Source organism: Momordica charantia (assembly GCF_013281855.1).
Source record: "Momordica charantia cultivar OHB3-1 chromosome 5 unlocalized genomic scaffold, Mcharantia_2.0 BLBB01000005.1, whole genome shotgun sequence".
NCBI lineage: Eukaryota > Viridiplantae > Streptophyta > Magnoliopsida > Cucurbitales > Cucurbitaceae > Momordica > Momordica charantia.
Window position 1 is genome coordinate 6,595,338 of NW_028275163.1, and position 71,527 is coordinate 6,666,864.

The 71,527-nt window shown below is 34.7% G+C and overlaps 3 protein-coding genes, 1 long non-coding RNA gene and 3 pseudogenes across 12 annotated transcripts; 5 read left to right on the forward strand and 2 right to left on the reverse strand.

Moving 5' to 3' along the window:
* The first annotated feature begins 6,634 nt into the window (after positions 1 to 6,634).
* LOC148211202 (uncharacterized) lies at positions 6,635 to 8,888 on the forward strand (annotated as a pseudogene).
* Positions 8,889 to 17,807: 8,919 nt separating this feature from the next.
* On the forward strand, positions 17,808 to 20,897 carry LOC111014644 (wall-associated receptor kinase-like 1; annotated as a pseudogene).
* A 1,416-nt stretch (positions 20,898 to 22,313) lies between these two features.
* LOC111014649 (protein CHROMATIN REMODELING 8) lies at positions 22,314 to 29,420 on the reverse strand. 6 transcript variants are annotated; one of them, XM_088124217.1, is made up of 10 exons: positions 29,204 to 29,420; positions 28,976 to 29,048; positions 28,349 to 28,495; positions 27,620 to 28,153; positions 27,078 to 27,477; positions 25,398 to 26,262; positions 24,505 to 25,114; positions 23,794 to 24,258; positions 23,336 to 23,560; positions 22,984 to 23,265 (listed from the first exon to the last, which is right to left on the reverse strand). In XM_088124217.1, the coding sequence occupies exons 3-10, from the start codon at positions 28,436 to 28,438 to the stop codon at positions 23,131 to 23,133; spliced, it is 3,324 nt and encodes a 1,107-aa protein (XP_087980343.1). In that variant the 5' UTR covers positions 28,439 to 28,495; positions 28,976 to 29,048; positions 29,204 to 29,420; the 3' UTR covers positions 22,984 to 23,130. The 6 variants fall into 6 exon arrangements, with proteins under 6 accessions (XP_087980340.1, XP_087980341.1, XP_087980342.1 ...); XM_088124214.1 differs by having other exon boundaries at positions 22,314 to 23,560; positions 29,234 to 29,420; XM_088124215.1 differs by having other exon boundaries at positions 22,314 to 23,560; positions 28,349 to 28,498; positions 29,234 to 29,420.
* Positions 29,421 to 29,869: 449 nt separating this feature from the next.
* On the forward strand, positions 29,870 to 32,117 carry LOC111014636 (uncharacterized). The gene is made up of 4 exons (XR_002601920.2): positions 29,870 to 30,268; positions 30,617 to 31,047; positions 31,470 to 31,679; positions 31,772 to 32,117. It is a non-coding gene; the product is annotated as an uncharacterized LOC111014636 (long non-coding RNA).
* A 2,722-nt stretch (positions 32,118 to 34,839) lies between these two features.
* Positions 34,840 to 40,121, reverse strand: LOC111014675 (protein CYTOSOLIC ABA RECEPTOR KINASE 5). 3 transcript variants are annotated; one of them, XR_002601925.2, is made up of 9 exons: positions 39,559 to 39,895; positions 38,771 to 38,948; positions 36,623 to 36,876; positions 36,389 to 36,515; positions 36,031 to 36,304; positions 35,706 to 35,838; positions 35,518 to 35,604; positions 35,222 to 35,429; positions 34,840 to 35,122 (listed from the first exon to the last, which is right to left on the reverse strand). XR_002601925.2 is itself a non-coding variant. In XM_022289470.2 (8 exons), exons 2-8 carry the CDS (start codon positions 38,862 to 38,864, stop codon positions 35,301 to 35,303), a joined length of 1,098 nt encoding a protein of 365 aa, XP_022145162.1. In that variant the 5' UTR covers positions 38,865 to 38,948; positions 39,945 to 40,121; the 3' UTR covers positions 34,840 to 35,300. The 3 variants fall into 3 exon arrangements, 2 of the variants coding, with proteins under 2 accessions (XP_022145162.1, XP_022145161.1); XM_022289470.2 differs by lacking the exon at positions 39,559 to 39,895 and adding an exon at positions 39,945 to 40,121 and having other exon boundaries at positions 34,840 to 35,429; XM_022289469.2 differs by having other exon boundaries at positions 34,840 to 35,429; positions 39,559 to 39,894.
* A 4,887-nt stretch (positions 40,122 to 45,008) lies between these two features.
* Positions 45,009 to 53,866, forward strand: LOC111014690 (spliceosome protein-like protein). The gene is made up of 4 exons (XM_022289492.2): positions 45,009 to 46,403; positions 48,909 to 49,170; positions 52,291 to 52,468; positions 53,172 to 53,866. The coding sequence occupies exons 1-4, from the start codon at positions 45,092 to 45,094 to the stop codon at positions 53,646 to 53,648; spliced, it is 2,229 nt and encodes a 742-aa protein (XP_022145184.1). The 5' UTR covers positions 45,009 to 45,091; the 3' UTR covers positions 53,649 to 53,866.
* Positions 53,867 to 56,142: 2,276 nt separating this feature from the next.
* Positions 56,143 to 60,532, forward strand: LOC111014728 (putative disease resistance protein RGA3; annotated as a pseudogene). Its single transcript, XR_015790886.1, has 2 exons — positions 56,143 to 59,499; positions 60,213 to 60,532. The product of XR_015790886.1 is annotated as a putative disease resistance protein RGA3 (transcript).
* The last annotated feature ends 10,995 nt before the right edge of the window (positions 60,533 to 71,527 follow it).

Consider the following 71,527-nt stretch of genomic DNA (forward strand, 5'->3'; position numbering starts at 1 on the left):
CGATCGAGTGGGAGAAAGAAAGAAAACTTCAATAAAGAAGCTTCACTCCCTAAAGTAAGTAGAGGGCCCTCTCTGATAAGGAAGGAAATGAAATAATTTCAATTTGACGATAAATCCAGTCCTATGGCTGTTTTCCACTAGTAAAGCGCTAACGCGCCCCTGCCATCTTTCTACAGCAACAAGCGATAAAGTTGCCCCTGTCATCTGATTCGACCTCTAACTCTTTCTTCCCGACCTATTTACCATCTGGCCGCTGTTATTTAGATGGTATCCCTAGATCGAATTCCTCCCGGTGACTCACGAAAGAAAGAGGTCTCGTCACCAAAAGCTCCCCGGCAACGACAGAGGAACCAACCCCCCTGCTGTGGCGGGGTGGCTTTTTTGTTCATGCTCGTCTATGTTCAAGCTCCTAAGCTCATCTACGAAAGATATCTTAAGCGAATATAGGGAGAACTCTTAAGCTCATTTAGAAAAAGCTCTTAAGCTCATTATAGCCAAAGCTCTTAAGCTCATCCACGGTCGAGTTCTTAAGCTCTTCTACTGTCAAGCTCCTAAGATCATCTATCGTCGAGCTCCTCAGGGATAAACTTGGACGTCACGTGCTTCCGTCAATAGTTCACCCACTTGGGAAACAGTTCTACAGTTGATAGGATGAGTAACTACTCCTCAAACCCTTATAAATACAACTTCACTCTCCACCCACTAAGGTATGCAAATCTGTCTGAAGCTGATCTATCCTAGTTCAAACTTATACTTACTTGAGCGTCGGAGTGCTCTGCCTGTTTTTGCAAGTCTCCATTCTCCAGCTCACTCAGTGTCAGCTCGGTCGAGAGGTCTTCCCTCTGGAGCTCACTACACTTCAGTTCGTTAGATAGACCTTTCCTAGCTCGCTCCACAATAGCTCACTAAGGTCCAAAACAGGTTGCTCCACGACACTTGGGCAGATTTTTGCATCAACAAAAACAACACTGTTCATATGTATTTTCCACCATGCCATCGAACTCAGTCTCCACTTAGTTACTCCAAAAAAATTGAAAAAAAGAAAAACTTAAGATAATATCCCGCAGCAGAACAACTTATATAATAATTAAAAATGATTTATAATATAGATTAGTTCAAGTTTCAACTAAAAGATGAATTCAAGTTCGATCCAATTTAGATCAGTCCAAATCCAATCCAAAATACTTGAGTCGTATGACTAAATCTTCATCGAATTTGAACCTTTACTCGACTAGTAAAATGATGTGAGTTTTTGACGTATATCATTCACATCAATGACACCATCAATAGTTCATTTTTAATCATCAAAGCCGTGGGTTCATGTATCTTCATTTGATTAGACATTATTGTAATATTGTTGACTTATCCTTTGTTTAAACTGTCAAAAAGTGTTGTGGAAAAATGCACAAGCCAATATTTGGTCAGTCCGCCATCTTAGACATTTCCATTAAACATTGCCATTAGTGATCAACTCACCCTTTCACACTATAGTGTGTTTCGACGAATGATTTTGTGTGGTTTTGAAATTCTAAAAGTGTTTTTTCATTTTAAATTTAGACAGTTTGATAACAAATAAGAATTACTTTAAAAAGAAATACTTTGAAAATTGATTATTTAAAATACGGTTATAAAGTGATTCTACAGCTGTAAAAAAATTAATAATAAATTTGTTTAGGCATCTAAAAGTGATTCTACAACTGTAAAAAAATTATTCTCCCAATCGCTTTAGAATCACTTTTTCAATAGTCAACTTTAAAGTAATTTATTAAAAAAAAAAACAACTTTAAATGTCAAAATAATTCAATTTGACTGTTTCAAAATATTTTTAGTCCTCAAAAAATCACTTTTAATCCAAAACATACTCTAAAGTGTGATTAATGCGCACATGTATCCAATCATGAATTCGAACCCTTACCTTTGAGCTGGTTGAACTAATAAAAAAAAAATTGTAAAATGAGAGAAACGATCTTGGCCGAATTTTTTTTTTATTGGCACGAGCTTTCTAATTCCATAACATCTCAAAACTAAAAGAGTAGTCCTATTATTATTATAAAACTTTTGTAAGGTAGCTTTTTTATCGAGGTGGTGGGATCTTTAACATTATTACACTCTCTCTTTAATCCTCTTTCTCTCTTAATTCCATCAAAATTCACTGCGCCAACAGTCATATCATCGGAGGTGAAGACTGCTCCACCACCAATTCTTCTTCCATATCAAGAGGTTATGTCTGTAAGGCCCATTACAATTCTTGCCAATCCTTTCTCACCTTCAGATCCCGGCAGCCGAACTACGGCACCGCCTTCCAGACTCCCCTCGTCGGACCACCAAATATCCAAGGACGACAGTCAGATTTAGCCAATTACATGCTCACATGAGGATTGACTTGTTAGAGATGATGGGAGTGGGAATAGTTTTGAGTCCATTGCGAAGGAATTTGGAGTTGATGAAAGAAGCGTTTTGGAAGCCAATTGTTAGGGATAAAACAAGCTAACAAATATTATCTCAATCACAATTCCATATAATATATGCTAATTAATCCCAGATTAGGTTCTGGTTCCAATTATAACAGAAATAAATCAAATCGGAACTATGCTCAAAGAGTAGATAAACCAACCTAAATCTCAAGCAACAAGAACAATAAAATATAGGGAAGAGAAATCCACACGGAATTATACTGGTTCACCCAATGTGGGCTACGTCCAGTTCTTTGCTACCGTTGCAGGTTCCACAAAATACCAGAAGAATTTTCAAGAGTTTACAAATGCTCCACAATGATTTCTCTCACCTTTCTCTCAAAGAAAAATGGTCACGAATCACTCTTACAAGCTTCTAAAACTCTTCAATGGTGATTGGACAAAAATTTCTCACGAAATTTTCTCACAAAGCTCTTTGTAAAGCTCAGAGAATGGCTCCCTCGAAAATGGCCTCCTTCTCTGTAAAAAAATTCTCACTCTCACGATAAAAAAGAAAGACACGCAAAAGTGAAGAGGTGGCACACAAATTAATAAAAATGGGAAAGTGTTGGGCACTTGGGCTTTTTGTACTTAGGCCCATTAAGCTCCTTCATTACTTCTTTTAATTTTGGCTCCATATTAATTCCCAACAATCTCCCACTTGGAGACAAAACAAGCATCACGTCTCTTCTGCAATGGTAGCGGCTCCTCTCTACTCATGGAGAAGTCCAACTAAAGTTGCGCACAACTTCAGTTTATCAATAGGGACGGCCTTAGTAAACATATCAGCTGGATTTTCACTTCCTGGAATCTTTTCAAGCACCAGCACCCCATCTTCCAAAGCTGATATGATAAAATGGTACCTTATCTGTATATGTTTCGTTCTCGAATGAAATACAGATTCACACCCGGATCATTTTCATTGCATCTCTATACTCAATCCAAACCATTATCTGTCTCCCACTGGTCAAATCAATCCCCACTCTCTGAAGCCGAATTAGGAGCGAGCTCTTTGCTAAATGAATAACGCTCTGAATGTCACAATACAAAGTCCCTTTTCCCAATTTCAAGCCAAGTTCTTCTAAAAAGAACTGAAGCCATATCATCTCTTTACTTGCCTCAGTAACTGCAACATACTCAGCTTCTGTAGTAGAAAGTGATACTATATTTTGCAATCTAGAGACCCAACTAATAACAGTATTACCCGAAGTAAATACATACCCCGTAGTACTTTTTATGCCATCTATATCACCTGTCATATCTGCATCAACATAGCCTTGCAATTTAAAATCTGACCTTTTAAAATGTAGAGCATAATCAGTTATTCCTCTCAAGTATCTGAAGATCCACTTCACAGTTTCCCAATGCTGCTTCCCTGGATTATTCATATACCTGCTAACAACTCCCACTGCATGTATAATATCTGGTCTTGTGCAAACCATGACATACATTAGGCTACCTATAGCTGAAGTGTATGGAATTATAGCCATATAATCTCTTTCTTGCTTAGTAGTGGGTGAGTGTTGCTTAGATAAAATGACAAGCTAAAGGAGTACTTACAAGTTTTGCATCTCCCATGTAAAAGCTGTTTAGCACCTTTTTTACATATTCTTCCTGTGACAATGTTAACGTACCATCTTTTCTCTCGATCCTCATCCATAGGATTTGTTTGGCAACTCCCAAATCTTTCATATCAAATTCTCCAGATAATTCAACCTTTATCTTTAGAATTTCCTCTTTGTTTGGTCCTGCTATTAACACATCATCAACATATAGAAATAAAATAATAGAAGAGTTACCCTGAGTTCTTATGTAGCAACGATGATCTGCCTGACACCTCTGAAATCTATTATTGCACATAAAATTGTCAAACTTCTTATACCACTGTCTGGGAGCCTGTTTGAGACCATACAAGCTTCTTTGAAGTTTACAAACCATTTTCTCCTGTCCCTATACTGTAAATCCTTGTGGCTGCTTCATGTAAATTTCCTCCTCCAAATCACCGTGAAGAAAAATTGTTTTTACATCCATTTGTTCCATAAACAAAAAATCTTCTTCTGCCACTATCGATAATACAGTTCTAATGGTAGTTAGTTTAACTACTGGAGAAAAAATTTCATTAAAGTCAATACCTTTCTTTTGTTGAAAGCCTTTGACTACAAATCTTGCTTTATATCTTTTGCTGTCATCGAGCTCCTGTTTGATTCTATACACCCATTTGTTCTGCAAAGTTTTCTTACCTCTTGGTAACTCAGTAAGTTGTCATGTCTGGTTTGTCATAAGAGAATTCATTTCAACCTTCATGGCTAACTCCCACTTGACAGAATCTTCCAACTGAATTGCTTCTTCATAACATTCAGGTTCACCTCTGTTAGTCAATAATATATAATTCAAAGTAGGGAAATACCTCTGTGGTGATCTAATAGTCCTGCGAGATCTCCTAACTGCTGTAGGTGGTGTTCTCTGAACTTCTTCAGTTTCAACAACTGGTCCATCAAGTTCAACAACCTGTTCCTCAGATTCCATAACCGGCTTCTCAGGAGTAGTTGTACTATGATCTTCAATTCTTGTTGTCTTGGTCTCAACTCTGGGAAGACTGATGTACCTAGTCTTCTCTTCTCTGCTTTCATTTGACTCTGACTTTCCAGATTCATCATTTGCTCTGTCTTTGTACATAACATCCTCATTGAAGATCACGTTCTTGCTTCTAATAATTTTCCTATTTTGGTTGTCCCAAAACCTATACCCATTTCAGCTCTGCCATAACCAAGAAAATTACACTTCTTGGATTTAGCATCCAGTTTACTCCTGTCTGCAGCATCAATGTGAAGGTAAGATACACAGCCAAAAACCTTTAAATGAGAAAGGTTTACCTGTTTACCGCTCCAGACTTCTTCAGGCAATTTGAAGTCTAGTAATGTGGTCGGGCTCCTATTAATCAGATAGGTTGCAGTGTTGATTGCCTCTGCCCAGAACATCTTAGACAATCCTGCATGTAATCTCATGCTCCTGGCACGCTCATTCAGCATCCTGTTCATTCTCTCTGCCACACCGTTCTGCTGTGGTGTCCCTGGAATAGTCTTTACCATCGCAATTCTACTGTCTGCACAATACTTTTTAAATTCTTCATCAACATATTCACCACCATTATCTGACCTCAAGCTTTTAATTTTCAGACATGTCTCATTCTCAACCATAGCTTTCCAAGTTTTGAAAACAGAAAATACATCAGACTTATGTTTGAGAAAATAAGTCCATACCTTCTTGCTTGAGTCATCTATAAAGGTGACATAGTATCTGGAACCTCCAAGAGAAGAAACTTTAGAAGACCACACATCAGTGTCAACCAGCTCTAATTTCGTAGGCTTTGGCGCTGCACCTGTTTTTGAGAAACTGACATGCTTCTGCTTCCCAAATACACAACCTTCACACTGCTTGTGGTCAACTGCCTTAAGTCCTTGTAACTTCCCTGTAGAGTGAAGAATTTTCATACCTTTTTCACTCATATATCCCAGTCTGCTATGCCATAATTGAGTATGGCTCGAATGATCTACAACAGCCACCATGTCTTTATCATCGCTGTTGACATACAAAGTTCCTGACTTGCTTCCTCGAGCAATCACCATGACACCCTTTGTAACTTCCCAACTAGGAAACATGGACACTTATTTTTGGGCGAAGTATTTGTGTCGGACACGTGTCAGACACGCAAAAATGCGTGTCTGAATTTTTTTTTTTTAAATATTGGACACGGCAGAGACACGGCCTGGACACGGCTTGTGCAACTTGGTGGGTTTTCTGGGCCCAAATAGAAAGGCCCAATGGCCATTAGTAATTAAAAAAAACAACAAATAAATAAAAAACCTAATACCCAATAACCCACGATAACACACCACCCATTTCCCATTGCACGCATTCTTTGCCGTCGATGCCGCTCGCCCTTGCCGCCGCCAACGCCACCATTCGCCCCTGCCTCTGTTTTTCTTTTTTTTTTCTTAGGTAAACTCCCCTGCCTCTGTTTTTCTTTTTCTTTTCTTAGTTAAACTCGAATAAAAACAATCATGTTTTACATCCCTTCTTCCTTTTTTACAACCCCAATTTGAGTAAAATGATTTTTTTTGTACGTTTTGTTTCTGTCCACTTAGTAAAATGATTTTCTTTCATTGTGCTTACACATTAGGATGGAATCTTCATCAAATTCAAATCCATCCCAAGAAACAGCATCTTCTAGCATTGAAGATGATTCAAAACCTCTTTGGGAATACGTAACTAGAATTCAAAAATTGAGTGAGGGGGTGGAAATTTTTCATGGCAATGCAACTTTTGTCAAGCCATCATGAAAAGCTCTTACACAAGAGTTAGAGCTCACTTGTTAAAGATACATGGTCAAGGAATAAGGATATGTTTAAAAGTTACTCCTAAAGATATTGCAGATATGGAGAAATTGGAAGAAGAAGCGAAAAATCGAAAGGAGAGAAAAGCCCCTAAAGATATTCCTTTACCACATTCATTCATATCAATCGGTGATGTTAATGTGAGTAATTTTCCCGGCACGAGTAATATTGAGCCAAAAAAGAGGAAAGGCATTCCAAGTGCAATTGAGAATTCATTCAACAAGGCATCTCGAGATCAACTGAATGCACTCATTGCGCGAATGTTTTATTCTGCTGGCTTGTCATTTCATTTAGCAAGAAACCCATACTTTAGAGGTGCCTTTAGTTATGCGGCGAACCATATGTTGACCGGATATGTACCTTCGGGATTTAATTCGTTGAGGACGAGTCTTTTACAACAAGAGAAGGCGAATATTGAGAGGTTATTAATACCAATCAAAGGTGAATGACGTTTGAAAGGAGTGAGCATTGTGAGCGATGGATGGAGTGACTCACAAAGGAGGCCTTTAATTAACTTTATGGTCATCTCTAAAGGTAGACCGATGTTTTTGAAAGCAGTAGATTGTTCTGGCGAGGTAAAAGACAAGTTTTTTATTGCTAATCTGATGAAAGAAGTGATCAATGAAGTTGGTCCTGACAATGTAGTGCAAGTGATAACCGATAATGCTCCTAATTGCAAAGGTGCAAGACAACTCATTGAAGGACAATTTCCAATGATTGTATGGACACCATGTGTAGTACATACATTGAATCTTGCCCTGAAGAACATTTGTGCTGCTAAGAATGTTGAAGACAATCAAATTGCATATGGAGAATGCAGCTGGATATCTGATGTTGCTGGAGATATCATGGTTGTGAAAAATTTTATCATGAATCATTGTATGAAGTTGTCCATGTTTAATGAATTTGTACCTCTTAAATTGTTGTCTGTGGCTGAAACACATTTTGCATCGATTATTGTTATGTTGAAGAGGTTTAAATTGATTAAAGGTGACTTACAAGCAATGGTCATCCGTGAAAAGTGGGCAAATTATAGAGAAGATGATGTGGGAAAGGCCCAACATGTAAAGGAGTTGTTGCTCAATGATTTATGGTGGGACAAAATTGAATTCTTTCCTTCACTTTACCTATATTGACATAATCAGAGCTTGTGATACAGACAAGCCTTGTTTGCACTTGGTATATGATATGTGGGATACGATGATCGAAAAGGTGAAGAAAATCATATATAGACATAAAGGATTGCAGTAGAACGAAAATTCATCTTTTTATGATGTGGTGCACACCATTCTACTTGATCGTTGGAACAAAAACAATACTCCACTGCATTGTTTAGCACATTCTCTAAATCGAAGGTATTTACTACTTAATTACTATCTATCATTTAATTCTTATTGAGATTAGCATGAGTTTAACATTTTTGTAAAAACTTAAATTTAGGTATTATAGTGAAGAGTGGCTTGCAGAAGACTCTAATCGTCTGCCTCCGAGTCAAGATGTGTAATTAACTAGGGAGAGAATGAAGTTGTTGAAGAGGTATTTTGGTAGCCCTGTGGATCATACAAAGGTGATTACAAAATTTGCAAATTTCTCTACAAAATCTGAAGATTTTGCGGATTATGATTCTATAGCGGATAGATATGTATTAGATCCTAGAAGTTGGTGGGTAACTTATGGTGTCTATGCACTCATGCTTCAAGCAATTGCCTTTAAATTACTTGGACAACCTTCTTCCTCCTCATGTTGCGAAAGAAATTGGAGCACATACTCTTTTGTTAACTCTGTCAAGAGGAACAAAATGACGCCTAAACATGCAGAAGATTTGGTATTCATTCATAGCAATCTTCGTCTCTTATCAAGAAGAACCCCAGAATATTCCCTAGGAGAGACTAAGTCATGAGATATTGCTGGAGATAGTTTTGATTCTCTTGAAGACGTTGGCATGCTTGAAGTAGCAAATTTGTCTTTGGATGAACCAGATATGGAGGCTGAAATTCTTGACGAGGATGGTCACGTTGACAACGATGATATGGAGACTTGAAATGATAGCTTTAGAACTTTGGAACTTCGTTTCGTCACTGTATTGGTCATTTGGAACTTTGTTTTTGTAACTTTTGTTGAACATTGGATGTAATTGACTTCATATTTATGCATTTATTGTATTTAGCATTTTTTGTGTTAAATTTACATATATCCTAAAAAATATTAAAAAAATAAACGTATCCCCAACGTTTCCGTGTCCTAAGTTTTTAGGAATTGACGTATCGTCGTGTCCTGTTGTGTCCATGTCCCATATCTGTGTCCGTGCTTCATAGCTTTCCAGTTTCCTTGACCAAAGAATATTTCACATCCTTCATTATCCAACTGCCCCATAGAAATCAAGTTTTTCATCCTATTCTGAAAGTGACATACCTTGCGAATTTTCCAAACTGAACCATTCGCCATTTTTAAATTCAAGTCACCGATACCAATGATTTCCAAAGGCTCTCCATCGACAAGATAGACCTTTCCATGATTTCCTGCAATATAAAAGAATGTCACGTTGTCCTGTAGTATGAAAAGACGCACCTGAATCCATCAGTCATGTGTCATGAGCGCTCTCAACTGCAAGAATCAAAGCATCGTGTATCTGCTCAGCAACATTAGCACCGGCTTCGTTCCCATCATTTTTCTTCGGGGCCTTGCAATTCCTGTTCAAATGTCCAATCTTACCACAATTCCAACACTCAAACCTGCTGTTTCTCGACCTGCTTCTGTTGTTTTTCGACTTGCCTCGATTCCCATAACCTCTGTTATTATTTCTTCTTCTGTCCACATTCAATACTGAACCAGAAGTAGAAGCAATACCAGAGTCCTTCCTGCGAATTTTTTCTGCAAGAGCTGCATCTCTAACATCTTCAAATTTCAATTTCTCTTTCCCACAAGAATTAGAAATAGCAGCTCGCATGGGTTCCCAACTAACAGGCAAAGATCTTAATAACAAAATAGCATAAACTTCACCAATGAATTCTAAATCAACAGTTACCAGTTTATTAATCAATGCGTCAAACTTATTTAAATGGGCAGTAATAGATGTACCTTCAGCCATTTTCAAATTAAAAAATTTAGTTGCGAGATACACCTTGTTATTTACCTAGGGTTTTTCATACATGTTGGCCAGGGCATTTATGAACCCCATTGTGGTCGTCTCCTTCGTCACGCTGCTCTGAACATTTTTAGTTAATGTCAGGCGAGTTGTACCCAACACTTTCATGTCCAACTTCTTCCATTCTTTTTCTCTCATATCATCCGGCTTTCCTTCTAATGGCAATTCCAACTCTTTCGAGTGCAAATAATCTAATACCTGATTTTTCCAAAATGAAAAATCTGACCCATTAAAAGTGACCAATTTGTCGTCCACTTCCATTGTTCTTCAACCTCGCTCTAATACCACTTGTTAGGGATAAAACAAGCTAACAAATATTATCTCAATCACAATTCCATACAATATATGCTAACTAATCCCAGATCAGGTTCTTCTTCTAATTATAATAGAAATAAATCAAATTGAAACTATGCTCAAAGAGTAGATAAACCAACCTAAATCTCAAGCAACAAGAACAATAAAATATAGAGAAGAGAAATCGACACCGGAATTATACTGGTTCACCCAATGTGGGCTACATCTAGTTCTCTGCTACCGTTGCAGGTTCCACTAAATGCCAGAAGAATTTTCAAGAGTTTACAAACGCTCCACAATTATTTCTCTCACTTTTCTCTCAAAGAAAAATGCTCACAAATCACTCTTACAAGCTTTTAAAACTCTTTGATTGGACAAAAATTTCTCACGAAATTTTCTCATAGAGCTCTCTGTAAAGCTCAGAGAATGGCTCCCTCGAAAACGGCCTCCTTCTCTGTAAAAAAATTCTCACTCTCACGATAAAAAAGAAAGGCACGCAAAAGTGAAGAGGTGGCACACAAATTAATAAAAATCGGAAAGTGTTGGGCACTTGGGCTTTTTGTACTTATGCCCATTAAGCTCCTTCATTACTTCTTTTAATTTTGGCTCCATATTAATTCCCAACGGCCAATAAGCTTAAGAACTCCAGTCGGATTTATATTAATGACAAAGTTATATGTTATTAAATTTAGGGTAAAAAAAATTTTCGTACATCCTAAAAAAGATTTAATCGATCGAATTTGGATCATGTGAAAATTGGACCCAGAATTAAATCAATCTGAAAATCTATTAGATGATAATTTGGACTTCTCACCAAGTTATCCAAGACAAATTTAGCGGATCAATAATAGACTTGGCATATTTGGCTAGAGCGTGACAACCGGATATTCTCTGATCGTAATTCGTCATTCACTCATCTTTGTAGGACATTAAAGTTTCAGCATCTTGCTACTTGGTCCTCCAAGTCCTCCTCTTTTTGTAATTACGATATTTGTACCAGAATGCTTTCATATAGCCTCCTTTTGTATATTCCTCACGTACTTTTTATTGAATTGACTCTCATATTTTTCCAAAAAAAAAAAATCTAAGTTGACTTACATAATTGAAGACTTATCTTTCGCGACTTACTTCTCTTATTTTGACTGAACATACTGACACTACTCCCAAGTGGAGTTCATCGACACTCTCACTCTGGGACTAAGGAGATCCCCTAAACATCCTGTTTCCGTGCCTTTCCTCCTTCCCCCCAAACTGATTAGAAAAGAAAAAATCCCTGCTTCCATTGGGGCTCCTCTCTGATAAGGAAATACATCTTTGTTATCATCAAATGATTCTATTCCTAGGAAAGCCTCGAAACGTTAATTGGGTTGAGTGTAAAATTACCCAAGCCCGAGTTTAGGGATTAGGTCAAAATCATCCAAGCTACCTACTAATTGGGTCCATTACCCAAATAAAGCCTAAGTCTATAGGTTGGGTCCAAAATCACCCAAGTCAAATCCATTAATTGTGCAAAACTCTATAGATAGAAGAGTCACACTCGTTTCAAAGCGTTTAAATATTTGAGAATTCAAAAGATTGAAGATTTTCTCTTGGAAGATTTGAAGACTTCGAAGATTTGAAGACTTTTGAAGCACAGAAGACTTTGATCAAAGTTCAAGAATAAGAACTTAATATTCAAATCAAGTTCGAGAAAAAGAATCAGAAGATAAAGACTAGATATTGCATTTACACTACTATACAAAAACATCCAAAATTAAAGTTCAACTGCACGAAACAAATTTCTTCGAAAATCTCATATGAACACTTACAAAATTCAACCAACAAAAAATAGTTCTATTGTTGTTTTTGTCTAAATTCTATCAATTTCATATCAACTATATGTTTTATAATTATTTGATACGTATGATAATATATTTTTTTAAATTTTCTAATAATCTATCAAAGGTTAAAAATTGCGATACTTTTTAAAGTTTAAGGTGAAGATTGCAACACACTTACTCTAAGTTGTTTAAGATGTACTTTGATGAAATTGAAAGTTTATGATAAAAAAATTTATGCACATTTTGCTAAGTACATGGTTAAATTTGATTTTTTTTTTCATTATGCATATGAATTTGTGCCCCGACATTAAATTCTAGATCCACCATTGACTAAGAGTGGATGGACGGGTAACTATTTTGAAGAAGTTCAGTGGTCCTTTTGTTCTAGGAAACCAGAGGGTTGATAGTATAAGAGTAAAAATAACATATCTTTTGATATGTGGTTGTTTTTTGGTACAACTAGTAATGTAAGCTTAGGTTCAAAGTAATAATATCATGGGACAACGGCAAGAATGACCAAAATAAAATAAAATAAAAAACGTTTTTTAAAAAAATAGCTAAAAGTATTAGTTGTTATAAAAATGATTAACTGTCATTTTTTTTTAGAGTTCTAAAATTTATTTTGGACAAATATACCCTTAAAACAAAATACCTATATAAATACTTGGTTTTTTCAATTTTTTCAAATAACAAATGCTATAGAAAAAATATGTATCATAATATTAGGGAAATCAAGTTACATAATCAAAATTAAATAAACTAAAGATTATATGCAGTAGTCTCTTTGGTCTCTGTGGTATCACTTACCATAAGATTTTTGGTTCCTATTAATCCATAGAAGGTAAAATCAGAAAAAATAAATTAATTAAATAATTCCAAAAAAATGATGGTCGTTATACTAATTATAACTACGAAGAGATTTATGTTGCGATTACATTTACATCAGCTTCCTCATTGGGTCAGGCCAGCCCAGCTCAGTCGAAAGAAGAAAAAGCCTGAGCTCGACCCAGGTCCAACCTTTACAGGCCTCAACATTGTTTTGGTCGGATTACCCAGCTCAACCACTAAAACTTAGGCCTATGGCTCAATCTATGAGTCTAACTTAATGGGCAAAAATTGTATCGGGCTTGAATTAGTCCATATAATCATTTTTTTTTAATTATTTTTCAAACTTTGTGTATTTATTTTATTCTTTTGTAATTTATTTTATTTTTTAAAAGGTTATCAATAAATTTTGGTATATCCTGTTTTTACAACTTAATTTATTTTAGTTTTAAATATATATATATATATTATGTGATTATATTATTAGATTTGGCTTTTGGGCCGCCAATGAGTCGATCCAAATACGTTCTAAATGGATCAGCCCATGGGCCAGTCCAATTTAAAAGGCTAAGATCTATATCCAATCCAATTTATGAATAGACTGGGTTGGATCAGACCGATCAAACGTTTACCTTATACCAAATTTGGATTGAGTAGAGGCTGAGCATGGGCCGACTTTTGGGTTTCGGGCTCGATGATGAAGCTGAATCATTCATGATACCCACGTGCATATTTCATTGGATTGAGTTTGTCATGGATTGGGCCTCAATCCAAGCTTTAAAAAGAAATTAGTACATAGAGGATCTATTTAGAAATCATAGGAAAAGTATAGAATTTACTCTTTTGTCATGAAACAATCCTCGATGGTACTCATAACACAAATTATCCTTAGTATCCATCTCAATTTTAAATAATTATTAAAATTTAGAATTGGTAAATTAAGAGATCAAATCCCTTAAAATGTGCTAATGATACTTTCAAAAATTAAAAAATCCCAAAACCCAAAAACCCATCCATTTTCGAAACTCAACCCTTTCTTCTTCCTCGTTTTTATTTCTTCCTCCGACCGTCAGTTTTCCTTCCTTTGACCATCCGTTCCTCTTCTCCAACCGTCTGTTCCTCTTCTCCGACCCTCTGTTTCTCTTCTTCGACTGTCTTTCTTCCTCTCTTGCTGGCTTCGCTTTTCTTTGTAGCAAGAGCATTTCATCTCCGATCGCCTTCGAAAAGAGATTTCTGTCGGTTCTTATTTTCTGGGCGTTTCTGCCTACCTTCGTCTCCGGCCGACGTTTGCCTGCCTTCAACTCCGGCTGGCTCCATTTTTCTCAGTCTCTAGAGCAGTTCATCTCCAGATTGAAAGGTTTTCATTCCAACGGATGTTTTCAATTTCTGATTTGATGTGAAATATTAATGTATATGTGAGGATATATAGGATAGTATAATGATTTGATTATGATATATCTTATAACTCAACTTGTATATATGCAGATATATAATATAGTGATTTTGAATGTATATATGCGGATATATAAGTGGATATATATTATAACTCAACTTAATATGCGGATATATACTATAGTGATTTTGAATGTATATATTCGGATATATAAATGGATATATACTGTGATTTTGAATATGCGGATATATGTTTATTGAGACTTCAAAAGATTTTTATGTGATTTTGAATTGTCTTTGAAGATTGAGCACCAATATGGGAGTGAATTAAGGAAATGAGTAAATTAAGGTTGTGAAGGAGTGAATTAATGGATTTAGGTTGAAAATTAGTATGAGACCACTATAATTAAAGGATTATGATAATACACATTTGTAAATAAGTTTCTAAAACAGCCCTCTAAAGATATTATCTCTTAATTTAATCTAGACTTAGATTACACCAATTTGCAGTAGCGGATCTAGAAATTTTGTTCAGGGGGGCTTTATACTAATTTAACAAGTAATTCTTTGAAGTAAGTAAGTAAAAAAAAAAAAAGGTAAATAATTCTAAAAAATCATAAATGAAATGAACTATAATTTAATACATCACAATTGTCCTCTACGAATTTTCATATTATGAAATCGCTGCATAATAACTTCATTATTTATCTTATCAAATAAATCTTTCTCAATGTATGTGATAAGACTATCATTCATCCACTGGTCTCCCATCCGATTACGCAACCGAGTCTTTATAATACTCATAGTAGAAAATGTTCTCTTCGCGGTAGCTATTGCAACTGGTAAAACTAGAGGGTGGCTACACCATTTAAAATTAGGGTTTAACTATTATAGTAATATACATATATTTTGGTTTAAATATTCCACTAATTTATAGATATTTTTTCCTTTTTTAAAATTATTTTTTTGAAAATGGTGTGTTTTACCATTGTTATAGTTTTTGAAAAATCAACTTAATTATATACTTTTAGAAAATATTTTTTTTCCATTTTTTAACTTGATTTGCAGATAAATTTGGTAATAAAAACGTGATTTTCGCCCAATACCTTTAGAAAAAAGAAGAAGATGAAAAGAGGTGAAGTTGGGATCCAAACCCCGGACGTTGGAGCCACCATGGGAGACTTTGACGCGTAGTAACCACTCTGCCAGTTCCTATTTTATTGTACAAAGGTCAATCTGTATGTATTAATCATATATTAGAATCCGCCTCTGCCTATTTGATGACAATGATCCGTGAGAGTATTTATATTAACTCACCCGTATTCTAAACGTTGTATAAAATGATTATAAGCACACTTAAAAGTTGGATATTAGTTGCTATAAAAAAAAGGACATTATTGTAATAATTAATTTATTTATGAGTAATGAATGAAAGCTTAAATTTATTTGGACTATTTAATAGATATTATTAAGTGGTCTTGAATTCTACGTTTGTAGCTTGTGGTGTGATCTAACCGAACATATAAACTAACCCTTTACTTTTAAGGGAGTATAGAAACCCTAGGATCAACATACATATATAATTTCAAAAAAAACATACATATTTAGTATCATGGTCCCAACGTAACATATATATTATATGTCACTTGAGTCTTGTTCTCCATCAAATCAAATAAGAAAATGATATCAATATATATTTGGGTACATGTCGCATGGTTGAGGAAGACTACGGTCAATCACGTAGATCCTCTAAATCCTCATTGTAGGTTATGTTTATCTATCAAATAACCCTCGCTCTAATTCAAATAGATTTGTTAAACCTTCAAGTTTGTGTAACTTTGTAGCAAAGTTTGTAGTTTAACGTGCATGCGACACGGTATTATTTGCGTCTGATAGCAAGGACTACTCATTGGACATAAAATTAATATTTCAATAACGTATATAGAGTCTAAATATAATAAACACATAAAAACTTTTTAAAGTATTAACGGTAAATAAAGTCAACCTATAACATAACGTCTGTGACGAAAATTATAAATAAAAAATTAACAATACTTTGAATCAACAGCCGTATCTTCTCTATATATTTTGTGCATCATTCACATCAATAGTCAATTATTTTAATCTTCGTTTGAACCATACATTATTATAATATTGTTGACTTGTCGTTCATGTTCATGTTAGAACCGTCAAAACATCCAATTTCTTTATTATGGCTACGAAAAGAAAAGGCCTTTTTTTTTCTTTTTTTTAAGTTGACGAGGTGTTTCTTTCTAATAAGTAAACTGTTTTTAAATAGCCCATGTGACTCTTTCTTAATTGAATATCGTTTATTTCAAAAGAAAAAAAAATTGAAAAAAAGTTAATATCTTGTGGAAAAATGCACCAGTAATTAATTTGTCAGTCCGCCACCTTTGACATTCCCATTAGCAATGGATTCATACTTTCACACTACAGTGAGTTTTTGGCATGATTTTGTAATTAATTTTAAGATAATCCAGAAGTGTTTTCTTTTCTTAATAGTTTAGTAGCAAACAAAAATAAAAATAATTCAATTGGTTCTACATCAACGTTTGCTTCTCCCAAAAAATTATTTAGATTAGGTGAAAGGATTGCCTACTTTAGGATCGCTTTATGTTTATCGAAATATTTGGCAGTTATAAATTTTTTTCTCACCGCCATTAGAAAAAACAACTCGTTATTTTTTGAAAAATATTTTTACTTTTACATTTCTATCTCTTAATTGTCAAAGTGAAGACAAGATTGTTTCTTACGGTTAAGAAATTAAATATTTTGCTTCGTAGAATTACTTTAATTTTAGATGCACGGTAATCAAATAAACTCGTGATTAAAGGTGAGTCGTTTGACTTACCTAATTTAAACACTTTTTAAAAACATACATTTTCTTTAAGACATTTTTTATAAAAATGTTTTATTAAAACACTGAAAAATACGGTTACCGTTTCTTATAAGTGATTCTAGTAACAAATTTGTTTAGTTGCACTGCATTAGAGAGTGATCTAAACTGCTGTAAAATTGTGTAAAATTGTTCTAGGTCTCATTCACTCTAGAATTACTTTTTGAAAAGTCAACTTTAAAGTAATTCATAAAAAAAAAAAAAAAAAACTTTAATCCAAGTTTTCATTGTTTTCAAAAGTGACCTTCACTTGTTACCAAAAGTTGTAGTAATTAAAAAAAAAATTTATCCTCTAAAATCATTTTTAATACAAATCTACTGTAAAGTAATTAAGACATGTATCTCCAATAAAAAAATAGTAAGTTTGAATCTTCAGCTTCACGCATTATTGTACTAATAAGAAAAATCTGTGTAAATTAAGAAAAACTCATGATCCTAAATAATAGAGATAATCAAAACGAGCATAACTTAACAATAATTAACATATATCTCGGCCCGTGGCCGTGTTTAAAAAATATAAATAAATAATAGAGAGAGAAATTAGAGATTAGAAAAAGAAACGAAAACTCAACATGGGATGTCAAAGTCCAACCATAATTGAGAGATGATAGAAATGAAGCTATCCTCTGCACATTATTACACTCTCCCTTTAATCCTCTTTCTCTCCCTCTTCCATCAAAATTCCCTTTGCCAACAGTCATATCTCGGAGCTGAAGACTGCTCCACCACCAATTCTTCTTCCATATCCAGAGGCTACGTCTGCAACGCCCATTACAACTCCTGCCAATCCTTTCTCACCTTCAGATCCCGGCCGCCCAACTATGGCACCGCCGCCGAAATAGCCCGCCTCCTCGACTCCCGACCGACCGACATAATATCTCTAAACAAACTCCCCTCGTCCGACCACCAAATATCCAACGACAGCCTCGTCATCGTACCGGTTTTGTGTTCGTGTTCCGGCAGCATCTACCAACACAACACGCGCTACACCATCAAGCGCGGAGATGACTACACAGTGGTGGCGCGGGATATCTATCAGGGGCTGACCACTTGTCAGGCACTGATCGGCCAGAATTATTACGACGAGTGGAGCCTTGCGATCGGGAGCGAGCTGTTGGTGCCAGTGAGATGCGCCTGCCCGACCGCAGTGCAGGAGGCCGGCGGGGTGACATCGCTGCTGGTTTATATGGTGGAGAGTGGGGATAGTTTCGCATCCATTGGAGGGGAGTTTGGAGTCGATGAAAGAAGCATTTTGGAAGCCAATAAGCTTAACGACTCCAGTCGGATTTACCCTTCTAAACCCATTTTGGTTCCTTTGAGGAATGAGACTTGTGGAGTGAATTCTTTGTTTTACTTCTGCTCCAACGATGGCCATGTTTTGGATGGAGGGGATGATCCAAGATCAAAGCTTCCACAATCCTTGGTAACTGCAATAGGTCTCTTTCTTTTTGCCTTCTAAAAATTATTGCAAAGTAACTGCGTTTTTTTTTATCTAGATTAATTCTTAAGATAAATGATCGTCATGGATTTGAAAACTCACTTCCTCGCATATTTTACCCTAATTTTTTTGGACCCCAAGATAGTTAATAGCTGCTAGTTTTTACAACCATTGGATGTTTAGAGAAACTACATACAAAACATTTTTCAAATATGGGTTACTAAGAGAATATATAGGTTTTGAATCACCATCTAACGTTATTAGAGATCAACAATAAATTGTGGCTGACTCGTTCAATAATTTTTCTAGGATAATTTGAAAGAATAATTAAATAATTATTCTAAATATGTGAGCCTCTTTGTTAGTTGCATTCCTCTATGAATGACTCTTTTTATTTATACTTATAGGTTATAAAATACATTTTTGATCTTAATACTTGAGTTAACATTTCATTTGATTCCTAAGTTTAAAAACTTACATCTTACTCTCCAATTTTTGGAAAAATATATAGTTCTAAATGATTTGTAAAGACAAATTATTATTGATGTCGTTGTCAAAAAAAAATGATGTGGATATATTAGGTCACGCACAAAATTGATAGTTTAGAGACGTACTAAAACTCTTTATAAAAGACACTTTTATAGATCTATCATTAAAGACAACCATAGAAAGTTTAAAGACCTATAAAATACTTTTAATTTAAGAACTTATTAGATATAATTAAGAAAATTGAGGTGCTAAACTTGGATTTTGCCTTTTTCTTTGAATAGTATGTTTGAAGAGGTATAGATTAGGGAAATTAATAATGTTTATAGAATACATTTATGTCTCAATCACATCCTCATGATATGTTCCCAATTTTCAACTCTCCCATTTGTCTTTTTTTTTTCTTTTTTCTTTGGCTTACATTTCATGTTCTAATACTCTCTAAGATTAATAATGCATTAGCTGCTCACTTAAGTCTATTGTTGATTAATATATTCTACTTTTATTTTATAATTAATGTGTTGGAAGTGGAATAGCATTCCTGATTATGCTTATCGTGGTTTACAAAGTTTATCACTTGTTAAAGAAAAGAAGGCGCACACTTAACAAGGAGAAGTTCTTCAAGCAAAATGGTGGCACCTTATTAGAAAAAAAACTCCAAGGAATGGAGAAAAAGGTAAAATTATACACCAAGGGAGAGCTAAAAAGAGCCACTGATAACTACAATCATAGTTGATTTCTTGGTCGAGGAGGATACGGTACAGTTTATAAAGGAATTCTTCAAGATGGCACAATTGTTGCGATAAAAAGATCGAATCAAATTGATAGGAGATGGATTGAGCAGTTCATCAATGAAGTTATTACTCTTTCTCAAATCAATCACCGAAATATTGTTAAGCTTTTAGGTTGTTGTTTAGAGACGGAGTTTCCTTTACTAGTATGCGAATTTGTTCCAAACAGGACGCTTTCGGACCATATCCACGAGCAAGGTTGTGAAGATTCTTCTTCTCTTTCATGGGAGGTTCGTCTCAAAATTGCCTCTGAAGTTGCTGGAGCTATAGCTTACCTACATTCTGCAGCTTCTATACCTATTTTCCATCGAGATATCAAGTCTTCAAATATACTCTTGGATCATAGCTACAGTGCGAAAGTATCCGATTTCGGGACATCAAGATTCGTACCCTACGATCAATCTCATTTAACTACAAAAGTTCAAGGAACATTTGGCTACATTGATCCTGAGTATTTTCGATCAAGCCAATTAACTGAAAAGAGTGATGTTTACAGTTTTGGAGTTCTAATGGTAGAGCTTTTAACGGGAAAACAACCGTTCTCTTTTGCAAAAGATAAGGGCAAGAATCTACTAGAGTACTTCATTTCGTTGGAGACAAATAATCGACTTGATGAAATTCTAGATGTTTTAGTAGAAAGAGAGGCAAAGATAGAGGATGTTTATTGTGTTGCAAAGCTAGCCATTAGATGTTTGAGATTGAATGGGAAGAAAAGGCCTACCATGAAACAAGTATTTTTGGAATTAGAAGGAGTGAGGAAGCCCCAAGATTTAAATCAATCAAGTGAGAGTTTGACTATTCACAGTGCTAGTTGTAGCGATGAAGAGTTTATGGGTGACAGTATTGTATCTCTTGAAATTGAGACATTGTAAAATTTTACAACATGCAGCTTCCAACTGTTATGAAAAGTTGTAGATCTAAATATGTTCATATTAAAAACAAGGATTCAATTTTTTTTTTTTTTAGTGAATTTGTTACTATCATTATAGTTTCAATTTTTAATTTGTTTTTTCCACTTAAAATGATACCTGATTATTGAACAATGGAGCGGGTTGCCCGCTATTGAACAAAATAATAATATCAAGACTAAATATGTCTAATAACGATTAGATTTTGTAGACATGTATATTCTATTTCATATATCAAGTAGCATCTAATTGACGTGATGGTACATTATAAAATTATACTTTAATTAACAATTTTTTACAAATTTGTTAAAAAATAAGATACATAAGTGAAAATTTTTAATACATTAGTTGTGAAAATGAAAATTACCTTAAAAATTAGGACAAGATTGCGTATATTTGCCATAATATATATCAAACCATATATTATATCATAAATGTCAATACGAACATAACTTAGTGGACAAGACATCTAATATCATTATAAAAATAAAAATAAAAAAGTTGATATTCAAAAGGTTGATAGTTCGATGCCATATTTCAATCAAAAATAAAATATTATATATTATATCTTTTCTTTTATAAAAGATATAGGGTTGGAGATTTGGACTCATGACCTATTGGTCAAAGATAGGTATCTTAACCATTTGAGCTATGCTCAGTTTGACTAAACATTATATCTTTTAACTTTTCTTAAACAAACTAATATGATAATATCATTGATTATATAGCATGGTGGTTAATATTATTTGTATCAAATATTATTAAGTGTGAATTTTTGAATTCTGGATCTGCCATCTAATGAAATACACCCTCAAGTCCCCGTCCAATTCAACGTCTTCAGCGACTGTAAGGTAACTAAATCCAGATTTGTTATAATAACTACTATTCTACATTGCTACACTAAATATTATTCTACCCCCAATTTGCTACACTATTTTTCACTCCTCCCCAAATTGCTAAAGTATTTTGTCTTTAATCTCTCTTCTAAAATACATTAACTTTTTAATAAAAATATTAGTTAAATAAAAAAATTAATTCATTATAATTTTAATAATAAATAAATAAATGGATTTAATTAAAATTGCAAGTAATAAATTATTAATTCATATATCGAGAATTTTTTTTAATTGTAGACTTTTGAGTGAAAGCTAAAATTAAAAAAACAAAGGAATGAGCCAAATCGAGTTAATTCAATCCGTTAGAACCATAAAATGAACTTTGACAAAAACCAATGTACATTTCAAAATGATAAATTTTTGATGCAATAATTTATGTACACACTTAGTTCATACTTTGAAAAAAAATTTTTAAAAAGATAATAACAAAACTAATCCAATATTTACAACCACAGATGGCACTGACGAATCATCAGAGAGTGTATGGTACAATTTACAAAGGAATCCTTCAAGATGGCACTAAAAATGATCGAATCAAATTGATAGGAGACGGATTGAGCAATTGATCAATGAAGTTATTACTCTCTCGAATCAATCACCAAAATTTTGCTAAGCTTTAAGGTGGGTGTTTAGAGACGGAGTTTCCTTTACTAGTATGCAAATTTGTTCCAAACAACAAGCAAAATGGATGGTTGAAGACTCTACAAATTGAATCCTTGACAACCCCTCCACTGTGTTAGCTATGCACATGGTATCATTGCCCAGTGAAGCCACAAACTGGTTAGAATCTTTAAAAATATATATATGCTATGCCCAAAATGATAACAAAAAAACTAAAAAGATGATGAAGGAAGACTCTGAAACAGTCTTCGGATCTACTCAAGGCTGCCGGGCAAACGGGATGCATTTTTTGTACTGGTAGTACTAGACAAGCTCAAAGAGAATAATATATTTCTTATTTCTACCTTTCTTTCCCACGACGATTAAGAACAAGCAAATCAAAATTTTCACTTCGAATTCTAGACCTCGACATTTGGCTGCTCATGGAAAAGCAATCGTCATGGGAAAGACCTGAGTAATTGCTGCCATGGAAGTAATAAACTAACTGCTTCGATTACTGTTCATACTCTGGCTTCAGAACCCAGAATGAACCACGGGGGCTTTTCTCTAATATTGCTATCTCTTTCAGTAGATTCTTGAACAAGGGCAAATCATTTGAGGGTATCCTGTCCTTAAAATGCTGTACAATTGTGGCTGAATCAGTGGCTCCGCCTCTTTGCTTAATAAAAGTACATATCTGACGAATCAATACTTCGGGTTGTGATCCAGATAAGTTCTTAGATGACCGAGAAGACCCGACACCAGCACCGCTTACATTGTTTCGAGCACTTGAAGTAGATGGTTGAACTTGATGTTCAAGCCCAGCACTGATTGCTCTTTCTTGGTTTCCTCGGATTTTAGCCAGCAGCTCTGCTGAAGATAAGGCCTTTCCAGAAGATGCTCCAGCTGCATACCCATTTAAATGACTAGCTCCATTTCTAGATACTTCATCTGAGGATTTAAAATTACTGGTTACCTGTGGTTTCGTAGTTGAACCAAACTTACGACGCATGGATGATGGTGCACCAGCAGTTCCAGCTTTCCCGGTCCATGTTGGAATGGAGATACTCTCATTACTTCGCAGCATTCTAGACTGGCGCAATGCCTCGGCTGCTCTACGTGCAACTTGAGAAGCTTGCTCCTCGAGCCGTATCTTCTCCCCCTCATCGGCATTCACGATGACATCATGATTGACAGCGCTCTGCATGTGAAGAAGGATATAAAGCAAACCACAGAGAAAATAAACAAAAATCTGAACACGTCGAACCTTGGTCAAAGTCTCTTTCAAAAGGATCGTTTATAGTTCTATTTGGTCAATAACGAATAAATAATACACAGTTGCATAAGGGGAAAAGAAAAAGCCTGCCATTCCAGCAATACAGACTAACAAGACATACGAAAATGCATCTTAGAGATTAAAAAAATGAGACTCACATGTAGGCCGTGCGCATCAAAAAGGCTCTTCAAGATATTCGTGTCTTCGTCTGTTCCACCACCCTGACCAGTCTCTACAGAACCATTCCTCCCAGAAGTTTGAACCTCTGATTTGGATGGTCTGTCATCAGCAGAATCCGCATATGATACTGAGCTGCTACCAGATTTTTGTTCATCCTTCTCATTTTTCTGAACACCAACAACATTTACACTATCAGTCAACTGACTAAAAATGTTTGACGTTTCTGTTGATCTGCCCTCCCCATCCTCATACAGTGTAAAGAGATCCTTCATGTCTCTAGCTTTAAAGAACCTTTTCTGCTGAGGGTTCTTTAATATCTTATTCGTGAGAAAATGTTTATATATCTGTCGATGGTACACCTTCTCCTCTATAGTTCCACGAGTGATCAATCTGTACACAGTTACATCCCGCTGTTGACCAATACGCCAAGCACGTTCCCTGGCCTGAATATATGAATGTAAAATTTATAACCCCATAGCAGAGAATAGGAAGAAAAATCTTCCACAATATCGTAATAAGTAAGAAAATGTAAAAGATGCCAACTTCTAAACTGAAAGTAACTTCAGGGTCAATACAGTAATTCAACCAGTTTTACTGGTTTAAACAAAGTAATGAACCTCAATCGAACTTCTCTGAAGATATCTTAAACAACAACTTCGATAAATTAAAACAGAAACGTGGCACATCACCTGCATGTCGGTTGACGGATTCCAATCAGGGTCAAAGATTATCACCCTATCTGCTCCAGTTAAGTTTGTTCCCAGACCACCAACCTTGGTTGTTAAAATAAAAATAAACACCTCATTGGAATTATTAAATTCATCAATCAAAGCCATTCTGTGTTTGACAGGAGTACCACCATCCATCCTCCTATAAGTATAACCACCTCCAATCAGAAATTTCTCTAAAATGTCAAGCATCTGTTGAGTTTGCGCAAAAAGAAGAACACGGTGATCTTGCTCTTTCCATACCTTCAGCACTTGCTCAACCACTTTCATTTTTCCACTGCGTTCAGGATTCCCATAGTCAGGATTTTGGAAAGAGTGATCCCTCTCAAGCAGATCTGGGTGGTTGCAAATTTTCCGCATTACATCAATTCCAGAAAGAGAATTTCTATTCCCATCCAAAATCTGTTCCACTTCAGAGCTCGCAAGGAACGCTCTGTAAACAGAACGTTGCTCAGAAGTAAGGCTGCAGAAGAGAACGTGTTCGGTCTTCTTTGGTAAATGAGCATTCACATCAGCTTTCATCCTCCTAAGCAGATAAGGCATGATTAAGTCACGAAGAACAACAGCACACCTGCATAATAAGAACTTCAAAGGTTGGTGATGTTCAGCTATTGAATAAGAAAAAGGAGAGAGGGAGAGAAAGAACACGAGATCAAAGAACTATCTTCATCCACTATTTTCAGTAAAACATCTTTTACATGTCAATATGTCATCAACATCGTAATAAACCCACATCATAAACCTCCTAATAGATAGACTTTATAAATTCTAAATATTCGCAAGAAAAGAATAAAATAAAGGGGAGAAAATAAAAATAAAAAACCAAACATTTATAATATTTTCACAATATTTACCTATATGCTGTTGATACTTGCAACGGGGAAGCATTAGCATAGCCACCAACAGATATAGGAACTGCGAACTCTGCCTCAAACACGGGCAATACCCCCAACTTCCCAGGGAAAACAAAATCAAACAAGGACCACAACTCAGTCAATTTGTTCTGAATTGGAGAACCAGTCAATATTATGCGGTGTACTGTTTGTAGCTGCTTGCAAACCAAAGTTACTTCAGCATTTGGATTCCGAATACGATGTCCTTCGTCAAGGACTGCATAACCCCATTCAATGTCAAGCAACTTCTCCCCTACTAGTCGTAGTTGTTCGTAAGTGGTAATGAGCATACCGGATTCTCTCAAAACACGGTTGATCAAGGAATCCCATTTTTTTGTGCCTTTGGATTGTGAGTTTCTCCTATAATCACTGCCCTCATGATCTTCACTTTCATCACTTCCATAAGATTTTTCATGCATTTTTCTATAAGTAGAATCATGAGCAGAATCATGTAGTATTTCTACCAAAAAGCCTGGGTACCATTTCCGTGCCTCCCTCTTCCACTGTCTAACTAGTGTAACAGGGCAGACAATGATGCTTGGTTTATAAATATTACTAAAATGTAATGCACCTAAAAAAGCCAACACCTGGACTGTCTTCCCAAGGCCCATCTCATCTCCAATAATACCACCTGCCCTTTGGCAGTGCAATTCCCATAACCACTGCACCCCAACTTTTTGGTAATCAAAGAGCTGATCAAATATGCTGTGAGGAATTTTCAGCCCACCTTCAAGCGTCACAAAAGAAGGTTCGGGAACTTCATCTTCTAAATCTCCTGAATCTTCTCTTTCAAAACTTGATGTAGACAAACCATCTGACATATTCTCTACAACGTGAATAACACATCAGGTAAAATAAAATGTTCTTCGTAACAGATCATAAGCTAAGGATATAATAGAATAGCATTCGACGATATCCTTGTTCGGCAAAACATTCCACAATTACCGACTAAAAACAGTAAAGTTTTCTCATACATAAATGCGCTATTACAATAAATTTTAATGTAAGTAAGACATATGTTGGTAGCACCATGAGTTCTTGCATGTAACCATTGAAAAAGGTACATGAAGTAAATTTTCTCATCTAGCAAAGTCCCATATATCTGTGAAATTTCTTCTTGAAGTTTGCGAGCGTCTGAATCTGTCACTAAATGGACTTGACAACTATTTTATTTACAGATGACTACTATCATATAACTGCTAGAGAATACCACATTGATATACATAATTTAGGAATATACTACCCAATACCCATTTTTTACAACTATGCATAATGGGGTTAAGAACCAAATCCTAAATCAAAACATATATATATTAATTCAAGAAAAAATCCTGAAATACACGTAACATTTGCCTTCACAAGTTAATTGTAAACCAATCAAACATAGTCTTAGTTGATGCCCTGTTATATTCTAGTTGCAAAAAGACATAATGGATGTAGTCTCCTTAGATAACAGAGAAGATAGCAACTAGAACAGAGGTTTGAAACGTACATTCTATGATTAACCGATGACGTGATTAAGATTTCAGACTTTAACATCACATAAAAGAGACAAATGCCAACCATAGAATCAAGGAAACTGCAACCTGAACTTGTATAGAATGAGTTGTAGAATAAACACATGCCAAACAGGAGACTTACCAGCTACTTCCACATCTCTTTCCTCCATAGCAATTCGCCTTCTGTATTTTTTGTCTGGCAGAGGCCGTCTAGTCTTTTTCCATTTTATTTTCTTTGTGACTTTGTCTTCTGCAGATAAAGGAAGCTTTGCAGGTTTTTTTAACCTGTAGAAAGGATGAGTTGGTGGATCGAGCTTCGGTAAAGCTTCTGGATCAAGCAGTTTAGTAGTTGGGCGAGCTTGTGCGGCCTCTGACATGGACCGAAGAGCTCTATCAACACTGACAGAAGCAAAGTCATCATTTTCCTCTTCTTCCTCCTTTACTTCAAGCCTTGATTGACCTGGGTTCTGAAGACAGCGTTCAAAGCCCTTCAGCTTGTGAAATGGTGTTAAAATTCCCTTCCGTACCAATTCATCTCTTTCCTAAGACAAATAATGCAAGGTTACTCCCCCACTGCATAATCTTTTTTTCAGTGTCAAATGTAAACAGCTATTTCGATTTATAAGTACAGAAGAATTGTTAAGCATCTTACAGAGTACAGAATTTGAAAACAGTTTAACTCACTGTTTCAACAAAGCCCACGGTGGCTGCATCCAAAGCTGCATCAAAATCGTTATCCTCATCAAATGACACAACTTTCAACCTCTTTTCTACGCTGTTTCCTGATTTCTTAACCTCTTTAGACTTTCTTTTAAGTTTTGGTTTGTCTTTTACTATCTCCAATATTGTCTTAGCGTCCTTGCCTTTACACAAATGGGAAAAATCTTTCTTCAACTGCTGTTGGGTTTTCTTCAGGCTTCTTAGCCTATCAATTGCTAGGGCACGCTGAAGTTGTTTTGTAGAAGCTGAAACATCTTCCTCCTCAAGCCCATGCTCCGGAGAGTCAGTGCTGACGTCAGTATGTTTTTCATTTCTTTCAAATTTCTTCACTGGTTCCACTGTTGATGCAACAGCATCTATCTCATATTCTACAGCCCTCAGCTTATGATAGAGCTGCACGTGACTGGCAGAAGATGAATCGACGCTATCTAACTTATCACAGGCATTCTCTTCTGCAATGCCTCCAACTTCAGCCCCATTCTCGCTATTCTTATTGGCCTGCAATTCAAAAACAAATCCTTCAATGATGCTGACTGTAACTAGTTTATAGCTGATTTCTAGTTCATTTTAGCACCATCATACTGAACTGAGAAAATCAAAATAGGCAAGACTATGAGCCTAAACATTGAAGTGATAACACGCTACAAACAAAATCCCACAATTAGAATAACAGATAAGAATTCCAGCCAATACCTCCTCCAACAAGTTCCTCTCTATATCCTCCGGATTTTCAGACGTCACACCCAAGCTGTTCAGCAAAATTTGATCCTCCTCTTCCTCCATTGAATCAAATACGGAGCTTCAACCAACACATTGCATTGTGCAGCCAATAACCAAAACCTACTACAAAAAATTCAACATTCACTTCTATATTCCATAAAGCATCACAACTAACATGTTCATGTAAAATTTAAGCAACCGAAAAAAATAACTCTAGATTTCATAGTCAGAAGTTTAATTCGATCAATGAGGTCAAGTTGAAGTCTGAATTGGAAGCGTTATGAAGCAAACAAAAGAGAACTAACTTCAATTAGGACAAAGAAACCAGGTGTTTGAAAAATTACGCAAAACAGAATGTAGGAATCTCTGAATTAAGAATCCTCTCCTCCTCAAGAGCGAATCGTTTCAAAAAGAGAGATATAAACGGAGGAATCCGATATGTTTACCCTGAAACGGAAGGTCGCGAGATTCCCTACCTTCCAAAACCTAAATTCAGCACCTCTATTATTTGCATTGGGGTGTTGTAGCCCGCGACTCCATTGACATGTGGCATAAAATAACTTCAAACGAAGAGCCAAAAGATGAACAAGAAAGACAAACCTCAGTAGTTTAGACTTTGTCGCCATTGTCGTTTGTGTAAAACTGAAGATACATCGTTGCCAAATGCTCAAACCTGACAAATATCGGAGAAAAATCAAGTCATTCCACAGAAGTTCAAACAAAATTCTTAATATACAAGACTAGCATAACATTCATAGATTATTGGAGGAATAATCCGTAGTCTCGATGCAAATGAAATATATAAATCCAAAGCGCGGTGATACTTGCCTAATAGTCGAGGATTGTAGAAATAAGCACCTGGCGAAAAACCCTAGCTCTTGAACTGTTGTCGAGAAAATGGAGGAACGGTAAAACGGCGGGATACAGGAAACCGCGCAGCCAGGGTTGAAGAAATTCCGATCTCCGAAAACGAATCGAAGAGCGGCGGCGGCTCCGATTTTGAGTTGCGGTTGGATGAATGGACTTTTTGAAAATAGTTTTTTAAAAAATTGACAAAAAGGGTACTTTCAAATTATTTATCAAAATCAGGTCGGTTTTTTTTTCTTTTTTTTTGACCGATTTTTGTTTATTTAGGCTAGCTTTTTCTTTTTTTATCAGACTTCCTTCTTATTAATTTTACCTTCGTATCATGGTTTGGTATTAGATATCTGTGGTTCGTTATGTATCTATTGATTCACATTGACATAAAAGTAAATTAATATTTTTATTGTAATAAAAAATCAACAAAATATATATAAATCTCAACAAAATATCATAAATATATAAAATATTAATATAAATCTCAACAAAAAATATTTATTTATTAATTAAAATATTTTTTATGATTTTTTAAATTTTTCTAATTTTTACATCGATATCAACATTGTCATACATTCGTAGAATCAATACTTCAGCATTTCTATCCACATCCATGTTTAAAACAATATTGGTTCATATTTTTGGATAATGGTAGATTGTTGCGCGCGAAAAAGAAGGGCAAATTAGTAAAAGCGCCTCCTCTCCCAACTGATCGCGCATTTTGTGAACACGATCTCCCGGTGGTTCGTGAGGTTTCCGTCTACAAAATCCCTCCTCGAACCACGTCCGGCGGCTAAAATCCGATAAGATCTGGTCCGGCCGCCTCCGGGTTGTGTCGTGCAAGGACCGATGTGAAATCCGGTTGGAAGATGCCAACTCCGGCGACCTCTTCGCTGCTTGCTTTGTTCCTGGTCAGCGGGACAACTCTGTCGAGATAGTGCTCGACTCTTCTCGAGGAGAGACGGTGGCGCCGATATCAACGAAGAGAGCCACATTGATATTCATCCTGATCCTGCTGTGAATCACAGACTGAAGGTATTGCCAAGATTTTATTCTCATCTCATCAATGACTGAAGCTGATTAATTTGGTGGTACAGTTGTCTTGTTGAGCTACAATGTCTCGATGCTTTGCCTGAAATCTGATGGCTTTTTTACTATTAACTGATATTATGATTAGTGGAATGAAATCTCTGATCTAGCTATTAGGAACAAAATCATTCACGTAGAATTGTATAGAATAGTCACAATGGTTTTTTTGTAGGTTTTAGAAGTTACTCGCCATGTGTAGGTCTTCAATATTTTGGTGATCAAACCTTGTTTTCGAGTTAGCACCATGAGTTCACTTAATATTTGTAAAATCGTTTGAATTAATGTGAATCACAGCCATCAAGGGGAACTGGTATGCTATCTGCTACTGGGTTGTCAGGGTCTGGAACTGGAAAGCCAAAATCTTGAACTTCCAAAAGTTGGCAAGGATTTCGAGTCTCTTGGCCATGTTGGCTTGAAGGTTCAAGTTCGAACCATCTAGTGAACTTAATACTAAAAACCCTTGACGTCTTCCGGTCAGGGCCTTGGGGCAGCCATGGGTACCCTGGGTACAGGGAGAAAAGCTCCGATTCCTAGTTATTAAAAAAAAAAAAAGAACTTTTGAGTCTTTGCTCCACCAAAATCAGGTCTCCTCTTCCACCCCTCCAAATGATCCGGCCGCTCGGAAGCTATCTGCCAGTGCATGCTGTGATGTTGGTCATGAGGTACAGAAAGACAATGTAAGGCATGCAACCGATCCATTATCATCAGATCTTTCCCAACTTGAGGTACAGTTTCTACTATTAGTTGTTCTTTTCTTTATACCTCTACATAGAGAGAAACATGCTGGATTAGGATAATGGGATTCTTAATTGACTATAAATTTTCCCTTTAACTTACATATATGATATATGGTTCCTCTGTCCTTTCTGCACAACCCATTTGAATCTAGATTACTTATATGAAACACAATTACCAAGTTCGATTCGATTAGACTCGAGGACTGTTTTCTCTCCTTTGTGATGGGTATTGACAACTATCTTAGACTTTACTGTTTAAGCTTGTCCTTTTAATTCCTTTGCCAACTTCAAGACTTGTGCCTGGTGTAATGAATGTATTGAGTTATTTCTAATGCTCAAGCAATCGGCTTAGAATTTATATATTTCTTGAATGTAAATCTGACTGATCCAGATTCATTGGGTTCTCTTAGAACACAGGTAGCTTGCATCCGTGTGTCCCGACTAGCTTGCGTGCACCTCGACTAATCACGGGTCAATGCCTTACCTTACTACATTTGGTCGACAAGAAAACTCGTAGGATATTAAATCCGAGGTTGATGGCCACCATGGTTTAAACTCATTCATCTAAACCCGTTGCTATTCATATTGGTCCTTATTGACCACTAGGTCATCCCATGATGGTTTGTATTGTAGTATTAGTATGACTCTTTGGGAACTCCTGTCAATAAACATGTCAAGAACAATTCTAACACTAGTTTCATTAAATATGCAGAGAAATCTTCCTTCTGCTCCAGCTTCGGCAAAGGCATCGGCGTCAGGATGGGCACCATTCTGATCAATGTAAATGTAGCCGGTGTTTGTTATCCAAAGATCTTAGTTTGATGTTTTTTTTCTGGAGGTCGAGCAATCTTTCATTTTTTTTTCTTTGTTCATCTATAAGTGTGGAAGGAGCAAAAAAGGAGAAAGGGAAGTTATAAATGATAATACCATATACCATCTTGGAAGATAATCTTGGAATACTTGTATATACTTCTCCAGTTATTTTCCCTACCTAATGGAGAAATTTATCTTGGCTTGTCTCCGTATTCCATTTTAATCCATTGCCTACGGTTTCTGTTCTTGATTGGCTTGATTCCATTTTGTAATTCAACTCATAAATAAATTCCTTATAAATTTTACATCTTTGATGTATATAATAAAGGTGATAGGCCTCACTGACTCAATTCATGATGTTGACCATTAACATGTAAAATAAAATACAAAGCTTATTTGAAGTATTAATAGAGCAATATTGAAAAATGTTATGAAAATGTCACTAGGCAGGATATACATTTTTCTCTTATATAATTGTACAATTTGAATGTTGTTTTCTCAACCAGATGGTTTCACAAGAGACCATCTTCAAAATGATTAATTATTTCAACATTCAACCATTAAAAAAGATGGAATTGCAACCAAGTAAATATACCATAAACTATTGTAATTACATGAAGAAATTTAACCAATGAAATTCTAGTTGTAAAATGTCAAAGTTGGAGGAGACATTACCAATGTAATTTCAATTTTTTTGACCCATGGATAACTGAGTCTGCCATTGTCTTTCTAGGCTAGTCAGGTTTCTATGCGGCCTAGAAACTCACGACTAAGGTTGAGGATATTTACCTTTGACTAATTGTACTATACTCAAGTTAGTATTCACATAGCTATAAATAATTGATCTACATCTAAACTACTTGAAAAATGCCTACCATTAAGATTGTGAACATTCTTCTCTTCTTTCATGGGAGGTTGGTCTCAAAATTGCCTTTAAAGTTGCTGCAGCTATAGCTTACATGCATTCTGCAACTTCTATACCTATTTTACATCGAGATATAAAGCCTTCAAATATACTTTTGGATCATAACTATAGTGCAAAAGTATCCGATTTTGGGATATCAATATTTGTACCCTATGATCAATCTCATTTAACTACAAAACTGCAAGGAACATTTGGCTATGCTAATCCTGAGTATTTTTTGTCAATCCAATTAACTGAAAAGAACGATATTTACAGTTTTAGAGCTCTAATAGTAGAGCTTTTAACAGGAAACCATCGTTCTCTTTTGCAAAAGATGAGGGCAAGAATCTACTAGAGTACTTCTAGTAGAAAGAGAGGCAAAGATAGAGGATGTTTATTGTGTTGCAAAGCCATTAGATGTTTGAGATTGATGGGAAAAAAAGGCCAACCATGAAACAAGTATTTTTGGAACTATAGAAGCAAGGAAGCCCCAGATTTAAATCAATCAAATGGGAGTTTGAGTATTCACAATGCAAGTTTCAGCAATGAAGAGTTTATGGGTGATGAGACATTGTAAAATTTGAAAACATACAGCTTTTGAAGCTTCTGAGTGTTATGTGAAGTTATATATGTAAATATGTTTATATTGAAAAAAAAATGATTCAATGTTTTCAGTGAACTTGTTATTATCAAATAGGTTAGACCAATTTAATCTATTTTCTCCCTTTAATCTGATTGTCTTTGAAAAATTTCATGAGCGAATTTCTTCAAATGTTGTTTTGTGTCTATGGTTTGATATCTACTCAACCATGTCTAATTTGTGAACGTCAACTTTGCCTCTTTCAATAATCGCTCAATTCAAATTTTGTCCACAACTCAACAGATTGCTTTGGCCCAACTCATGACAGGCATATCTAAGATCGTTACTTTACAATGAATGAGTAACGTGTAAGGAACCAAAGGGTGCATTTGGTTGGTAATCATAAAACAGAAATTTGAAAACAAATGATTCAATGAAAACCAAAATTGTATTCTTTGTTTTTAGTGTTTTCATATATGTGTTTAGTAGCAGATTTGGTAATTGAATCTCAATTTAAAGAATTGTTCAATGTGTATTTAGTAATATATTTGTAAACTAAAAGTAGTTGCAAACTACATTTTAGTTTAATCTAAACTTATATTAATTAATTTATTAACATTTTTCTTATGAATTTTGTATAATTGTTATTTTACAGTGTTATATAATTTAGAATACATTATATTTTACATGTTTTAATTTTAACAAACATAAAATGAGTTTATAATATAAAGTAATATATTTATCAAAGTTTTTATCATTTTTAATGTAATTCTGCATCTTCAAAATTTCAAATTCTGAATCTAAAAACACTGAAAACATAAAAAAAAAAAAAAAATTGAATCACATAATCGGAAAATAGTTTTACACCTCCGCCTAAAAATCATCCTTCTAGGGTTTTTTTTTTTTTTTTCAAATGCAGAATCTGAGTCAAAACTCTTTCACCTCAAAAAGAATATCATACTCATAAATTAATGTCAATGACTTTGTGATTAAATATAGGTAATATTTTTCTATAAATTATTATGAACTATTTGGATTCAATTATTTTCCTTCTATAGAATTTCTAATTTGAATTTTGCAAAATCTAAAGAAGTCATAATTTTGAGAGGATTCGCCATAGTTGGATCCCTGCGCAAAAATACATCCTTCTCAAAGATTTGATGAAATGACCCCAAGAGCGATGGATTATTAGAGTTATAAATCAAAGCTGGTATAACTTTGAAAATTTATCATTTATACACTTTTAAGCAACAAGGATTTAAAAAGTTATTTTTGGACTGGTTTCATACCTTAAATTTGAAGCCTAAATACTAAGTTTGTGATATAACAAGCATTTGAGTATGTTATCGTCAACAAGGCTATTACAATCAATTACCATACCATAACAGGTGGAATAATAGTGCTATAAATCTTATTCAAACGACTATCAAAAGACATCTAATTCTGAGTGTAAAAGTGAGACATGAGTCAAGTCGAGCAGAGCTATAGATAAAATAATTATTAATAAATAAATAGGCACACCACCATTATTCCATGACAACTGAAAAAACAATCCATATCCATTAAAACGAAAAGAGAGAAGGGAAAGAAAACAACATTCTTCATATGTATTTTCCACCACACCATGCCACTCCCACTCAGTCTCCACTTGATGACTCCAAAAAAGAAGGGAAAAAGGAGGGGGAAATGAGATTTTTTAAACAACTGAGGGCTAATACCAGCAGTAGCAGCTTCTACACAAGAAGAATTGCTTCCAAGAAAGCAACCTATTCAAATCCAACCAAACATGACTCAACGGATCTTCAAGTAAAAACAACAGCAATAATTGGAATAAATAATGAATATTATGAATTCTGTATGGTCACCATGAAGAAAGCAGCAAACTTTGCAATGTAGGCTGACATATATATCAACAGTGAGGAAGAAAACTGAGTTCGATTTACTTCAAGGCTCCACGATCGGGGGAGCCATGGCAGGTGGCTTTAGAAGCGGCTGCAGAGCCTTGACGACAATGCTCATGTTCGGCCTGAACTCCGCTTCATACTGGACACACAGTGCTGCAACGGCTGCAAGCTGCAATAAAATAACACCATAGAACCCAAGTCAATGTGGTCTCACTAAGTTTGGCTGCAATGTGTGGAATTTAAAGAGAAAGGGGCACCTTGGCAACTCCTTTGGGAGGATATTCGCCCTTCAGCCTTGGATCTACACATTGTTTAACTTTGTCTTCACTTAGCCTTGGAGTAGCCTTTAACAAAAAAAGACATTCATTTTAGAGACTCCTAAAATTCGAGTAGACCGCAGACGAAAAAGGCACGGGGAAATTGAAAAGCAATAAGAAACACTCACCCATGTAACAAGACTCTGCTGCCCGCGAGGCATGGTGTGATCAACGGGTTTCCTCCCAGTCAAAAGCTCAAGTAGAACCACGCCGAAGCTGTAGACATCACTCTTTTGTGTCAATTGTCCAGTCATTGCATACCTGAGGGAAGAGAGAATTTTGACATCAGTACACTAATTCATTCACAATAGCTACTCATCCAATTTCCAGTTAACAAGAAAGGAAGTAAATGTGTCAACAGGATCAGCATTAAGAAACAACTGTCGCCGCATCCACCATTTTTATAGGTGCAAGTAAAAACAGAACAAATAGATGAGATTTCTGAAACATTACTCAGGAGCATGATAGCCAAAAGTTCCCAAAACTCGAGTAGAATGAAGACGAGCAGCCATGTCAGGAGCCTGGTTTGAAAGGTTAAAGTCTGCAATCTTGGATTTAAAGTCTTCAAAGAGGAGCACGTTGCTGGACCTAACATCTCTATGTATGATAGAAGGTTGAACTTTCTCGTGCAAGTATTCCAATCCTCTGGCTGCATCAACAGCAATTGTCACACGCTGCATCCAATCAAGCACCGGACCGGGCTGTGCCCCTTGCACTCCCTTTCTACCTGTGCAGAGAAACAACTCATGTGACTAACTGGCCTATATGAAAACTGAACTAAATAACAATTGAACTTAACACGGTTTCGTACCATGCAATATGTCATGTAGAGAACCCATAGTTGCAAACTCGTAGGCAAGTACACGGAAATTTCCTTCGACACAATATCCTTGCAACTCAACAAAATTTTCATGTTTCAACCTAGAGACTGTAGAAACCTGAAGCAGGAGGGGGAATCAAAACTCATGGAAAATAATGTATTAGGACAAGATAGATAGAGTTGTAATGTGCTAGATCTATTTATATATCGACATTGTACACAAACCTGAGTCAAAAAGTCACCATTCGAGTCAGGCTCAGAGGAAACGTCGAGCTTCTTTACTGCCACAGCCTTCCCATTGATTAAGCTAGCATAATAAACTCGACCATAAGATCCTTCACCAATAAGTGCTTTGGACCCGAAGTTGTCGGTCATTCCTTTCAGTTCTTCCAGAGGCAGTACTGGTACTTCTATGGGAGGTGGAGTTTTTGGTGCTTCAACCTTGACAGGGGCCGACTCTTTCGAGCCCTTTTGGTGACCTAAAAGGCATAAAATACATAAGACAGATATAAATCACGTAGTAGACAAACCATAAGAATCCACCTAGGGTTTTACAATTGAGTTCCCAGGCAATAAAACAAAAACACTAGGGGAAAGGTTATTGAAATTCACCCTTCATTTATCTGCATGAAATATCAAGGCTATGGTGTTACCCTGACTCAAGTTGTCTCGAACAAGAACAAAAGATTGATAAATATGCTTTAATATATGACATGAATGTATTTTACTATTATTTAAGATAGTTGATGGATAGGAACTAATGAACTGGAATAGACGTTGTATGTTGCTTGCCTTTAACCATACTTGGCATCCAGTTCCACTGACTACAACAACAATGCCTCTGCTTCTTCGCCTCCAACTTAATACCCTTTCTGGCAGCCCCATTCTTGGCATTTCTTTTATCTAGCGATCGATTCTTCAATCTTCATGGATTTCTTCTCCTTGCCCAAAACAACATGGATTCAGTATGTTTTTCTTCTTCTATATGTGCCCCCACTTTCGTTTGTCAACCTACAATCTATCTAATCCTCTCTTTCTACTTCTGAGTTTCAAGTAACCTTCCTGCTATGCATCTACTCTTTCTTCTTTACAGTAAGAGCTTCTGAAACCCTAAACAACCCTACCTCCAGCACCTTTCTAGCTAGAACCATTAATTCCTTCTCTAACTCCACCGAGAACGCAAATGCCTAACAATCCATTGCATTAACTAAATGCCCATCATATGCCCATGGTGAATTCTCAACCTCTTTCTTGGATCCCTTCAATTATCCTCCAAGCTGGAGCGCATCCTCTCCACCGTTTTCATCCGGTAACGTTGCTGGCAACCAGCCATGTATCATCCTGATTTTTTGGTGTTTGCTCAACCTGACCTTTTTAGCAAACCTTCACATTTAGACTTGCAACTTGCAACCCATATTCAGTCTATACACTTCTTCTGGCTCCATCTTCTTCCTCCTAAATTCCATCGTGTGATGATCCCAACACAGTTGCATGTCACTTCTCCCAAGCATTGAGTTTCCCCAACCTTGATCATTCTTTATCTTTTTTTTTTATAACTAGGAGTCAGAGCTTTGCTCTCATATACCCAAGGCCCAGACCCAAGAGACATCAAGGGTTTTTGGTATTAAGCTCATCGAGAGGTTCGAACTTGAGACCTCTAAGCCAGTATGACCAAGAGACCCCAATTCCATGCCACCTAGGCTACCGCTTGGGCTCATTCTTTATCTATTTTGACTCCTCTCCAGGTGATTTTAAGTGTGATTTTGTTGCTTTCCAATTTTCCCCCCCATATTCTACATCACAACCGCATTGATGAGATTATCTTCCTTCATTTTTAGGTTTCAAGAAAATCCAAATTCATTCACATAGATCGAACTCCCTTGAACCAATTTGATACGAAGCAAATAATTGGAATGGTGAAAGTATTGGAAAACTTGAAAACCAACTTAACAAGAAAATGTAGTAAAATCCCCCAAGTAACAAGAAGAATTGAACAATTTCTGGCCTCAAATATTCTAATGTCTCTATTTATAACCATTTCACTAACAAAGTCCTTACAAAGACTAATATGCCTCAAATATTCTAATGTCTCCCTAATAATATTTCAAACATAAACATATAAAACTATTAATTATGTTAATTTCACGATTCTGTTTTATTGATATTTTTTTCTGTCATTTCAACTAATATTTTGGATTGGAAAACAGAAGAGAAAAATCAAGCACTTCCCAGTAATTTGTTAACTTAAACATTATCATACTATATATGATTTACAAAATATTGATATCTCAAAGACTTCAGAGTAAATAGCGAATCCTTCATTACAAATCATATAAAATCGTGCGAGAATTAAATGATAGATTAGAGTATTACCATCTCCATAACTTCGTGGGCTTTTCAGGTGCTCACTTTCTGCTGATGGGTAGGGGTCTTCGACTTGACAAGTACAACAAAGCCACCTGCGCATTCTATCCCTTTTACTTAGATATAGATCGTCTTTAGAACCGGTATTCTTCAAACGTACGAAGTCACCAGGAGGAGGGGCATGCGCCTGCACGGTAACCAAAAGCTCTAATAAAAATAATTCCATTTTTATAAAGATGGGAGACAAATTAATATGTAAACACAAACGGCAATGACAAATGAAAGATCCTTTTTCCTTGAGTGAATATCACCGACAAAAGAAATGGTATGGTTTCTTTATACGAATATAATGAAGAGAATATGTAATATTACAAGAAATGACTGAAAAGAGAGAATTTTTTTTTCATGAGAATTGAGAGGCATTAGTAAAATAACAAAAAAGCAAAAAAGGGGGAAACGTTCCTCGAGGTAACGATTGAAATATACTTCTACCAATTTAAGGATTCATTGATGACTAATGCCTCAGATCTTTTCATTCCACCTATAGCTAACCTTCTCTTAATAAAATTCCTCGATAACTTTGAAAATATTTCATCGCCATATAACTCCAACCCCACCACCCTTAAATATGATCACATGACACGTCCTTTTTGAAGGATCCAACTTTCAGGCATATTAGAAGAACAGACAGGTCCAAATAACGTTTTCAGTTTATGGAACAATGAAAATGGAAATTTGAAACATTCATAAAAATGGAAAAAAAAAAAACAAAAACATTAAATTCCAACAATCCTTACCACTAAACCAAAACGATGATGATGATCTCGGCCGTCCATTATCAAACCAGAGATTCAAAATTCAAAATGCCAACAAAATAAACAAGGCAGAAACAAAATAGAAGAAGAAGAAAAACACAACCCCAGATACAGACTGATCCCGAACACAGAAAAACAAGAAACCCAAATCACCCACAACCCAATAATTAAAAAAAAAAACACAAGGGAGACTTTCAGATTTCAACCCTGTTTCAGAAATTAAAAACCCAAATTCAAAATGGGACAGAAATTGCAAGAGAAGGGGCGAGGAATGGAAAGGGAAATGAGAGATTAGCGAGCAGAGATCGAGAAGTTTATTAAGAGAGGGGGAAAACAGAAGAGAAAAGGGAAACAGAAATGGATTTTACCTTCTGGTTTGTGCCTCTCCTGGGCTTCGGCAAGGGGAAATGGAAGAATAAAGGAAAGACAGGTTGGATTTGAAAGGCTTTGGCTTTGTTGGGTCGTCTTCCGTTTTGGCTTTTCGGTAGTTTTTCGGAGCAAAAGCAATGAACGGATGACAGTGAAGCAAACGCGGGGCAGAGGCGGAGAAGGTTTCACCCTTTTTTTTTATTTATTTAATTTTATTTTAATGATTTCAAATTTTAAAAATAACTAATTGTGAGCCAGTGGGATTGTGGTAGATACCTACTTTTACTCAATTGCTTTAATTAGTATTATTTCATTGACTTCATTGAATCAATGCTGCGTTTGTTCGTTATTGCCCTTCACTTTTATAACATTCATTAGTAATTTAGTATATTCCTTTTTTTACAATTTTTCGAAGAATTACGTATTTTTACCTCTGGTTTTTAATTCCTTTTACTTTTAATTTTTATTGATTTTAGTTGATTATTTTAGTTCCTATTTGTAAAACTGTAACACATTTTTAATATAATTTTATAGCTGAATTTTATGTAAGATTTTTAATATAATTCATAGCTGAATTTTAAGGAATTTATTGAGTGGATTCTTTTGCTAAAATTGTGATGGAAAGAAATGAGACAAAAATGAAATTGAAGACACCAAAATGATCACTTTTTAAAAATATAATGATCAAATTAGACATTTTAAAAAGCATAGAGAGTCCGAGACTAAAACAAATAAAAGTTGAAAAGTATTGAAACCGTATAAATCAAATCAAAACTATAAGGACTAAAATAATACTTAAATTTATTTTGGTTCGTGAACTTACCGATATAAATCTCTATTAAAAAACCATAAAAATATATGGAAGCGTGTAAAATATTTTGAAAACTATAGTAATATTTTTAAGGGAAATTATAGTGGTTAGCAAAAAAAAACTTTTATATATTTCAAAATATATGGTCTGTTTTCAAAATTTTCAAATGTAGCAAAAATTTTCACTTATATCAGTAGTTATATCAAACACTCGTATTGGTAATATATTAGATGTATATCAATTATATATTGCACAAACACTCATATGAGTAGTATATCAAATGCATATCACATCCATATTGCAAGTATATTAGACACTCATATGAGTAGTACATCAGATGCATATCACATACATATTGCAAGTATGTTAAATACTCATATCAGTAGTATATTAGATGTATATCACATAAATACATATATTGATAGTCATATATATTACAGATATATTATAAATATATAGCATTTGGATTGTCATTTTAAAATTTGGACCTCCGTTTTTTTTCTTCAAAACGTGTTATATCGAAAAAAACTAAATGTGGTTGTTATTTTGCTAATTCTAGTTTTTGTCATATTTTACTGGCTTATTAGGTGAATAATGGTGAAATCAATTTAAGAATATTACATCGTAGATTGGGAGTAGAAATTTGAACAACTTCTTTCAAAAAATGGTTAAATTTGTTAGACAACTTTATTTAGGTTAAATGACAAGTTTGACCCTTCAAATTTTTTAGTATTGGTAATTTAAGGGTGTGTTTATGGTCTTCGTATTTCAAAAAGTTTATATGCCCTTGAATTTTATATTTTGTGCTTACTAAGTCTATAGAGAAATTAGTGGGTTTTTATGTTGGTAAAAAACGGTTTAAGCACAATTTGTGTGGTTTAACTAAACCATTATGGATCAAATAAAAACTTTTAAAATCATATCAACTGAATTTAAACTTAACCTAAATTAGGGATCAAATGAAATGTTTTAGAATTCTTAGAGAATAAATCAAATTTAAGTTCAAGTAGACTAAATGTGCAATTTAATCTTATTTTTAAATATAATTTAATATAGGTTAAAAAAATACTTTTGGTCCCTATACTTTGGTTAAAGTAATAATTTAGTCACTGAGTTTTAATTTGTAACGATTTAATCCATGTTCTTTCAGATTGGTAACCTTTTAGTCCTTGAACTTTAATAGGTAACAATTTAGTCCTTGTAATTTAAAGTTGGTAACAACAATTTAGTCCTTGTAATTTAAAGTTGGTAACGATTTAGTCTTTATCGTGAAATATTTTTTTGTTAAGTTTCTTATATATATAGATAAATAAACTAAAGATGGACCAAATATGTTTATAACTAGAAAGATTAAATTGTTATATGATAAAATTTGACACTTAATTTTAATAAAATTGTTTACGATAGAGACTAAATTGTTACAAATTTAATCTGCATGGACTAAATCGTTACAAGTTAAAGTTTAGGGACTAAATTGTTACTTTAGTAAGAACTAAATCGTTACAAACTAAAGTTTAGAAACTAAATTGTTATTTAACTGAAAGTACAGGAATCAAATGTGTTTTTTAACCTTTAATCTATAACATTTTAAAATTTAATAGATAGTTCTTATTTCAAATATTATATTTTAGTGTCTGAATATGTTATTATAGTTCTCATTTAGTTATTTTGTTAATTTTTCATTAATGATTGAAAAAATTCATATATGTTTTAAAATGCGACATCTAACCTATTTCAAATAACTCCAAATATTTATCTCCAATTACATCTAATGATTAGATAAATTAATGAAACGTTTGCTTTAGATTTTTATTAAATAATTTATGAAATTTTGCGGCTAAAATGGAAGTTTAAAGACTATATTAAAATATTTTACAACTTAACAAATAAAATAGAATAAGATCGAAAGTTATGGATAAAATATATATATTTAAACCAAAGTTTTCTAAATTAACCTAATTTTGGCTCTCAATTTTTATATTTAGTCTAGCTTGTCTATTATTTTTTATTTATTTTAAAATATGGTTGTTCCCGAATAATTCTATATATAGAAATCTAATTTTAGTACTTAGCATTAAATTTTTGTAGCATATTTAGTAGAAATTCTGGACAAAATGGGTAGCCTCGTATTTATTTTGGATTAAATATGAATTAACATCACAAATATGGAGATAAAGAATTCCAACGTCTGATCTATTAGTGTTTTTTATTTTGAGAGTTTCTAGATTGGCTAAAGGTCTAATAACCAATATTAAAAATATAACAAGAATGTAACAGATGATATATCTTATCAGGTAAAACTGAGGCAACATGCGTCAAACATTCAGTTGAGTTACGTTTTTCGAACAATTGGGAATCAGGCTAAAATGAGCACACCGAACCCATTTATGAGTGCAACAATTTGAGGGGCTAAGCGCACTTGAGCCAATAGAGATATCTAGTGAACGTAGTGGTGACACTTTGTAACCAAACTGTCATACTTTTTAGAGAATCATCCAAGACGCCACATGTCCCTTTTAGAGGACGCATGGGGAAAGGGAATGCCAGTGGTCCCAGCGATCTCATGCCGACACTCCCCTCAAATAAAAAAAAGGGAAAACCCCTAGTGGAAACAAGTCGAAATTCCCTACACAAATACTTGTGAGAATAATTCAGCGCACACTTACTCTCAAGCATACTCTCTCAACTCGAAATAACTGCTTCCTTGCTCTACTTGCTCCATAGCAGTTTGATTTTACATTAAGTTCTAACTTAAGTGTCAGAGTGCATCCGACGGAGCACTTCACCGATGCTAAATATTCCTGTATGCATGTGATCCAAAAGTTAGGAGATGGCAGCGTATGTGTGATACCTATGTGGCACTAATTGCCCAAAAATCGGCATCAACAATATATGACTTAAGCAAGGTGTACTATGATGTACTTCAATTACCACATACTAGATTTCTTTTAGCTCACAACTTTAATTTAAGAGTCATGTTATCGTCGCAAATTCTTTTGTTAAGAGCCCCGTCTCTATCATAATTCTTATATAAAATAATCTCATAAATTTGATGAAAAACCCATCAACATAGAGTTCAATGTCACATATAGAGATTGCTTCGAAGTAAGATGTTTGCATTGACCTTTTTTTGAACTAGAATTGGGGTGAGAGAAGAAGGGAATAAAAATATCTCATCAATAAAGTAAGGGCTTTCGAGATCTCCCCACCCCTTTCCATTATTCCTCTCATTCTCTTTTTCAATAAAGAAGACATATCCCCTAAATTAAAATAGGTAAAGAGCCCCTCTATGATGAGCTAGGGTGGAAACAAAATAATCTCAATTTGACGACAAATTCGGTTCGATAAGGTGAATATATCTTTATAATCATTTAAGGTAGACTTTCTCAAGTATATACGAACTCTAATTAATTATCATTCTATTCTACCTTTTGTTATCATGTATTATAATTTGGATCATTAGAATATGTTGCTTTAATATTAAACATCATATCGATGTTAGATAAATAAATCTCACAAGAATTATTTATAAAAGGAAGGATTATTTGAATTTTTTATGGGCTTAAATTTGTCCATCTACTCGTGTTTATCTTCAAACACCTCGATGGCTCGACTTGAATCTAAATGCATGTAGTTGCATTTTTTTAGTTCAAATATGTTGAGGTAGGAGATTCAACCTTCGATCTGAAGAAAAATTATGCTCAAATTGACATGAGAATTTGGAACTCACAATCTTTTAATCGAAAGTATGTGTATGTCTTAACCAATTGAACTATATTCAAGTTGATATACATATTTTTGTCTCACATTAGCCACCACAATAACTCTGGGTTGAATTGACATTAGTTACATGATAATTCATGTCTCGCATTATTTCGGTTCTTGAAACAAAAATAGTCATTTTAATTGTCATTAGTATGATTTTGTCACTTGATATTCCGACTCATGGTATCAATCTATACTCATGCCAACATATTACATAGTTCCACTATAAATTGCATCTACTCATCTTAACTAAGAGTTGAAATATCATACTCCCAATTTGTTACCGTAAGAAAAATAAACCTATTTGAAGCATGTCATATATTTATTATAAATACCATTAAAGTAAGCGTCAAAATATTTATTTTTTGAAATTTGAGGACTAAAATGAAATAAGTTGTATCCAAACTAAAATAAAAATGAAAAATTTATTTTCTCTGTATTTTCCCCTTTTATCCTCTCTCCCACTCTCTTACAAATACAAGTCAAAGGTTACCCATACGTTAAACCCCATATTTTTGGTTCACTCACTCGGCGGTGACTCTCTAAAACCCTCCTTGGTTTCTTCGAGTAATGGCCGATGAGATAAGTTCTGCTGGCACTGGCGATGGGTTTAATCGAAGATTTTCGGCAGCTGAGAACCCCCAGTTTCCTCTGCAACCCATTGATTCTGCCTCTGAGATCTCTACCGACGAGAATAAATTCCCTTCGATCGCCTCGAATCAGAAGCAGGACTTTGAAGTAATGATAAACGGTAAAAATTCCGCTTCTGGGTTCTCCGCCAATGTTTTCCATTGCGCTGCAGAAGAGAACCCAGAAATTACAGAAACTTCTGTCGAAAAGATGGTCGTGTGCGATTCGGCTTCTGAAAACGGAGGAAGCATTACAAGCCTGGTGGACGAGGTTAGGAATCTTGATTCGGGGCTTGAAATTGAAAAAGAATCTTCCAAGGTGGACGATGTCCGCCACTTTGAAACGTTCGATGCCGTGGAAGATGGTAATCAAGAAGTCGCGGTGGATGAAGTTGAAGAGAAAGATTTTGCAAGAAGCATGCCGAGTCTTGATAGAAATCAAGATTTTGCAAAGAAAGAACTTGTTCAAGAAGTTCAGTTGTCTGCTGCTATTGAAGCCGACGGCAAAGAAGCCTTTGCGCGATCGGAAGAGCTGTTGAGGAAAGAAGCTGCTTCTGCGAGCTTTCTGGAAATGAAAAAGAAATTACTATTGGAGGAACTCGAAGCCATGTTGGTTCTTGAAGAAAAGGGAAAGAACCCCCCTAACTCAGAAGGGATCGTGGATAATTGCAGCATGATTCCTATTGTTAAGGGGAAGATTGCTGATCAGCAAAACGTTTCCGAGAACATGAATGTTCTCAGACGAAGTAATTTGTCACTCAGAAATTCATTGAAGATTGAAGTAATAGACGAGACTGCATTAGTTGAACCGGTTCATGTTTCTGAAATTGGAAATGGAGAAGAGATGGGTATTGTTTGTCCATCTAGGTCAATGCAGATCAAATTGAACAAGTATGTTGAACCTGAAAAAGGAGGTAAAAAGGCTAAACGATCAAGGAGGAGGGCAAGGGAAGCGAAGATTCCTGAGATACATGGGAAGCTGTGGAATGTCAACGAGCTTGATAAATTCAATGCTCGTCAAAAAAATATGGAAGGAAACAAGATAGTGTATTCAAGGAAGGATATGGAAGCACTGAGGTTTGTGAATGTTGCAGAACAGAGGAGATTGTGGAAAGCTATATGCAAGGAACTTATGCCCGTTGTGGCAAGGGAATACAGTAGCTTAACAAGCTCGAATTCCCAGATGAAGATAGGCTCCACCTCTGATTCTAAACAACATTTGGAGAAGAGAGACGAAGCCTCTTCAATTATAAGTAAGTATATCTATTTGCTTTGCTTTAGTTTTATAAGAAGCATTTACAGATAAACTAGTTTTTAGTAAGAGTCAGATGAATGAATGATGGTTGATGGGTGTATATTTAAGTTGATTATAAAGTTTGCATCTGAAGGTCTGACCCTGTTTCAAGTCGTTAGAGCCCAAATATTCTCTTGAAATTGATTTTTTTTTTTTGATGGAGAAAATTTAATTGATTAATTGAATTATACAACAAATGGAGAACCCTCACTGTGAGAAGTTACAAAAGGGTCTTCCAACTAGTGCATAAAGTAGAAATAAGAATAGTTTTGAAAGGGACTATATCTCTCACACCAAGTAATCATCCCAGAACCAGAAGAAGGAAACATAAGTCTCTTTGTTTAAAAGAACTCTTCTACTACTTTCAAGTCACAAGGACCACAAAAAGACCGACTAAAGTGAGCTACAAAATAATTACCACCTTTTTAAATGGATGCTCTTCTAGAATAAGTGCAGGAGTGCCTTGGATTTTGTTTTTGGTTCGGGAATTAGGCCATCTAAAAGCTCCAAAGATAGCTTTCCTAGAGTTCTAAGCGTATGGCAAGTGAAAAAGAGGTGATGTTGAGATTATGAACATGCTCTGCAAAGGCAGCAGTGAATATGGAAAAGGCAAACAGTGTGATCTTTCTTTGAGTATTGTCTTGAGTGTTTATCCTACCAAGGGATACTTGGAGAGTTCGTGAACATATGAATCATGTCTTGTTCTTCTTGAATCTTTTTAATTGTTTTGTTGAACTGAAGCTGTTTCAAATTTTGATTGCATGGAATTTTGGTTAATTTTGAACAAAACTCATTATTAACTTTTCATCTCATTTTGATCTCACAATTAAAGGTTTGTATGATAGTGAAGGGTGGAACACTGGTTTTTGAACTTGTTTCTTGTTTCATGAACCCTGGCAATAGATTAATTTGAAAGACACTGTAGTTATTTTTAAACTTAAGCACTCATAGTAGTTAAATGTAATATTAAATCTTTCTTGTTCACAGTTGCACCTATGGAATTTGCTTTCTTTCTTTTCAACGTTAGGGTTATTTTATGTCATGAGAACTGTTATAAAGTGAATGCAATTGGTAGACTAGCAGGCAAACCACCATTTTACATGAGGGCAACAATGTCAACTTCTTCATAACACCAAAAAAGACATCAAATTTGTTAAATAGGAAACGTAGAAATTTATTTTTGATCTTGTTTACTGCCTATGTCCATAAGGTGGCAGAAGAATTTACTGAAATCTGGGTAGTAATGGAATATTATTTCTTTATAAGCAGTTAGTCTTATTTTTATTGTCTCATTTGAGGTGATTGAGTTCTTAATTGTTTGTTAATGTTAACAAAAGGATCTTGATGATACCTTGCCAACAGGCTGTGCTGCCTTTATTTTACTACCTATTTTCATTATGATGTTGTGTATTTGATGTAGTTTTTGGGACCAGAATCTAATTGGGGGCGAGGTGATCTCCACCCCTGGCCCTTAGGTTGTCTTTTGTTCTTTTGGAATACAATTTTTGTTTATCAAATAAATTAAAAAGGTCTGGAGGAATATAATTTATCTTTCTCGTAACTTTTGCCTAGCGGCCATGTAGACCAATATTCTTTCACTCTAATTATTAACTTTTTTCCTTCTTATTTTTGATAAGAATCTTTTTCCTTCTTCCAATATCAAACTCATGTGGGTTCTTTTGGTTTCAAGGTGTCTATGAATGGCTTCTTTTGGTTCTTTTTTCCCAGAAGAAAATATTTTTTTTGTCTGCTATTAGTGCTATTAATTTTTTTCCGTTTGATTTCTCAAGGTACTTTCTATCGAGTCTTTTGCCCATTTACTCTGCTACATAGTACACCACCTTTTGCGTTGAGGAATTTGAGCCATCAACTTGTTAATGTTCTTGATTGGGAAGATTGTTATAAAAATCTCACAAACCTATTTCGACTTTCTATATAAATTTTTTTCTTTTCAGAAGATTATATTATTTTGAAGCAACTGAACTTGACAATTACAGTCATGGTTTTTGGTTCTGATTGTGTCATTTTGATGGTTTCAATTTCTCTTGTGCACAGGTGTTGTTGCTGCAAGGGGAAGATGGGATCATATGAATATTTTTGTGCATTGAAGAATGGCCTAAATCAATCCAACTAAAGACCTTATGTGCATCAAAATCAACATGTTTTGTTGTAATAGGCGAATCATAGCTCTTGTCTGTACCAACATACAGATTACACAAAATTTCTGTTCTTTTTTGTATAGAAATGATTGCAGTTTCACATTCTTTTGTACACGATGCAAATTCACTAATATGGTGCTGAATGATATGGAAGTACTTCAATTCTTTTTTACTTGTTTGTGCGTAATGCTTTTGTCTTCTCTATTTATTAAATTGACATGAGAACCATACATATTATTTTCGGGGTGGAACTTGACGGTTTAATAATTTCTTTAGATCACTAAAGTTTTGTTGCAACTTAACAGGGGAGGGATGTTCAGAAAGCTTGGACGGTGAGATAGAGGACATGGAAGGTGATAGTGAAATTAAAAATTTTGTATCCTCGGATCCCTCTTGCAGTCTTAGTGTCAGTGAGGATGGCAATACAATTTTGGATGAGTGCAGTGGAGATAGTGATGATGATAAATATTACCACAGTATTCAGCGACCTGCCTTTCTGGTGGAGGGAGAACCTGATTTTGATTCAGGACCTCCAGAAGATGGATTAGAGTATCTGAGACGTGTTAGGTAAGTTCTTACATGTCAATTCTATTACTTGCTTCTTGCTAATGATTTCTGTAACCTATTTGAGTTTCTTTTTCCCCACATTTTATTTGAAATTGCCTTCAGGTTTGATAAAATGCTTGATTTTCTATGACTTATTTAGAAAAAACCTTCGTCTAAAGTGAATTGGATGATAAACAAGCATTTTCGAGTCAAGCAAATGAAGAGGTTGCATCCTATATATATATATATATTTTTATATATATACTTTTCTAAATTGTGAGATCACTCAAGCGCAATAGTACTTTTAAGATTGTTTATAAATCTGCGATTTTAGACAACACATTTCTTATTTATTAACAGAAAAAAAAAGAAGCTTGAGGTGCATCCAATGTTTTAAAAGGCTTTTGAGGCTTACGCCTTGAGGCCCGCCTCGAGGCAAGGCTCTAACTTTTAGCCTCAAGTCCTACGCCTTCTTTGGACTATAAGAGGCTTACGCCTCGCATAGAAGAGGCTTACGCCTCTTTGAAAACGCACTGAGGCTTAAAGTATACGCCTCATGTAATGATTACAAGAATACTATTAATTTTTCCAATTCTTAAAAAATATCAAGGTTTTTTTTTTATGGAATCCTAAGCAAGAGTTGTAAGTAAGTGTAACAATTCAATCTATTACTACTTTTACTACCTAGACTTTAAAAATATTGAAGACAACAATTTATAGAATAAGTAAGTTCTATTGGTGATAATAGTAGTGATGTTATGATGTTTTTTTAGAATTTTTTTTGAGTGACAAGTAACAGGCGGATATTTTGATAATTTTATATAACTATTATGTTTGGTAATACTTGACCACACAAATTTAGGTTTTGTTTAATTCTTTTAATTAAAATTGAGGCTTACGCCTCATACCGCCTTGAGGCTTACGCCTCGCCTTTTCAAGAGAAAAAGCCTCGAGGTCGCCTTTAGCCTTTTAAAACATTGGGTGCATCCTAGTGTGTGCTTCTGTAAGGGTTCCTAGAATCTAGGCTCACCTTTGAGAACATGATTGCATCTTTGAAACTGTAAGTGCATCACCTTTGAGAATTTAAAAGCTGTGATGTGTGAGAAATTGTATCCCTCTTTCTTTCGCCATTGATGTGCCTTCTATTTGTATTGCTTGTATTTCACTCCATAAGGTAGCTCTCTTCATTTCCCCCAAATTTCTATGAGAAAAACATAGCTGAATGCTGGGATGCTTTTGTTGAATTAAAAAAAGAAAAAAAGAACTCTGGCGTACTGCATCATATGGTGGGTTGATCTTTTTCAGTTGGTCCTGTCTATTGTATTATATCTATGTATTAAAATAAAGTCTTCTCTAGTACTTATTCCTTTGTATTTCTTGTCTATTTTGAAGTTCCTCTTCGTGTAGCCGATTGTACTTGGTTGAATTTACAGGTTAATGCCATCTTTGGTCAGTTGAATCGATTTAGAAATAACTATAAGAGTTCATAAATATAATTAATGCCATAGATGGGCGGTAATCTTTAAAGGGTTTTGAACAATGATGAGTGGGAGGAGACAATTAGATTTAAAAAGGGGATCTCAAGGCTCTTGTTGGGCGGGAATATACAAGCTGTAGACTAAAGGCTAGGGTGAAATAGATTAGCAAAGGCAAAATTGCAACACATCTTTCTGATTGTTAACGTTAGAATACTCAGGAGCTGGATTTCGTCCTTAGAATTGGGTTGCCACTCTTAGGGGTGAAAAACAGGAGTTGCTTGCACGACCTTCTACTATTGAGGAGATTAGAGAAGTGATATTTAGCTGTGGAGTCTTGATGGATTCTAAATGGCTTTTTTTCCCTAACATAGTCGGGATATCATAAAGGAGGAATTGGTCCGAGTGTTCAATGAAATTTTTGAGAGGTATGGTAGATGTCATTAAGAACGGATCCAATGTTCGTTAAAGTGTGAGAAGGTACACTTAAGTATAACAGCATGGTGTGTTTTAAGTGTGAAGTGGAAAAAAGAAGAAAAAAGTTTTAAGATTTACTTTTTCCATAGAAATTTATAAATCAATTTTTCATGGGAAAAAGTATAGAAATGTGAATAATAAGATGATAAATGTAGAATTTAAATTGTTTTCAGGAATGAGAGTTTTTAGAACATATTTGTTAATTTTTTCATAAAAAACATTTACTAATCTTGAGGCGTTGCATGGGATTTTTGGTCACTCGTTTCAAAATACTATATGAAACTTTTTTTTAATGGGAAAAACAACTTTCATTGATAATAAATAAAAGAAGACTGAGAGTGAAAAATACTGTAGATCTATTAATCTTGTTACTAGTCCTTATTCTTTTGTATCATGAGTGAGATGTTATTATTTTGGGTTGAAGCTGAAGCTCCTTTCTGAGTGAGCTTTCTTTTGTTTGATTCATTTTTCTTATTTTATTTTATATTCTTTAATTTCTCTCACTGAAAGCTAGGTTTCTCATTAAAGAAAAAAAATTTGTTACTAGCCTTTATAAGATAATCTCCAAGATGTTGGCGAAAAGAATGAAAAAGTTGCTTGCTTTTGTGGCAGATAGACACAATCCTAGATCAGGTCTTAATAGTAAACGAAGCTTTTTGGAAGAATATAAGAAGAAGGAAGGCGTTGAGATAGATTTTGGAAAAAGGTTACAATCATATGGGAACTGGGTGATCATGGATAAGATTCTTTGGAAAATAGATTTGCCTTTAAATGGAGAACTTGGGTGGAAAATGTCATCATTTAACCAACTTTTCTGCTAGTTCCCCTTTGGTTTCTACAACGGATGATAGTGTAGAGTTCGACTCTGGGAGAACCGTTGGATTTGTACAATGTTCCCTCCGGTTGCTCTCAAAAACCTTCTAGTTTCCGATGTCTGTTTTTCCTACTTTGAAAATAACTTTCCATTTATAATTGAAAAGCTGCAAACTTGTAAGAATAAACTCTCCATTTTACAAATTCTCCCGTCTCCTGGCTTGAAAAAGCACCTCTTAATGAAAATAAGAGGGAGAGGTTCTTTCTTGACCTTCACAAACCTGACAATTATTGCTACTTGAAATGTTTATCAAATGGGTCATCGTTGATTTAAATTGATGTGGTTTCATCTAAAGGCGTTTGTTTTCCTTCTTAGGTGGGAAGCTTCCCGTATTCCAAACGTGACGGTGGCAAAGGTTGATACAAGTAATTTGAAGAAAGAGCAAAGTGTCTATATGCCAGTGATTCCTGCAATTGCCGACTGCCCTCAGCATTTACTGCCTTCAAAACAGTGGGAGGATGCATTTCTTGCTGATTTTTCTCAGCTGCGACAGGTACTTGCATTCACCCTAAATCTAACTCAACATTTTAAGAGAAAAGGCACATGAATGCCTATTTATTTTCATTTTTCTTCATCCCATGCTGCACAATACTATATTTTTTCAATTCTTCGCGCTTAAGTTCTTGGTCTTGGCCTTGATGGTTGGTTTTCTCTGAATGTGCTTTTATTTTAATCTATTTCCAAGGTTCCTTTTTTTGGTTTAACTATAGTTGGTCTCAAACTTGTACCAATTTTTAGTTGTCAAAGAATAGGCGATCATTCGAATAACGTACAAACTTATACCCACCACGAAAATCTCAAATTTAGTCGTCAAACTTTCATCTGTTTTTTATTATTCCCTGAAAAGGTGATGATTTGAATTACGTGCAAACAAAAAATGAAGATACATCAAGGTTTACATCTTGGTTGCTATAGTTTAGATATGACATCCAAGATTAAGACTAAATGTATAATTGAATGAAAATCCAAAGATGAAAGTTGAGACTTTTGAAGCCAAAGGACCAAGTAGAAAGTAGCTAAACATTTAAGGATTGAAATCAAACATTCCATAGTTATAGACTAAAATGGAAAGTTGTTAGGAGAACATTAGAAATAAGTTCTCTTTAGAGTGTTCTCTTAGTGGAAATGGTTTTCTTTATGATGCTAATTGTGCTGCTAATATGAAATTTTTGGACCATATTCCATTGCCATACCAGGCTCTGTCTCAATCTGAGGGATTTATACAGTCTGATTTCATCCTCCATGAAAAGATCGATTTGATAAGCCCGAACTTGATTGATCAGCCGAGTGTCTTGCCTGCCAACAACATCGACTCCCAGCAACCTGAGAAACCAATTGCTAACACCATAGCAAAGGAAAGCAATTGCATGGACCATCCATCTGTATCGGCAATCTCGAAGATGAGCTCTGTGTTTCGTGTTTCGTCGTTGAGGAAACGTATAAACTTGGTAGAAACACACACAACACTCTCGAGGGCTGATTGTGCTTGGCTGTTTGCTTTAAGTGCAGCAATTGATACTCCTCTGGATGCAGATACTTGTGCTGCTTTCAGGAGCCTGCTTCGGAAATGTGCTAGCTTGCGGGCCGAGAAGACCGAGCTCGATGACGAGGTGATAATGCTCAACATTCTTGCCGCCATTTCTGGAAGGTACTTTGGACAGTCGGAAAATTGAAGCTATGGTGGGATGACTAATGCCTCATCTTTTTCTCCAGAGTTAAAATAGTCTTTGCTAGGAGGATGGCGATCTTCACTTCTGAATATGAAACCTTGTTTGGAGACTGGTTGACAACATAACTTGTACATTATTTACTTTTTTTTTGTGAAAAATCAAAGTGTGTTAATGATTTTTTTGGATTACGTAATCAATCTATATTTGATGATTAAGTGGAAGGCTTAGCTTGTTAAATAAGGGATTTTTTGGGTTGAATTTTACTGTTTGGCTCCTTAATTTTAGAAAATTGAATGACTGTTAAAAATGTGTTTAAATGGTTTTTAGTGTATTAAAAAAATGCTTGGGAAAAATATATTTTTGGTTCTAGTTATCTATTTGGTCAATAAGATTTGAAAGAGTATCCATTTGGTCCATTTTTGATCTTTAATATTTAAAAAATTGTTCTAAATGATCCCTCAATTTCTTTGACCGCATTAGTCGATTGTTAATGATTATCTCTTTCCAATCTCTTCTCTCTCCTTCAAATTCTCTCCCATCTCTCGCAAAATTCTATTGAAAGATTGATCTTCTCGCGGTCCATAAGCCATCTTCCATTCAAAGAAACATACGCTTTCTTGATTGAAAGATTGAGATCAGTGAGGACCTGTACGGCTTCTTAAGAGATTTCCAATCTTGTAGCACCATCAACACCTGAATCAAACACAGGCAAAAAGGGAAGTTTCAGTCACTGAATCAAACAAAGTTTCAGAAGAAGAGAGTGTTGTAATGGAGATCTTACCTTAACTAGAGTGGCTGTAGAGCAGGCCCCATTTTTGAGCAGAACCCACTAACCACTTCAAGGACCATCTAGAACAATTTATCAAATTTTAGGGATAAAAAATGTCCATTTGGATCAAATAAACACTTGTTGACTTTTTCAAAAAAAATAAAAATAAATAAAACTTGTTGTAAATCTCAGGATAAAAAATATTCATTTTAAAACCTTAGGGACTAAACACCTAGGGACAAAAAAGTGTATTTTTCCCAAAATGTTTTTAGTTATTTTTATTTTTATTTTGTAATAACTAGCTAAAATACTTGTCGTATTTGTAAATATGAAATAATTTTTGGATTGGACAAATACGACCAAATATTTGAAATTTGATTTTTTAATTATTTTATTTTATCCTTCTAGATTTTTAGATGCATCGAAAATTATATATATTAAGCATACCATATTAAGTATATAACGTATTCATATCAGATAAGTATTATTAATTTCTTCACTAATATAATAAACTAGATATATAAATGCTATATCAACTTTAATTCACATTAGACAGAGAAGAAATGTATTTCATCTAAAATATGTAAATAACACAACACACTTCAATTAGAGAAACTGAAACTGAATACAGTAAACAAGTAATACATTAGGTTTCTTATTGGTATACAAGTATTCGTTTAAGTTATATTATTTATCGATGACATATCTTATTATCTTGTACATTTTTCATTTACTTTGTCGAATCATCTTCCTCTTGAATGTAACAGAACTATTGATTTACTCACAAAATTTGGTACCCTTCACGCTACCCGTTCTTTTGGTATCCTCCGTATCCTTCATGGCTTTTGTTCTCATTTTTCATATATATAAGTACAATAAATAAGATAGGATAAATGGATAGAAAATTACTGACTCCTAGACTTATTGGCAGGGGACATATGTCAATTAAGTTTATGTTATATATATATATTCATCAAAATATTTTTAAAATTTAAATTAGGATATCAATATCAACATTAATATTTTAATCCTAAATATTAATTAAAATAATGTTTTTATTTAAACTTATTATTAAAATAATGTTACATTAAATAAAATTAAAGAAAAAATGTTTTTTTGAAACTTATGTCTCTGGAAATATTCCGCTACTTGGTCATCTCTTGAAGAGATGATCATGTCATTTTCAGCAATTGGTTGTCTCTTGAAGAGACGACCATAGAACGTGGTGCTCTATTGGCGCCACATCTAATTTTTTAAAAAATTAAGATATGGTTGTCTCCTGAAAATACGACCTATTGTTGAAAATGGTATGATCGACGACCAAGTGGCAAAATACTTTCAAAAGCATTATTTATAGAATAAGCATTTTTTCTTTAATTATATTTAATGCTGCATTATTTTAATAATAAGTTTAAATAAAAACATTATTTTAAAAAAATCCCTATACAACAAGGTATACCATTTTATATAATATCAGAATCTAACAAACGTCACAACGAGCATAACTCTACCATTTTATATAGTATTAAAACTTAACAAACTTCAATATAACTCAATGTTAATTGGCATATGTCTCTAAAAGAAAATGTGATCTAATGGGTTCTCCAATATATTTTACTAAAAAAAGGAAAAAAAAAATAATAGACGTCATACCAAACTTTCCACTATCTGAAGCGTACTATAATAGACGTCCCACCAAGTATTATCGAGTCTGAAAGTCATTATTGCGCGTGCCTTGTCAATGTCAAATTAAAAGAAAGGACAACCTGTGGTTTGACGATTCTTATTCCCACAATTTATCTTACAAATTTGATCATTCTTTCTGATCATTTTGATTGTAATTCTGTGGCAAAGTTTAGAGCAGAAAACAGAGATGGCTGAATTCCTATGACTTTCGCTGTACAGGAAGCATTGAAGAAGATTCTGAAAGTTGCAGCTCAACAAATTGGTTTGGCATGGGGCTTGGAGGAACAGCTTTCCAACTTGACCAAGTGGCTACTCAAGGCTGAAACCATTTTAGCCGATATTAATAGAAAAAAATCACACTCCGATTCTGTGAAGTTGTGGGTGAAAGATCTCCAAGATTTTGTGTATGAAGCTGATGATTTGCTGGACGAGCTTGTTTATGAAAATCTTCGACGAAAGGTGGAAATCGGAACAAGGAACAAGGTACGTGATTCTATTTCAAAATCCTATTTTTTGTTTCGTCTCAAGATGGCCAAGAAAATGAAAGACATTACTGAAACTTTGTATAAACATTATTGTGAGGCAATTCCTTTGGGACTAGTTGGTCACGAATCCACAGAGACAAATCAGATTGTTCTAAGCCAAATTCGAGAGACAACCTCGAATCTTAATTTCGAAGTTGTGGGGAGGGAAACTGAAGTTTCAAGCATAGTGAAACTGGTTATTGACTCTAGCAATGAACATCGTATGTCCATTATACCCATAGTGGGTATGGGTGGACTTGGAAAAACAACTTTGGCACAGACGATCTTCAATCATGAGGCAATTAGAGGACATTTTGATAACACTATTTGGGTACGCGTATCTGAACCATTTATTGTCATAAACATTTTGGAAGAGATCTTTCAAAGTCTGACGAAGACTTCTAGTGGCTTGAACTATAAAGAGGCTTTATTCCAAAGGCTCCAAAAAGAAATGCAGGGTAAAAAGTATTTTCTTGTGCTTGATGATGTTTGGAATGAAGAACGTGGTTTGTGGGATGACTTAGAGGATTGTTTAAAAGAAATGACTGGAAAATCTGTAAATTGTATTATTGTCACCACAAGGAAGGAGTTTAGAAGTTGCAAACATCGTGGGGACAATTCCCAGTCATCATTTAAGAAAATTATCAGATGATCAATGTTGGTTTTTGTTTAAGGAAAGTGCAAATACGAATGGACTATCAATGACTCCAAAGTTAGAGATTATTCGAGAAATGTTGGTTAAAAAAATCGGTGGCGTACCCCTAGTTGCAAAAGTTTTAGGAGGAGCAGTAAAGTTCGAAGGAGACTACGAGAGATGGGTGACAAAAGTCGAAAATGTAGTAAGAAATATTTCAAAGGATGACAAAGATTTTGTTTTATCTATTCTGAAATTAAGTGTGGATTGTTTACCATTATTTTCATTAAAGCAATGTTTTGCTTACTTTTCAAAATTTCTCAAAGATTGTGAATTTGACAAAGAAAACTTAATTCGAATGTGGATAGCACAAGGGTTTATTCAACCACAAGATCAAGAGGGAGATAATGAAATGACGGAGGAGGATATAGGAGAATGACACTTTAACTTCTTGTTATCTCGCTTCTTATTTCAAGATGTTGTTGTGGATATGAATGTGAGAGTTACTCATTTTAAAATTCATGATATGATACATGATATCGCGTGTGCTATTTCAAATCATCAAAATTTGTTGCACGAATTAGGTTCTACTAACTCGAGTAGAAAAAGTGCAAGAAAGTTGCGCACGCTGATATGCAATAATCAAGTCGTTCATAATGAGCGGGTGGCCGATTGTGTTTCTTTGCGTGTTTTAGTCTTCCGTATCTCGAAATTTATGGGGACTAGTAACTTTTTAGATTCAATTGGTAAGTTGAAACATTTGAGATACCTCGATATATCAAATAATTTTTTCATAAGGGTGTTGCCAGACTCTATTACTATGCTTTACAATTTACAGACACTAAAAGTTGGATATCACCAAAATCTTCCAAAGAACTTGAGAAAAATGGTTAGTCTAAGGCATTTAGAAATTTTCCCCAATATCCGAAATCACAGGCAAATGCCCTCACACATGAGCAAGTTGATTCATCTTCAAACACTATCACAGTTTGTAGCAGGGTTTGAAAATGGTTGTAAAATTGAAGAACTTGGACCACTGAAAAATCTCAGAGGTATATTACAGCTTTCATGTCTCGAGCGAGTAGAAAGTAAAGAGGAAGCAGTAGCTGCAAAATTGGTTGAAAAGAAGAATTTACATGAGCTGATCTTGGAGTGGAGTTCGGATTTTGAAGGAAACGACGGTAATGAGTTGGAAGTATTGGAAGGGCTTCAACCACACCAAAATCTTCAATCATTGACTATTACAGAATATAGAGGCCAGGTTTTGGGTGATGCTATCTTTGTTGAAAATTTGGCTATGATACATCTGCGTGAATGTCGAAACTGTGAGAGACTTCCAATGCTTGGACAATTACCAAACTTGGTGGAACTTTACATTGATTCTATGAACAGTTTGAGATGCATGGGAAGTGAGTTTTATGGAAATGGCTCCAACAACCAAGGACATTCATTTTCAAAGTTGAGGAAGCTTTGGTTCATTGGGTTGCCCAATTTAGAACAGTGGGAAGACGCAACAGTGGTATCAAATAGCTTTGGATCTCTTCAAACTCTATTTGTTTCTGGATGTGGAAAATTGAAAAAACTGCCAAATGGGCTACAATGTTGCAGTTCCCTTCATGATTTGACAGTAGCCGATTGTCCCAAATTGAGCTTAAATGTGCAAAATATGCATAATTTGTCAAGTTTGAGAATACATGGATTGAAGAAGTTGCCATTGGGGTTAGGCCACCTCACTAACTTGAAAGAAATGAAATTTGTTGGGTGCATGCAAGATTACGACTTTACTCCTTTCGTAAGCCTACAGTCTCTGATCATAAAGCTTGAGTTGAGAGATGAGTGCTCAGGAAATTGCACACAACTTCCTCCACATTTGCAACACCTCACTGCCTTGAAACAATTATCCATTGGAAATTTTGGGGGCATTGAAGTTCCACCAGAATGGTTGAACAACCTTACGTCTTTGGAAATGTTGAGTTTTGAAGGTTGCGGGAATTTGAGACGTCTGGCTTCAACAGAAGCCATACGACGCCTCACAAATTGGAGCATCTGAGTGCTATTAAATGTCCACTGTTACATGGCGGATGCAATCTGATACTGGGTGTTCAACATTTATCTCTTTGCCGTACTCAACCCTCTGCAATGTTGGTAGCTCAACTCCCTTGGGTGAATCAAGACGACGGATTGACCAGAGAAGATGAAAAGGATGGGTAAACTACGATACAAATTTATTGGCATACAAAAGTAATCTCTATAGACTTTCTTCTATCCATGAATATTTGGCACTTTTCTGAAAAAATATATCAATTTTAATCTTTGGTGTATCAATTTTTATGAAAAGTATATGAATATAAAATATATATTTTATGTGAAATTGAAATTGATAATATTCTGACAAAAATGTGTTTTTTTTCATGGTTGAAATTTGTATGTTTTAGTGGACTTATTTGATTTAAAGCTTTATTTTCATTATATTAATAAGTTTTTTACATTATTTTATTGTAATTAAAATTAATGAATGAATTAGAGTAAAAATTGCAACATGGCCTATTTAAATTACAAACTAGTTTCACGAAATTGAAACTTTGAGTACGGTTGGATGAAATTGAAAGTTTGTATGTTTTAGTGGACTTATTTGATTTAAAGCTTTATTTTCATTATATTAATAAGTTTTTTACATTATTTTATTGTAATTAAAATTAATGAATGAATTAGAGTAAAAATTGCAACACGGCCTATTTAAATTACAAACTAGTTTCACGAAATTGAAACTTTGAGTACGGTTGGATGAAATTGAAAGTTTATGGGAAAGATTGACACAATTTGCAAAGTTTGATTCGATAGTATGTATAGTAAATCTTATTCTCCAGTAGATCGTCAATTTAAACTTACCAAAAAGTGGGTCCAACCAGTAGGGAAGCTTTGGAGTATTTATTTTGTTATTAATGTTGATGCAGGAATTTCGGTCCGGTTTCCAAGGTCAATAGATCACAAACTCTTGCACATAGAGATCATTTTGGTTAAGCTTCATCTCTATTAATCTGGAAGTATGAAAAGAAATGATTAGGTTCTTTTTCGTCCTTCCTTCATTTCACCATTAATGGAACTTCCACGAACCTGATGATTGTATTGGAAATTAAACATATATCTTCCTAGGTACATGACACATATACATGAATTTGTATTTAATTAAATACATTCATGTATTTAGTTTTTTAAGATGAATTATTTATGTTCATGTATGTATGGATTCATGGAATGAGATTTATTTTATGGATCTAGATCTTTCCGTAGAATCCTATAAATATGATGATCTCTTGTTGTATTTCATCAAGTGTGTGGAGAAGAAAAACAAGAGAGTTTGATAGAGTTTGTACCAAGTGTGTATTTTGTGAGAAATTTCAATACAAGTGAAGTTGTTTATTCTCAAACGAGTCTTGTTGATTCTAAATTAGCAAAGGTCCATCACACGATTCCAACAAAGTGGTATCAGAGCTTGAGTTTGAAAAGAGTTGTTTTTTGCAAATGGCAAACAACAATTTGGTTCATTTCCAAGTGCTGCGTCTTACCAAAGAAAATTATAGCAATTGGTGTATTCGTATGAAGGCTTTACTTAATTCACAAGATGCATGAGAGATTGTTGATAGAGGCTATGAAGAACCAGTAGAGGATGTGGTTTTGAATCAAGCTCAACGATAGACTTTGCAAAATACCAAAAAGAAAAACCAAAAGGCTCACCATTATTCATCAAGCCATTGATGATAAAAATTTTGAGAAGATTTATGGAGCAACCACCGCAATGCAAGCATGACAAATTTTGGAGAATACTTATAAAGGAGTTGATCGAGTCAAAAGGTCCGACTTCAAAAATTGAGAGGTGATTATGAAGCATTAGATATGAACGAGTCTGAATCAATTTCAGATTACACTTCAAGGTTGCTAGCCGTAGTAAATGAAATGAAGAGGTATGATGAGACGATAAATGATGAGCAAGTAATTGAAAAGATACTTCGCTCATTGGATGAAAAATTTAATTTCATCGTTGTAGCAATCGAAGAATCAAAGGATTTGAGTACAATGTCCTTTGATGAACTTATCGGTACTTTGCAAGCCCATGAAGAGAAGCTTTTCAAGAAGAGCAAATAGACAACTGAACAACTCTTTCAATCAAAGTTACAGTTGAAAGATAAAGAAGATAGCCAAGAAAGAGGTTATCGAGGTCAAGATTGTGGTAGAAGTCGTGGACATGGTGACATTAGATGTCGTGGTCGAGGAAACTTTGGTCAAAGAAAGTTTGATGAAAGTAATTTCAACTCAAATTCATCAAGAGGTCGTGGTAGACAAAATTATTTAAGGTCGTAGCCAAACCGAGCATAGCTCAAATGGTTAAGGCACCAATCTCTGACTAGAAGGTCATGAGTTCAAACCCCCACCTCCACAATGTTGTACTAAAAAAAAATTATTTAAGGTCGTATGGAGGAAGATCTAATGATGACAGGAGATATGACAAAAGTCGAGTAAATTCGGTCATTATTCATGTGAGAACACTTTGTGTAAAGTCCAAATGACGAAAAATAGAATGTTTCCATTAAACATTCAAACTTAAGATTTGGGCATTTGAATTTTGATGATTTAAGATTATTAGCCAGGAAGAGCATGGTAAAAGGATTGCCATATGTCAAACATCCAGATCAACTTTGTGAAAGATGTTTGCATGGTAAACAATCAAGGAAGAGTTTTCCAACAGAATCTTATTCGAGAGCGAAGAGACTGCTAGAGCTTGTTCACACTGATCTTTGTGGACCTATCAAGCTAAGTTCTTTCGGTAAGAATAATTATTTTTTATTATTCATTGATGATTTCAGTCGAAAAACTGGGTTTATTTTGTCAAGGAGAAATCAGAAGTATTTAGCATGTTCAAGAGATTCAAAGCTCTTGTCGAAAAAGAAAGTGGTCTTTATATAAAAGCCTTGAGATCTGACAGCGGAGGATAATTCACTTCAAATGAATTCAAAGATTTTTGTGCAGAAAATGGAATTCGTCGGCCTATGACAATTCCATGGACTCCACGACAAAATGATGTTGTCGAGAGGAAGAATAAAACTATACTTAACATGGCTCAAACCACGTTGAAGAGTAAGAAGATGCCATAAGAGTATTGGACACAAGCTGTTGAATGTGCTGTTTATTTGTCAAATCGTTCTCCCACTAGAAGTGTATGGAATAAAACTCCACAAGAAGCATGGACCGGAAGAAAGCCATCTATTTTTCATTTGAGAGTTTTTGGGAGTATTGCCTATGCCCGTAAACCAGATCAGAAGTGCAGTAAGCTCGATGATAAAAGTGAGAAACATATTTTTGTTGGCTACGATGCAAGCTCCAAAGGCTACAAGTTTTATAATCCGGCTACAGAGAAGATGGTGGTAAGCAGAGATGTCATGTTTGATGAAGAAGCTGCATGGAATTGGAGTGATAAACCAAAAGACTACAAGTATCTATTTTTCTAGAAGATAGTGATGAACCTGGTGATATTGCTTCTCCATCAACGCCACCTCCATCACCGGTCACACCAGTACATGCCGCACCTTCATCATCAACATCAAGTTCGAGTGAAGGGGACTCATCGCATGAGAAGTTTACGGGACATCTATGATGAAACTAAAGAGTTAAGTGAAAACAACTTTAATGGTCTAACTCTATTTTGTTTATTTGGTGACAGTGAACCTTTAAACTTTGAAGAAGCTGTACAAGATAAAAAGTGGAAGATTGCAATGGATGACGAGATAAATGCTATAAAGAAGAACGACACATGGAAGCTTTCTACTCTTCCAAGTGGAAAGATAGCAGTAGGTGTCAAATGGGTGTACAAGACAAAAGAGAAACGAAAGAGGAGAAGTGGAAAGACATAAAGTGAGATTAGTTGCGAAAGGCTACTCTTAGAGAAAAGACGTTGATTACGATGAAATATTTGCTACTGTTGCTCTTTTGGAGACCATAAGATTGATGATTGCACTTAGTGCTCAAAATAGATGGAAGATTTTTCATATGGATGTCAAATCGACATTTCTAAATGGATATCTTGAAGAAGTATATTTAGAATAACCTTTTGGTTATGTGGTGAAAGGACAAGAGAATAAAGTTCTAAAGTTGAAGAAGACACTGTATGGGTTGAAACAGGCTCCAAGGATGTGTAATAGCAGAATTGATCACAAATATTTCCATGACAATGGGTATTTAAGATGCCCACATGAACATTCTCTTTATATAAAGACTAACGATCATGGAGATATTTTGTTAGTTTGTCTGTATGTTGATGACTTGATTTTTACAAGAAATTGTCCAAACATGTTTGACGAATTTTAGAAGGCAATGATCCAAAAATTGGAGATGACAGACATTGACCTTATGTTATATTATCTTGGCATTGAGGTGAATCAATCAGAGGAAGGAATTTTTATCTCTCAAGAACGATACACTAGAGAAATTCTTGAGAAATTCAAGATATTCAATTCGAAACCAGTTGCTACTTCAATCGAAACTGAATGAAATTGTCAAAATATGAAGATGGAGATGTTGTTGATCCTTCATATTTTAAAAGTTTAATTGGGAGCTTGAGATATCTGACATGCACAAGGCCTGATATTCTTTTCACTGTTGGATTGGTGAGTCGGTTAATGGAATCTCCTACAACTACTCATTTGAAAGTAGCGAAGAGAATTCTTCGTTATCTCAAAGGTACGCTGGATTATGGATTATTTTATTCAACATCTGGAGAATTCAAACTTGAAGGTTATTGTGATAGTGATTGGGCTGGAGATCTCAATGATCGAAAAAGCACAAGTGGATTTGTGTTCTTTATCGGCAATACTACTTTTACATAGAGTTCTAAAAAACAAGCTATTGTGACACTATCTACTTGTGAGGCTGAATATGTCGCTGCATCATCATGTGTGTTTCATGTAGTTTGGTTGAGAAATTGGTTGAAGGCAATTGGAATTGTCCAAGAAGATGCAATTGTAGTTCATGTGGACAACAAGTCTGCAATTGCTCTAGCAAAGAATCCAGTGTTCTATGATCGAAGTAAGCACATTAATACGAGATTTCACTTCATCAGAGAATGCATTTCAAGAAAGGAGATTCAGTTGATTATGTGAAGACTGAAGATCAAATTGCTGATATCTTCACAAAGCCATTCAAAGTTGATGTCTTTAACAAGTTGAGAAATTTACTTGGAGTTATGAGAAAGACATGTTTAAGGTGGAATATTGGAAATTAAACACGTATCTTCCAAGGTACATGACACATATACATGAATTTGTATTTAATTAAGTACATTCATGTATTTAGTTTTTTAAGATGAATTATTTATGTTCATGTATGTACGGATTCATGGAATGAGATTTATGTTATAGATCTATCTTTCCATAGAATCCTATAAATAAGATGATCTCTTGTTGTATTTCAAGCAAGTGTGTGGAGAAGAAAAACAAGAGAGTTTGAGAGAGTTTGTGAACCAAGTGTGTATTTTGTGAGAAATTTCAATACAAGTGAAGTTGTTTATTTTCAAACGAGTCTTGTTGATTCTAATTAGCAAGTGTCCATCATACGCTTCCAACAAATTGTTGCTACTTAAAATATCAGTGGGAGGACACATTTCTTGCTAATTTTTCTCAGCTGCGACTGGTACTTGCATTCACCCTAAATCTAACTCAACATTTTAAAAGAAAAGGCACATGAATGCCTATTCATTTTCATTTTTCTTCATCCCATGCTGCACGTACAATACTATATCTTCGTTTACTTCTTCACATTGATATTAGTTCTTTCACCTCTCATCTGTGTCAAAAGAAATATTTTTATGACTCTAATTGTGTTGCTAATATGAGCTTTTTGGACCATCTTCCATTAACATGCCAGGCTCGGTCATAGTCTGAGGGATTTATATCAACTCCTGGCAACTTGAGAAATCGACTGCTAACTATTAATATTAATGGGATTCCATCTCAAAACCAATTGGCATTGAGAGGTGTAGTTCATGTCTATTATAAACCCATGTAAGGTCCATTCTTTTATCAATGTGGGATCCAACATACCCCCTCAAGATCGTGGCTCTTTTGGCTCATCGATCTTGGCCAGATCCCATTTTTTTGGACCGGATGTTCGTTTGAGCTTTTGGGCTCTATATCATATTAATATTCATGGGGTTCCATCTCAAAACCAATTGGCAATGGGAGGAGTTAGCCCATGTCTATTATAAACCTATGTAAGATCTCTTCTTTTATCAATGTGGATCCTTAACATGTCCCTCAAGATCGTGGCCAGATCCCATTTTTTGACCAGTTGCTCGTTTGAGCTTTTGGGTTCTGATATTATATTAATATTCATGAGGTTCCATCTCAAAATTAATTGGCATTGAGAGGAGTAGTCCATGTCTATTATAAACCCATGTGAGGTCCCTTCTTTTATCAACGTGGGATCCTTAACACTAACATCACAGCGAAGGAAAGCAATTGCATGGACTATCCATCTGTATTGGTAATGTTGGAGATGAGCTATGTGTTTCGTGTTTCTTCGTTGAGGGAATGCATAAACATGGTAGAAACATAGACAACACTGTCAAGGGCTGATTGTGCTTGGCTGTTTGCTTTAAGTGCAGCAATTGATACTCCTCTGGATGCAGATACTTGTGCTGCTTACAGAAGCCTGCTTTGGAAATACGCTAGCTTGCAGGCCGACAAGACCGAGCTCGACGATGAGGTTATAATGCTCAACATTCTTGCCACCATTTCTGGAAGAAAATTGAAGCTATGGTGGGACGAATACTGCCTTATATTTTTCTCTAGAGTTAAAATAGTCTTTATTAGGAGGTGTAGATCTTACTCCTGAATATGAAACCTTTTTTGAGTGGTTGACAATATAATTTGTACATTATTTACTTTCTTTTGTGAAAAATTGAAGTGTGTTAATGTTTTTTGTTTGGGATTATGTTATCAACCTATATTTGATGATTAAGTGGAAGGCTTAGCTTATTAATTATGAGATTTTTTCGGTTCAATTTTTACTGTTTGGTTCATTAACTTTTGAAAATTGTATGATTGTTAAAAAGGTGTTTAAATGTGTTTTAGTGTATTAGAAAAATGTTGGGTAAAATATTTCTATTTGGTCCTATGTTTCAGAAAATGACAGTTGACCTTTGAGAAATAGTTTAAAAGGTGTTAGTCACCCTAACAAAATGCTGATGTGACATGATAAGTGATATATTTATTCATTTTATATTATTTTAAAATTATATGACAATTTTTTTCCTCATTTTTCTCTCTACTTTTTCTCTCTTCCTCTTCTTTCCCCACTCTTTCTACGGACCACCGCAAACGAACGCTACATCCAATCCAAACTGTTTTGAGATTGAAATTAACCTTTGTTTCAAAATAAAAATACCAGAACTGAAAAGGAGTTCATTTTTTTACAATTTCATTGATCCAACAGAGCAGAGTGGGACAAAAAGATGAATTAAAAGGAAAAGTAAGAATAGAGAATGGATAAACCTTGTTTATTGTGGGGGTGAGAAGAGAATAGTGGATCGATGTGGGTTGGTTTTTGTTGTTTCGCTACTCTAATCTAGAAAAAAAATAGCGGCCTTCAAGACTTCTTTTGTGGGCAATACCTCTGGCAGAAGAGATTTTTTAATGAAAAAATTGTGCTAACAATTTCTCAATCTAGAACTTGCATCAAACTGGAATATGCTTCAGAGAGAGAGAAATACAAAAGAGATTTTGAATCGATTTGGTAAGAGCATGAAGTTTGGCGAAGTGAACTAGATGTAGCATTATGTTGGGGTGGTCTGGAGAAGAAAGAGGGCAAGAGAGAGCGTTTCGTTGGGATGCTCCGAAGAAGGAGGGGGAAAGAATAGGAAGAGGGACAAAGTGGAGAGAAAAATGAAAAAAATATTGTCATATAATTTTAAAATAATATAAATGAAATAAATATACAAATCATGTATATAAATTAGATATGTCATTATTATATTAATGAGATTTTTACATTATTTTATTGTAAAATTAATGAATTGAGTATAGTTGGATGAAATTGAAAGTTTTGTAGCCGCGGAGATTGATGGAATTTGCAAAGTGTAAGCTTGAAATTTGATTTTCCCTCTCATTTTTATCTTCTGTACCTTTATTCCATTTCTAATTTCGTTGCCTCAGAATTCCAAAGTTTGATTTGATTTGATTGTATGTATAGGATATCTTATTCTTGAGTAGATCGTCAATTTAAACTTACCAAAAAGTGGGTTCAACCAGTAGGGAGCTTTTTGAGTATTTATTTGTTTTTATTAATGTTCAACTTCGATAGCTCGCAAACTCCCCCACATAGAGATCATTTTGATTAAGCTTCATTTCTATTAATCAGGAAGTATGCAAGGAAATGATTCAATTCCAAAATCAAAAATCGTAGTTGTCGAACAAACAATCAAAATAATTTTGGAGTATCCTCACGTTTAGGTATTGTTCCTCCGATGATCGTAGTATCAAGTATATCTTGCCGAGCTCTAATATGATCAGATTTATAAGTAAGCATCTCTTGCAAAATATGAGCAACACCAAATCCCTCTAGAGCCCAAACCTCTATTTCTCCCACCCGTTGTCCACCTTGCTTGGCCCTTCCTCTAAGGGGTGTTGTGTGTAACAAAGTGCATAATTCCACCACGGGAACGTCTTTGTATTTTGTCATCAACTTGATGAATTAATTTAAAGATATAAGACTTTCTATTATATGTTCAAAAGGATTTTCAATTCTTCCATCAAATATTATGTTTTTTCTTGAGTACTCGGGTTCAAATACCCATGTACTTACTGTTTGTTTACTGGTTTCATATAATTTAGAAAAGACTAGTTTTCTAGAAGTCTCTTATTCATATCTCTCATAAAAAAAGGTACTATTCGATAATGTCCTATCTAAGAAACTCCCCGTTAACTCGAGTGAGCACTCAAATGTTTGTCCTGCGTTCATTCATGAGAGGACTCCTAATGGACTGAAAACCATATCAGCATGTCTTCCAATTTGCAAATAAGGCATATATTCTCTAGACAAAATTTTGGAAACAATTCTTGTATTTCCATGTCTTCCAGCGACCTTATTGCCTACTTTGATTTCACATTTCTGTAAACTACATATACGAATCATTTCTGGATTCTAACTCAGATTTTTTTTGGTTGAATTTTGTTCATTAAGTTTTATGTTGTGTGATTGTTAAAAATATGTGTTTAAATGGTTTTTTTTAAATTTGTAATGGATTGCTAAAGTATTTTTCATATAGCAACAATTTTTGGGTTTGACTATCTGGGAATTGATAAAACACAAGTGTGTACACCCATCACACGTAATAAAATGGAATCAGTATTTCGAGTATCGATCCACGAGACTAATGAAGTATTTTTTTTTAAATAAAAATGATGTTGATCGGCGATTTTGTAATTGATTTTGAGGTAACAAATATCAAGAATGAGGTTGGTTATGGTGTTTAGAAACCCAACGAAATAAACCAGCCTAGTTACTTTGAATTAGCTAAAAATTGAATACTTGAAATTTTTTTTTAATTTTTTTTTGACAATTATAAAATGACATAAAACATGAAAATTTTCGTAGATCACCGTTGTTTCCCGCCAAAATCATGGCTCTACCATTTCGTGACAGTTTTTCGCTGTCATTAAAAATTCGATTTTCGTGATAGCTTTTCATAAAACTAACAAAATTCGAAAAGTTGCGTTTTTTCCAGCAAAAAAACGTGCCCCTGATTTGTGACAATTTTTTTCCCTCCAAACTTTTTTACTGTTCACAATTGTCATGGGAGACAATTTTTCTAGTAGTGGACCTATTTAAGTTTTAGAGCCAGTTTTGTGAAATTGAAAGTTTATTGAGAATATTGATATTGTCGCAATGTCATTGCGACGCGAAACGACCAACGTCATCTCCTGAAGGGTCTCTTTCGAGATAAGGGTTTGGAGTCGCCACCAATCATCTACGATGTTGATTGGTCACCTAACTAATTAAAAAAAAACTTGATATGCGAAAAACATATTTTTTGTTCGGGAGTTGATTGAGCGTAAGAAAGATGTTAGCACCCTACGACACCCGTTTTAAAAACGGTACATATTTTTGTCTAAAATTATCTTGTTATTTTATTTGGTCCAAAAGAAAAATATTTCTGAGGTTTTATTTAAATGTCCCACAATCTATTAATTCACACTTCGTAATATAAATATGAATTGATAGGCGTGGGTGGCACAAAAACCATTAGAAAAAGTTATCACCTCGAGAGTATTAGAAAGACTCCAATGTCTATCATTGAAGTTTTTGAAATAATTATTTAAAACTAAATAATAAATAATGATAAGTAAAATAAAAGGCTTTGTTTATGAGGCTTGAACCAAAATCATAGGTGCCACTGTAACATCAATAACATAAAAAAATTAATAAAAATAATTAGTTCGAAAATCCAAGACTTGAATACTCCACAATATTTAAAGATTACAAAGAGTAATAGACCATTCAAAGATCAAAACATCCACGATCAAAACTGAGATCTAAACAAAATAATTTTAAGTATCAACAACCACATGATTTCCAAACAACGAACATAAAACTCAAACTGAATTCCCAGCATAAATATCCAGATACCAACATAATTTCAAGGTATAAACCAAATACCTAAATTATTAGAAAGCCTAAACTAGTTTTTTTGAAAGGAGGAAAAAAAAAAAAGAAAAAATTTTTACAAAATATTATCCTTGAAATTATGCATCAACTTTGAAATATTTAAAAAAAAATGCACAATTGGGCAAAATATTTTATCACAGAGGAATACGATTTGTATAAATAATTGTGTTACAGACCTAACTATTTGGCACGATAATCAAAATATTTTATCACAGTGATAACTAATTACAGTCAAAATGATTCTTTTCAAAAAAAGATCTACAAAGTCTAAACGTATACCAACTTCACGGAATATTAATTCTACGACTTAAAATAATAAAGACCATGAACGTATAATCTTACAAATTTGTTAATATTTTATAATTCGAAAAATCCTAAAATATCTCATCCTATTACTTTGTTAAATACTTGTTGAACCTTCCAAAAATCTTCCCAAAAATCATGAATTGAATGCACATTCACAAAATAACGACATACCAAATAAATATTGAAGATCTTGCTCACCTACACGTCGTACCCCAAGTACCCAGAGTATATTGTCCGTTTTGGGCATAACTCTCACAGTTTTGCTTTTGGTTCCATCCAAAAGGCCTCATACCAATAAAGATAATTGTACTCTCTTATATACCATGGATCACCCATTTCCCTAACCAATGTGGGACTTTGTTTGCACTCTTTACAAACCCAACAAGAAATTCTTTCTCTTATTGTGGTTGTATGTTAATATTTTCTGTGGAAGAGGAAATTATACAGGACCGTTAATTTCCCAACAAGTGATATCAGAGCAGTAGGGTTGCAGTATCATGGGAGACAAATATCACGCACACTATTATTATGAAGGGGTTCTGAAGTTCACCGGGGAGAATTTTAGTTTTTCAAAGATGCAAGTAAAAGATCTTCATACGTGCAAGAAGATACACGAGACCTTAGGGGAGAGACAAGCAGGGATGACCGATAAGGATTGGAATGAGATGGATAAGCAGATCATTGCGAATATCAGAATGTCGTTATCGATGAATGTTTGTAGTCTGGTGGCGAAAGAGACTACAACGAATGAGTTGTTGAAGGCCTTGCAAGACAGGTATGAAAAACCTTCTGCCAATACAAAAATACTTCTATGGATGAAGTATTTTAATATCCACAGGAGGGAACCTCGGTGAATTCCCACATTAATGAGCTCACCAATATCTTGAACAAGTTAGAAGGGATGAGTGTGAAGATTGAAGAGGTGGTGAAAGCTATCAGGTTGTTGACATCTTTGCCTAACAGTTGGGAGACAATGAAGACCGCGATGTCGAATTCGCTAGGGGAAAATAGCTTGAAATTTTCAGCTATTTGTGATGCCAACTTGTCTGAGGATGCCTGAAGAAAATTAGGGAAAATGTCTGCATCTACTTCAAGGACAGAAAACAAAGTTGAATCAGTTTTGGTAGGTCAGAACAAAGGGAAGACAAAGATGAATTACAATGGGAAGCAGCAACAGAGATATAACAGAGGTAGTGGAAGTTCCAATAGGGAAGTGGAGTGTTATTACTGCCACAAGAAGGGACACGTT

Coding starts and splice junctions, on each gene's coding strand:
- LOC111014690 (XM_022289492.2), top strand. CDS start 45,092: ATGGCCGATGAGATAAGTTCTGCTGGCACTGGCGATGGGTTTAATCGA. Junction 46,404..48,908: donor CGAAGCCTCTTCAATTATAA/GTAAGTATATCT, acceptor GCAACTTAACAG/GGGAGGGATGTTCAGAAAGC. Junction 49,171..52,290: donor GAGTATCTGAGACGTGTTAG/GTAAGTTCTTAC, acceptor TTTCCTTCTTAG/GTGGGAAGCTTCCCGTATTC.
- LOC111014649 (XM_088124214.1), bottom strand. CDS start 28,438: ATGGAGGAAGAGGAGGATCAAATTTTGCTGAACAGCTTGGGTGTGACG. Junction 28,154..28,348: donor AGAGGAACTTGTTGGAGGAG/GTATTGGCTGGA, acceptor TTTGAATTGCAG/GCCAATAAGAATAGCGAGAA. Junction 24,259..24,504: donor ATCCGTCAACCGACATGCAG/GTGATGTGCCAC, acceptor TCATATATTCAG/GCCAGGGAACGTGCTTGGCG.
- LOC111014675 (XM_022289469.2), bottom strand. CDS start 39,597: ATGGACGGCCGAGATCATCATCATCGTTTTGGTTTAGTG. Junction 36,305..36,388: donor TCTACATGACATATTGCATG/GTACGAAACCGT, acceptor TTCTCTGCACAG/GTAGAAAGGGAGTGCAAGGG. Junction 35,839..36,030: donor TTTGGCTATCATGCTCCTGA/GTAATGTTTCAG, acceptor CTCTTCCCTCAG/GTATGCAATGACTGGACAAT.